Source organism: Chlorocebus sabaeus, chromosome 12 (genome assembly GCF_047675955.1).
Source record: "Chlorocebus sabaeus isolate Y175 chromosome 12, mChlSab1.0.hap1, whole genome shotgun sequence".
Lineage (NCBI taxonomy): Eukaryota > Metazoa > Chordata > Mammalia > Primates > Cercopithecidae > Chlorocebus > Chlorocebus sabaeus.
The window spans coordinates 11,645,329-11,703,894 of record NC_132915.1 but is presented as its reverse complement, the minus strand read 5'-3'; the positions used below and the strand labels follow the sequence as shown (position 1 = coordinate 11,703,894).

The 58,566-nt window shown below is 43.3% G+C and overlaps 1 protein-coding gene across 2 annotated transcripts; it reads right to left on the bottom strand.

The window, feature by feature from the left end:
- Positions 1-28,726: 28,726 nt before the first annotated feature.
- C12H9orf153 (chromosome 12 C9orf153 homolog) lies at positions 28,727-38,458 on the bottom strand. 2 transcript variants are annotated; one of them, XM_007969653.3, is made up of 3 exons: positions 38,365-38,456; positions 36,697-36,872; positions 28,727-30,188 (listed from the first exon to the last, which is right to left on the bottom strand). In XM_007969653.3, the coding sequence occupies exons 1-3, from the start codon at positions 38,428-38,430 to the stop codon at positions 30,143-30,145; spliced, it is 288 nt and encodes a 95-aa protein (XP_007967844.3). In that variant the 5' UTR covers positions 38,431-38,456; the 3' UTR covers positions 28,727-30,142. The 2 variants fall into 2 exon arrangements, with proteins under 2 accessions (XP_007967844.3, XP_007967842.3); XM_007969651.3 differs by having other exon boundaries at positions 28,804-30,188; positions 36,380-36,872; positions 38,365-38,458.
- Between the last annotated feature and the right edge of the window lie 20,108 nt (positions 38,459-58,566).

The following is a 58,566-nucleotide window of genomic DNA, read 5'->3' as shown; positions in this document are numbered from 1 at the left end:
AACAGCTTCCTGTTCCCCTCATGACGATGACACAACAAAAAAGGGTTATTCCACTAACTCCTTGCTTGTCGGTTTAGGACTTTCTGCCTCCACTATTGATCTCAGAACTGGAATAGCAGGCATTTCAACCTCTGTCACAACCTTCCGCAGCCTCTCTAATGACTTCTCTGCTAGCATCACAGGCATAGCCCAAACTTGATCAGTCCTTCAGGCCCAGGTTGACTCTTTAGCTGCAGTTGTCCTCCAAAACCGCCAAGGCCTCGACTTACTCACTGCTGAAAAAGGAGGACTCTGTATATTTTTAAATGAAGAGTGTTGTTTTTACCTAAATCAATCTGGCCTGGTGTATGACAACATAAAAAAACTCAAGGATAGAGCCCAAAAACTCACCAACCAAGCAAATAATTACGCTGAACCCCCTTGGGCACTCTCTAATTGGGTGTCCTGGGTCCTCCCAATTCTTACTCCTTTAATACCTGTTTTTCTCCTTCTCTTATTCGGACCTTGTGTCTTCTGCTCAGTTTCTCAATTCATACAAAAACCACATCCAGGCCATCACCAATTATTCTATATGACAAATGGTCCTTCTAAAAATCCCACACTCTCACCCCTCACCCCAAAATCTGTCTTCAGTTTAATCTCTCCCACTACAGGTTCCCACGCCACCCCAATCCCACTCAAAGCAGCCCTGAGAAACATCATCCATTATCTCTCCATACCACTCCCCAAAATTTTCACCACCCCAACACTTCACCACTCTTTTGTTTTGTTTATCTTATTAATTTAAGAAGACAGGAATGTCAGGCCTCTGAACCCAAGCCTGCACTTATACATCCAGATGGCCTAAAGCAACTGAAGGGAAAAAGAAAACTTCTCACATCCTTACAACAAAGCAGGAAGTTAGGAGTTGAAGGTAGGCACCAAGGCTAAACTCCCCCAGAGACAAGGAGGCAAGGCTCCTTTTTTTTTTTTTTTTTTTTTTTGATATTTACATTTCAAAGAGGTTTCAAAACCCTCAGGAAAAGCATTCCTGGGATGCAAGACCTGACATGAGGCTTATTTCACTTTGGACCAGGTGCGGTGGCTCATGCCTATAATCCCAGCACTTTGGGAGTCCGAGGAGGGCAGATCACCTGAGGTCGGGAGCTCAAGACCAGCCTCACCAACATGGAGAAACCTCGTCTCTACTAAAAATACAAAATTAGCTGGGCATGGTGGCGCATGCCTGTAATCCCAGCTACTTAGGAGGCTGGAAGTATCGCTTGAACCCAGGAGGCAGAGGTTGCAATGAGCCGAGATCATACCATTGCACTCCAGCCTGGGCAACAAGAGCAAAACTCTGTCAAAAAAAAAAAAAAAAAATGTATGTACATCTCAAAAAAACAAAGAAATTATTAACAATGAAGACTTTCCTGAGGGAAATGCTCTAAGAAAAAGTATGTGTGTGTGCGTTCTTTGTCTTTCTCTTTTTAAAACAGAGACAGGGTCTTGCTCTGTTGCCCAGGCTGGAGTGCAGTGGTGCAATCATAGTTCACTGAAGCCTTGAACTCCTGGGCTCAAGCGATCCTCCCACCTCAGCCCCCTGAGTAGCCGGGACTACAGGCATGGACCACCACACCCAGTGAATTTTTAAATTTTATTTAAAAATAGAGACTGGGTCTTGCTTTGTTGCTCAGGCTAGTCTTGAACTCCTGGGCTCAAACAATCCTCCTGCCTCGACCTCCCAAAATTCTGGGATTATAGGTGTGAGCCACTGAGCTCAGTCTTTTTTCTTTCTTTTTGGCACCAGAGAAAATTCATATTTTTTAGATTTCTCTTTACCCTTAAAGTGGAGACTGCTAAATTGTCAGCCATGATCTGTTTTCTGTTTAAGCTGGTTGCAAAATTGCTGAGTAAGGGAACACGTTTTCCAACCTCTTGTGCAGCTGGATGTGGTTCTGTTACTAAGGTCGGGCTGATGGACCATGGGCAGAAATAAGTGTGTCACTTCTACATCATCCCCATCCCAAAGGACAGACTCACTCCCTGGAGCTCTCTCTTTTCTCCTTCCCATGGACACACATGTAGACTTGCCCATGGATGTATGAACACATGCGTCTGTGACCCAGGTTTTACCATGCAGACAAGGATATCCTATTAATGGAAAGGGGTCCCGATCCAGACCCCAAGAGAGGGTTCTTGAATCTCGCACAAGAAAGAATTCAGGGCGAGTCTGTAAAGTGAAAGCAAGTTTATTAAGAAAGTAGAGGAATAAAAGAATGGCTACACCATAGACAGAGCAGCCTGAGGGCTGCTGGTTGCATATTTTTATGGTTATTTCTAGATCATATGCTAAACAAGGGGTGGATTATTCATGTCTCCCCATTTTAGACCATATAGGATAACTTCTGATGTTGCCACGGCATTGGTAAACTGTCATGGCGCCAGTGGGAGTGTAGCAGTGAGGACAACCAGAGGTCACTCTCGTCACCATCTTGGTTTTGGTGGGTTTTAGCAGCTTCTTTACTGCAACCTGTTTTATGTATTTTTAATTTTTAATTTTTTAATTTTTTGAGATAGAGTCTTGCTCTGTTACCCAGGCTGGAGTGCAGTGGCTCCATCTCAGCTCACTGCAACCCCTGCCTCCTGGGTTCAAGTGATTCTCCTGTCTCAGCCTCCCAAGTAGCTGGGACTACAGGTGCCTGCCACTGTGCCTGGATAATTTTTGTATATTTAGTACAGAGTTTCATCATCTTGGCCAGGCTGGTCAGGTCCCAAACTCCTGACCTCAGGTGAGCCACCTGCCTCAGTTTCCCTAAGTGCTGGGATTACAGGTGTGAGTCACCTCACCCGGCCTACCGCAACCTGTTTTATCAGCAAAGTCGCTACAACTTGTATCTTATGCTGACTTCCTATCTCATCCTGTGACTTAGAATGCTTTAACCATCTGGGAACGCAGCCAAGTACATCTCAGCCTCGTTCTACCCAGCCTCTATTCAAGTTGGAGTTGCTCTGGTTCAAACGCCTCTGACAATCTCACTTGAGGGGATGAGACAAGATGGAAGGAGTCAGGGTTCCTGAATAACTGCTTGAAGAAGAGCTGTCCCACCAACCTGGTCTACTCTTTGTGGAATAATTATGTAAGAGAGGAATAACCTTCTTTTCTCAAGACATTGAATCTTGGGACCTTCTTTGCTGAAAAAGCAGTTGGCCATTACTCTGAACAATACAGTATATCGGTATCAGTGTACATATTTATGTTACATATTAATATATGGCAGAGATATCAATGCCCTGTACTGTTATATATCCATCTTACCTATATTGCACATGTGTGTGTGCCTTACCTTCTAGTTACATCACCAGTTCCTGAAAGAGAAGCATTTAAATAAAGCCATTTCGATTTCCTCCAAAAAAGTAGGAAAGGAATTATCTCAGAAGCAAAAGTGGCAATTTAGCCTGTTAAAAATTTCAACAAATTTAAAGATTAAACTGATTTTTGTTAGTAATTCATGAATTGCAGCCTCCTTTCTACCAATAAAGGAGTTCAGTTGGGTGAGAAAGAACAGTTGGTTTGTATATCATAGTGATATAGTTAGGATATTTGTCCCTGCTCAAATCTCATATTGAATTGTAATTGCCCATGTTGGCGGTGAGGCCTGGTGGGAGGTGTTTGGGCCATGGGGGCAGATCCCTCATGGCTTGGTGCCTTCCTCACCATAAAAAATGGGTTCTCTTTTTTTTTTTTTTTTAGACAGAGTCTTGCTCTGTTGCCCAGGCTGGAGTGCAGTGGTGGGATCTCGGCTCACTGCAACCTCCGCCTCCCAGTTTCAAGTGATTCCCCTGCCTCAGCCTCCCGAGTAGCTGAGACTACAGGTGAATACAAACACGCCTGCTAATTTTTTGTATTTTAGTAGAAATGGGGTTTCACCATGTTGGCCAGGATGGTCTCAATCTCCTGACCTTGTGATCCACCTGCCTCGGCCTCCCAAAGTGCTGGGATTACAGGCATGAGCCACCACGTCTGGCTACAAATGGGTTCTCATGAGATCTGGTCATTTAAAAGTGCAGAGCACCTCCCTGCCCTTGTTTCTGTTTTCGCCATACGATGCACCTGCTCCCGCTTCACCTTCCACCATAAATAAAAGCTCCCTGAGGCCTCCCAAATGCCAACAAGATGCCAGCATCCTGCTTTCTGTACAGCCTGCAGAACTGTGAGCCAATTAAATCTCTTTTCTGTGTAAAGCACCCAGTCTCAGCTACTTATAGCAATGCAAGAAGGCCTAAAACAGATAACTTCGAGGCAGGAGAATAGGGTCTGGAGGCAGGGAACACAAGGCCGATTCATGCTGATTTCCTAGAATTAAATCAAATGGAAACACTTCAGCTATAACAGGAAATATCCTCTTCATTTTTCATAGGGCATACACTGAGTAAATGACTGTAACTTTACTTCATCCTCTTCATTTACATAGGGTGTACACCAAGTAACTGATGGAAACCTCAGAGAGTATTTAATCCCCAGAAAATTCTGTAACGGGGCTCCTGAGACGGTATGCTCAGGCCCGCTCCCATCCTGTGGAGAGTGCTTTCATTTTCAATAAATTTCTGCTTTTGTTGCTTCATTCTTTCCTTACTTTGTTTGTGTGTTTTGTCCAATTGTTCGTTCAAGATGCCAAGAACCTGGACACCTTCCAGATGTCCTGGAATAGCTTGAGCAGGAATGAGAAAACAGAAAAATACAAAAAAGTAGATTGGTAACCTCAGGTTATCTTACTCTGGTAAGAGTTAAAGCAGAAGGGACTTCCTCATCATGCCGGCTCAGGTTCACTGGGCCCTTTCTGATTGGTTTCTGTGAATCGTTTTTAGGTAAAAATGGTCTATTTTGGGATTTTCCTGCTTCCTTCAAGTTTCAGTTTGATTATGTGGCACTGAGCAAGAGTGACTCCATTTTGTTTTGGTCTACTGGGGCCTAGTGCAATAGCTCAGTCCAAGCTCAGTCCGGAACAATGGCCTCCTACTTAACAAGCTCCATGAAAACTCAACACAGGTCCTAACTTTACTCATCGTGCAGCTGACTGGTAAATGATCTATCATAAACCAGCTTTAGAACCTGCATTTTTCTTTGGGACTTGATGCTCTGCATCATGAAGGACATATTTGCTTTCTTTTTCTTTTTCTTTTTGGGGACAAGGCTTTGCTCTGACACCCAGGCTGGAATGCAGTGGTGTGATCACAGCTCACTGCAGCTTTGAACTCTTGGGCTTACATGATCCTGCCATCTCAGCCTCCTGAGTAGCTGGGACTATAGGCATGTGCTACCATACCCAACATCCTCACTACATTGCCTAGGCTGATCTTGAACTCCTGGCCTCAAGTGATCCTCCTGCCTTGGCCTCCCAAAGCACTGAGATTATAGGTGCGAGCCATTGCATCTGACTATATTATCTATTTTCATCAAACATGTGGGGCACATAGTAAGTGGCAGAAAACAGATTGTCTGGAAGGTTTAAAATGAAAGTCTTTTGGGGTGTGGCAGAAGAAAATCTTTACAGTCATTCATTTATTTATTCATTGGCCAATCATGAATGGAATGCTTACTCTGTGTCAGGAACTATGTCCATTATTAGGAGCACAGAGAAGAGAAAGGGATAATGTTTGCCCTCAGGGAGTTCACATTCTCATTATTTATGATACAATATGATAAGTACCCAAGAGATATTTAGTATGGGATTTCAGAAGTATCTGACTCAGTCTGGGGAGCAGGGATGTCTAAGAGGACGTGAGATGAATGCTGTAGGTAGTGGACAAGGGGGGACAGCGTAGGGAGGCAGAGGGACATCGGTAGAGGTGCAGGCAGGCTGAAGAAACAAACACTGGCCTTCCATTGAGAAGGGAATGAGAAGAGCAGTCCCTACCAGGAACTCAGAAATATCCTCTGTGGCAACTGTCAGCTAAAAATCACAAAAGCTACAAAGTTGAAAAAGAGAACATTATTTCTGAGAAGGGTTGCAACCTGCAGGCAGGGAAAGGGAGCCTCTGGCTGAGATCAAAAGCAGGCACTTTCAGAGAGGAAGGTTTGGACAAGCGTTTTATGATAGACAGGTTGGCTAACATAACAGGTTACAGGAGACCCTGTGAATATTAATGGAAGAGGCTATCCCAGCCTGGCTAACATGGTGAAACCCTGTCTCTACTAAAAATACAAAAATTAGCCAGGTGCAGGGGTGGGCGCCTGTAATCCCAGCTACTTGGGAGGCTGAGGCAGGAGGATTGCTTGAATCTGGGAAGTGGAGGTTTCAGTGAGCCGAGATCATGCCATTGCACTCCAGCCTGGGTGACAGAGCAAACTTCTGTCTCAGGGAAAAAAGAAAGAAAGAGGTTCTCAAGCATGCATGACAAGCAAGCATACCTGTTACATATGTCCCGCGTTCACTTTGGGGTGGAGATTTAACATTAAAATGCAGTAAAATTAGGATCTGTGTGTCAAAAGGTGAGACCAAATACACAAAGGTGCCTTGTGCATGGTCCTTATACCCTAGCCAGGACCAGTCCCTGTTCGATGGGCATTCATCAGGAAGGAACGCCCTGCAAGCAGGTGAGCAGTCATGTTGAGACCATGAACAGGGAGGAGAGTCTGGCCGTGGCAACAGGCTGGTCAGAGGGGGAGTCTTCTGTTCTTTGTTTTAGAGGGCTGGTTTCTGTTTCTCTCTCTTTTTAAAAATTTATTTTTATTTTATTTATTTTATTTTTTTGAGAGAGAGTCTTGCTCTGTTGCCCAGGCTGGAGTGCAATGGTACAGTCTCAGCTCAATGCAACCTCTGACTCCTGGGTTCAAGCAATTCTCCTGCCTCAGCCTCCCAAGTGGCTGGGATTACAGGCACGCACCACCACACCCAGCTTTTTGTATTTTCAGGAAAGACAGAGTTTCACCATGTTGGCCAGGCTGGTCTCGAACTCCCGACCTCAGGTGATCCACACACCTCAGCCTCCCAAAGTGCTGGGATTACAGGTGTGAGCCACCACACCCGGCTTCTGTTTCTCTCTTAGGAAAGTGTCTAGTGGTGGTCAGTGCGGTAGGGGGGGACTGAGACGTGACCGACCTCCTGTCTCATCGTGGCTGGGAAGCTTAGCGCTAAGGTTTTTCTGGGAGAGGTTGGTTCTGTCAGTCAGGGGGCTTAGGGTTTTATTTTTATTTCACACAACACATATTCAAATTAGTAAGATTTTGAACAATTAGTTCCTCACATAAAAGAAAAGTAAAAGCAAAAGAAGCTACAGGTTTTTTCCCTGATGCTATGAATTTATATTTTTATTAAATTGCAGATGTTTGAATAAAATAAGCCCAGAAGGAGCTAGCACTGTCTCCTACAATCAAGGCAAAATGTACAGAATGATTTGTTCTTAACAGGAAACCAATTTTCTCCCAAGCACCAAAGATGTGCTGAATTAAATGAGCTCAACAAAAGCGTCTCAAGGAAACGGGGAATTTTTCATGATTTGTTTGACTGATGGTGAAGGTTACTTCTGAAAGCCCAACGTTTTAAATTAGTTTTAAAGAATGCTGTGCAACAATATTACAGATTCGTATTCAAGTGGGTCTTGCTGCACAGCAGGAAATCAGAGGAATATTAATCAAATAATATACAGGTAGGACCTAATACCAAAAGGGGAAGACGCGGATTTCAAGGCAAAACTTATCAGGGACCTTTAGCACCAAATCGTCTTTACCCAGTGGATGTAGGAAAGTGGTCAAGTGAACACTGGTCTTTTTGAAAGCTGTTGATCTTCAGGAAAGATTTGACAATATCCTTTCAGACTCAGCCATGTCTCTCCTGCATGAATATGTTGATCGTAAATGTGAACCTTGAGAACAACTCCACTCTAGGTCTGGGATGGCGAGGACACTTGGCTGCTTCTCTACCAGCTAAAGCCTGAATCCAAGAGCCTTGACGTCCCCTGGCGTGAAGGGCAACGTGAACTGCAGGTGGCCAGGCAGAATCAAGGACAGGAACGATGCGTGTATTAGGAATTGTTAGGGGGCAAGCAACAGAAACCCTTTTGAACGAGCTCGGGTCAGAAGGGATTCATGGAGAGAATGCACCATGCAGTCGCTCAGACATCCAGAGGGGAACCCAGCAGCGCTGGCCATACAGGCATGGAGCCGGAGAACCTGTGACATGGTCATCTCTCCTTCACCCAGGGTCTGCTGCATGTTTCTGCTGATTTTTTTTTTTTTTTTTCCAGGCAGGGTCTCGCTCTGTCTCCAGGCTTAAGTGCAGTGGCATGATCTTGGCCTCCCAAAGTGCTGGGATTACACGCTTGAGCCACCACGCCTGGCGTCTTCTGCTGATTTTTCAAAACAGCTTTACTAGGTTTAATTCACATACCATAAAATTCACCATTTTAAAGGATACAATTCCTTGTTTTTTTTTTTTTTTTGTGGTTGTTTGTTTTTTACTGTATTCACAGAATAACGCAGCCATCATCACTATCTGATTTCAGAATATTTCATCACTCCAAAAGGAACCCTGTACCCCTTAGCAGTCACCCCTCATTTCCTGTCTTCCACTTCCAGCATCCATAAACCCACTTTACGAATATCTGTGGATTTTCTGTTCCAGATACTTCGCATACATGCAATCATACACCATGTCGCTTCTTTAACACATTTTTTAAAAGAGAAGGTCTCACTATGTTGCTCAGGCTGGAGTGCAATAGTGCAACCATAGCTCACTACAGCCTCGAACTTCTGAGCTCAAGTGATCCTCCTGCCTCAGCTTTCCAAGTAGCTGGCAATACAGGCATGCGCCACTGTGCCCAGCTTGAATGGCTTCTTTTACTCAGCTTAATGTTTTCAAGGTTCGTTCATGTTGTGACATCTCTGAGTATTTCATTCCTTTTTAACATCTGAATAATGCTCCACTCTATGGATGTATCATATTTTATTTACCCATTCATCAGGTGAGGGCATTTGGGTTGCTTTTACTTTTTGGCTATTATGAATAATGCTGCTGTGAACATTTGTGTACATGTGGATATCCAGTTGTCCCAGCTCCATTTGCTGAAAAGACTATTCTTTCTGCATTGAATTGTCTTGGTACTCTTGTGGGAAATCTGTTGACCATAAACATGAAGGTAGATAACTGGACTCTCGGTTCTATGGACATATGTTTCAGTTCTCTTGGGCAAGTGGGTGTGGAATTGAAGGGTCATGTAGTAACTCTATGTTTGCCTTTTTTTTTTTTTTCCTTTGAGACAGAGTCTCACTCTTGTCGCCCAGGCTGGAGCACAATGGGGCAATTTCGGGTTGCTGCAAGCTCTGCCTCCCTAGTTCAAGCCATTCTCTTGCCTCAGCCTCCCAAGTAGATGGGACTACAGGCATGTGCCACCATGCCTGGCTAATTTTTTTTTTTTTTAATTTTTAGTAGAGATGGGGTTTCACCATGTTGGTCAGGCTGGTCTTGAACTCTTGACCTCAGGTGATCCACCCATCTGGGCCTCCCAAAGTGCTGGGATTACAGACATGAGCCACCATGCCTGGCCCTTTTTGAGGCACTGACAGCCTCCACATCCAATCAAGCAGTAAATCCTATGAACCCTATCTTTAAAACAAATCCTGAACTTTTGGTTTCTCCCTGTCTCCAGCCCTGCCCACCCCAACCTTGTCACCATCATCTCCCTCCTCAATGCAGCAAGACCCTTCTGACAAGCCTGGCTGCTGCCTTGCTGAAGCCATGTCAGTTCATTCTACACACAGCATCCAGAGTGCCCTCTAAAAACTGTGCCCCAGGCCGGGTGCAGTGGCTCACGCCTGTAATCCCAGAACTTTGAGAGGCCGAGAGGGTGATTACTTGAGGTCAGGAGTTCAAGACCAGCCTGGCCAACATGGTGAAACCCTATCTCTACTAAAAATACCAAAATTAGCCAGGCATGGTGACATGCGCTTGTAGTCCCAGTTATTCAGGAAGCTGAGGCACGAGAATCGCTTGAACCGGGAGGCGGAGGTTGCAGTGAGCCGAGATTGCGCCACCGCACTCCAGCCTGGGCAACAGAGCGAGACTCTGTCTCAAAAACAAAACAAAACAAAAAAACTGTGCCCCAGATCATGCACACCTTACTTCAAATCCCTCCCGCTCGCCATTGCTTTCTACTGTATTCAGAAAGAAATTCAAACACCTCATTCTGGTATTCTAATCTATTGCTGTATAGCAAGCCATCTTCAAACCAAGTAGCTTAAAACAATCAACAACATGTATTTGCACACTATTCTGCAAGTGGGGCAAGGCTCAGTGGGGACAGCTTGTCTCTGCTGCATGTGGTATCAGCTGGGGCAGGCTGACCCAGGCTGAACGTCAAGGATGGTTTCACTCACATACATGGCACCTCAGCTGGTGTGATCAGAACCAGAGGGCTGGCCAGACCTCTCTGTTTTCTCTCCACAGTCTCTCATCCCCCGGGGCCCCTCTCTCTTTTTCCACACGGCCTCTCTCCAGCAAGAAGGGTGGATTTCTTTATGTGGTGGCTCAGAGCTCCAAGAGGAAAAAGCAAGTGCTTCCATGGCTTCTACGCCCTAGACCTAGAACTGCCCAGTGTCACTTCCACTGTATTCTGTGGGTCAAAGCAAGTCATGTGTGAGTGGAGGGCTAGATTTGATGGGAGGAAAAGCAGACTCTGTCTCTTGACGAAGGAGCAAACTGTGCTCTCTACAGGGATGGACGACTTGCTGGTGGCCATTCTTTGAAGACATCTGCCACACGTGGCCTCAAAGCCCCTGCCTTTCTTTCTGTCCTCATATCTCACCTTGCTGCTCCTCAGCAGCCAAAGACATCTGTTTGTTTTTGTTTTGTTTTGTTTTGTTTTGTTTTGTTTTGTTTTGAGACGGACTCTCACTCTGTCGCCTAGACTGGAGTGCAGTGGCACGATCTTGGCTTACTGCAACCTCTACCTCCTGGGTTCAAGCAATTCTTATGCCTCAGCCTCCCCAGTAGCTGGGACTACAGGTGCTGCCACCATGCCCAGCTAATTTTTTGTATTTTTAGTGGAGATAGGGTTTCACCATGTTGGCCAGGCTAGTCTCGAACTTCTGACCTCAAGTGATCCACCCACCTCCGCCTCCCAAAGTGCTGGGATTACAGGCGTGAGCCATTGTGCCCAGCCCACAGGCTTCTTTTGTTTCCTTAAGAGCACCAGTCTTGTCTCTACCCTGGGGACTTTGCCCTGGCTAATCTTCTGCTGAAATGTTCTTCCCTTGAGTTTTTGCATAACTGGATTCTTCTTGTCATTAAACTCAATTTAATTTGGTAGAAATGGACATAAAGAAACACAAAGTTCCGTTGGTAGAAAAGGAACAATAGTCACTGGGGACAACTAGAGCAAGGAGAGAGTAAGGAAGGCAAGGGCTGAAAATCTGTGTAGTACTGTACTTGCTACCTGGGTGATGGGATCATTCGTACCCCAAACCTCAGCATGAGGGCATATACCCATGTAACAGACCTGCACATGTACCCCCTGAATCTAAATTAAAAGTTGAATTTATTAAAAAAAAAAAAAAAAAAAAAAAAAAAAGAACTCAGTTTAAATGTCACTTCCTCAGGGCAATCATCCCTGACATCCAACAAAAAGCAGTGCCCAGGTCCCATCTCTTGCCACTTACTTCTTTCCTAATACCTCTCACCATCTACACTTGCAGAGGTGGGTAAGTGTGTGTATATTTATATATTGCTTGTCTGCGTCCACACAAAAGAATAGAGAGACATTGTCTGAATCCCAGTATGTAATACATTACCCATCACATAAGATTTGCTCAGTAGATATAGTTTTCTAATAACTGTATAATTTATAGGTTTTTAAGTCAATAGAACTTCTTTCTTTCTTTTGAGACGGAGTCTCAGTCTTGTCCCCCAGGCTGGAGTGCAGTGGTGTGATCTCAGACTCACTGCAACCTCTGCCACCCAGGTTCAAGCAATTCTCAGCCTCCTGAGTAGCTGAGATTACAAGCATGCACCACCACACCCTGCTAAATTTTGTTTTGATTTTTAGTAGAGATGGGTTTTCACCATGTTGGTCAGGCTGGTCTCAAACTCCTGGCATCAAGTGATCTGCCTGTCTCAGCCTCCCAAAATGCTGGGATTACAGGTGTGAGCCACTGCACCTGGCTTCCTTCCTTCTTTTGTTGAAATACGCTTTGAATGTGCAGTTTCTTGTTTAGCTTCTTGTGCAAAATCATTACTTGCATAGAATCAGTTGTGCTGCAACGTGGAGAATCATATTCCATATTCTCATTGTTCATTATTTACACATAACCTACACGTTTATTGCAATCCTGAGTAAAATACCCTGGGATTTTTTCAGGGAGCTTCAAAAACTGATTCAAAAATTTATATGGAAGATGTAGGAATAGGAAGACTGATCTAGGAAAAGTTAAAATAAGTTTGAAAAAGAGGAATGGTAACCTAAGGTATATGTATAAGAATGTGTACTACTGATAACATCAGAAAAATCGTAAGTGGGATTGAAGCTGATTAAATAAATGATTAAACATCCTCACAAGGAAATAGCAAGCAACCATTAAGAAGAAAGAAATAGCTCTCTATTCATCAATATGGAAGGTCTCCAGATGCTAAATGAATGATATGTGAAGTATTTGTAGAAGACTAATTGTTTGAGGCATCAGATGATATATTAGGCTCTCTTCCTTCACCATACTGCTAAGAATGAAGACCAGGGTTATAAAAGCCTTGTTTCAGTGCCTCTGCTCCTACTGAAGGAGCCATGAGCCTTATATCAGGAACAGCTGGAAGGCACTGTATGATTTTAACCATGGGTGTGGCTGAATATGATTAGGCTTGCATTTTGCAAAGATTACTCTGGCTGACATGCAGAGAAGGGATTAGAGGGGTTTGGAGAAGGTTTAGAAATGATGCGAGGAGGCCAATTGCAGCAATCCAGCAGAGATGATGGAGGCTTATAATATAGAGGTCATGATAAAGACAAAGAGAGATGGAAAGATTTGAAAAACATGTATGGAGTAAAATGAGCAGGACTTGGTGATAATTAGTCTTCTTAGGGGCTTTTGTTGGGAGTAAGTGATATCACATCTTCACCAGGTCAGTCCCCTCCCCATGCATTCTCTGCATGCTTGTCTTTATCTTCGATTCTGTATCAGCATCTACCTCAGTGCTTGGCACATGGTAATCAGTACAGATCTGTGTAGCTGGGCACGGTGGCTCATGCCTGTAATCCCAGCACTTTGGGGGGCCAATGTGGGCAGATCACTTGAGGTCAGGAGTTCAAGACCAGCCTGGCCAACATTTTGAAACCCTATCTCTACTAAAAATACAAAAAAAGTTAGCCAGGTGTGGTGGTGCGTTCCTGTAATCCCAGCTGTCAGGAGGCTGAGGCAGGAGAATTGCTTGAACCTGGGGGGCAGAGGTTGCAGTGAGCTGAGATCACGCCACTGCACTCCAGACTGGGCGACAGAGCAAGACTCCCTGTCAAAAAAAGAAAAAACAGAGGAAATTGTATACAGATCCGTGGAATGAGATGGTGTGCAGGTAACCATGGCAGGTACGATTTAAAATCTTGTAGCTCATTTGTACCATAGTGCAGATTCAATATTGGAGGAGTGAAATCACTTATCTTTTTTTGAAAGCAGATTGATAAAAGCATAAGCAGTTAGCAGAATATGATATGGGGGGTAAGAACTGATGAATGGAGTAAGTTAGGGATGTGGGTTGGATGTGTGTCCCCTCTAAATCTCATGTTGAAATGTCATCCCCGGTGTTGGGGGTGGGGCCTTGTGAGAGATGTTTGGATTGTGGAAATGGATCTCCCACTAAGGGCTTAGCTCCACCCTCTTGGTAATGAGTGAGTTCTCACTAAGAATTCACCTGAACTCTGGTTGTTGAAAAGTGTGTGGCCTCTCCTCCTTTGCTCCCATTCTCATCGTGTGATACTCTGGCTCCCCCTTTACCTTCCACCATTATTGATAGCTTCCTGAGATCTCAACAGAAGTTAAGCATATATCAGCCTGATGCATCCTGTAAAGTCTGCAGAACTGTGAGTCAATTAAACCTCTTTTTCCTTATTCGGCCACAGTGGCTCATGTCTGTAATCCCAGCACTTTGGGAGGCTGAGGCGGGTGGATCATAAGGTCAAGAGATTGAGACCATCCTGGCCAACATGGTGAAACCCCGTCTCTACTAAAAATACAAAAAATAGCTGGGCATAGTGGTGTGCACCTGTAGTCCCAGCTACTTGGGAGGCTGAGGTAGGATAATCGCTTGAACCTGGGAGGTGGAGGTTGCAATGAGCTGAGATTGTGCCACTGCACTCCAGCCTGGGAGACATTGTGAGACTCCATCTCCCCACCAACCAAAAAAACTTACCCAGCCTAAGATATTCCTCTATAGTGAAGCAAGAATGTCCTAACACAGAAAATTGGTGGGGAGTGGGGCATTGCTACAAAGATACCTGAAGATGTGGAAGCCACTTGGAATTGGGTAATGGGTAGAATTTGGAGACTGCAGAAGAGAGCTGGAAGATGAGGGAAAGTTTGGAACTTCTTAGAGACTGGTTAATGGTTGTAACAAAAATGCTGATAGTGATGTGGACAGTGAAGTCGAGGCTGATGAATTCTCAAAGGGAAATGAGGAACTTATTGGAAACTGGAGCAAAGGTCACCTTGGTTATTGTTTAGCAAAGAACTTGGCTGTATTGTACCCTAGTGATATGTAGAAGTTTGAATTTAGCAGTGATGACTTAAGGTATATGGCATAAGAAATTTCTAAGCAACAAAGCATTCAAGATGTGGCCTGGCTGCTTCTAAGAGCCTATTCTTAAATTTGGAAGTAAATAAATGACTTAAAGTTGGAGCTTATATTTAAAAGGGAATCAGAGCATAAAAATTTGGAAAATTTGCAGTCTAGCCATGTGATAGAAAAGAAAAGCCCATTTTCAGCGGAAGAATCCAAGCAGGCTGCAGAACAACTGTTGCTGGAGAGATTAGCATGACTATAAGGGAGCCAAGTGCCAATATCCAAGATATCGGGAGAAAGGCCTCAAAGGCATTTCAGATATCTCTGAGGTAGCCCTTCTTATCACAGGCTCAGAGGCCTAGGAGGAAAGAATGGTTTTATTAACCAGGCCCAGGGTGCCAATGCCCTGCACCACCCTGGGAAGTTGTTCCCTGCATCCTGGCTACTCCAGCTCCAACACTGGCTCCAAATAGCCCAGGTACAGCCCAGGCCATAGCTCCAGAGGATGCAAGCCATAAGCCTTGGTGGCTTCCATGTGATGTTAAGCCTGCAGGTGTTCAGAATGCAAGAGTAAAGGAGGGTTGGCAACTTCCATCTAGATTTTAGATGACATATAAGAAAACCAGGGTGCTCAGGGGTGGATCCCATGCAGAGAGCCTCTACTAGGCCAGTGCCAAGGCGAAATGCAGGGTTGAAACCCCCACACAGAGTCCCCACCAGGGCACAGCCTAGTGGAGCTATGGAATGGGGCAACTGCCTTCCAGATCCCAGAATGGTAGATCCGCCAGTAGCTTGAATCCTGCACCTGAAAAAGTTGCAAGCACTGAACTCTAACCTGTGAGAGCAGCTCCCTGCAAAGCCACAGGGGCATGACTGCCCAAAGAGCCCAACCTTTACTTCAGTGTGCCCAGGATGAAGGACATGGATCAAGGATTATTTTAGAAGTTTAAGATTTAATATTTACCCTGCTGGGTTTCAGACTTGCATGGGGCCTGTAGCCATTTTCTTTTGTTCAATTTATTTCTTTTGGAATGGTAATGTTTAAATAATACCTGTTCTACCATTGTATCTTGGAAGTAAATAACTGCTTTGATTTTACAGGCTCATAGGTGGAAGGAGATGAGTCTCAGATGACTTAGGACTTTGGACTTGATTAAAGAGTTGAAATGAGTTAAGATGTAGGGAGACTGTTGGGAAGGGATTTTTTTTTTTTGCAGTATGAGAAAGACACGAGATTTGGGGGACAGAATTATATGGTTTGGATATTTGTCCCTTCCAAATCTCATGTAGAAATGTCATCCCCAGTGTTGGAGGTGTGGGGCCTGGTAGGAGATGTTTGGATCATGGGAGCAGATCCCTCATAAATGGCTTAGCACAATCCCCATCACCATCTGAGTTCATATAAGATCTGGTTGTTTAAAAGTTTTAAAAAAGTTTAAAAGTTTCCCTCTCTCCTTGCTGCTGCTCTCACTGTGTGATATGTTATCCCTTGCTTTGCCTTCTGTCATGATTGTAAGCTTCCTGAGGCCTCACAAGAAGCCTAGCAGATGCCAGCACCGTGCTTCTGGTACAGCCTGCAGAACCATTAGCCAATTAAGTCTGTTTTCTTTATAAATTACCCAGCCCCAGGTATTTATAGCAATTCAAGAATGGACTAACACAGTTAGAAATAGATTTTTTTTTTTTTAAGTCTAAAGAGCATAGCGGACATCAACATAAGGACTAAAGTATCTACTGTTCCTGTCTCATACCTGCTATACTTCGGATAAGAACACCCTCTTTCCTGGGACCTCAAATACTTAGACAACCCCCATTCATTTTTGGAGATGAAGCTTAAACATGTTCACCTTTTAAAGCCTCTCTCGATCCACCCAAACCTAGAGAACTTCAATGATTGCATTTACACAGGTTCCTACCTCAATGATTGTATTTATACAGGCCCCTCCCTCAGTGATTGCATTTACGCCAACCCCAACTCAAAGATTACATTATACTGGACTACACATCTTTATGTCTAGTTGTCCCCCAGGTACCTGCTTTGTTCATTTCGCCACATCCCGTGCTAAGCTGGGAAGGTAGATTGTCAGAAGAATACTTTGACCTTTAAGGCTCACAGCCCAGTGGTGAAGCAGACAGGAAACAGAGAAGGCCTCCTTTTGGATATATGCTGGGTACGCATGGAGTCCACACTTCATATGGCCTCTGTTGGCATCAACTCTCTTCATTGGACCCCCCAACCTTCACTCTGCTGTCTGGCTTCTGCTTTAGCTCTTGTGACTTGTAGATGAAGTATTTGTTGGATAAGCAAATAAATGAGTGAATTGTCATGAGGGAGACATGGCTAAGGAACTCTGAAAGCAGGGAGGAAGGGGTCCTAACCCAGTCTGAACCCAGGAGGCGAGGGGGAGAGTGATGAGAAAAGGTTTTCTGGAGGAATTTAATGAGTAGGATTAGCTAGGCTAAGTGTTCACATAATGAAGCTTCCAGGCAGTGAACACAGGCCAAGGTAGGTATAGCTGATGGAGGCCCTCAGTGGTCCAGTATGGCTGGGGGTAATGTGTGAGGCAGGATGGCAGATAGGAGGGAGGGGAGACCTTAAGCTCTACTGTGAAGAACTAGTATTTTAACCTACAGGTGTAGGTTTTAGTATTGAGTGAGGCAATTAAGTTTGCCTCTTTTTTTTTTTTTTTTTTTTTTTTTTGAGACGGAGTCTGGCTGCATTGCCCAGGCCACAGTGCAGTGGCACCATCTTGGCTCACTGCAACCTCTGCTTGTCAGGTTCAAGCGATTCTCATGCCTCAGCCTCCTGCGTAGCTGAGATTACAGGTGTGTGCCACCACGCCCAGCCAAGTTTGTCTTTTAGATAGTCTACTCCCTATTTACCCTGTGTAGTATGGATTTGAAGTGGACAAGACTGGAGGCAGGAAGGCTGTCCTTCGGAGGCAGTACTAGGAAGGATGTAAGAACTATGGGAGAGGTTAAACTGGGCACAGTTATTGATCATGCAGACATGACAGACAAGAGAAATATTTAGAAGATGAAACCAACTGAATTTTGTGTCACGTAGATGTGGATGGTGTGGGACAGCAGTAGTCTAGGGTTATGTGATGGTTACTTTTATGTGTTAACTTCACTGGGCCATGAGGTGCAGACTTTCGGCCAAACATTATTCTGGGGGTGTCCCTGAGGGTGTTTCTGGATGAGATTAACGTTTGAATTGGTAAACAGAGGAAGGCATATTGCCTTCTCTAGTGTGGGTAGGCCTTGTCCAATCAATCAGTTTAAGACTGGAATAGGACAAAAAGAGGGGAGCTCCTCTCGCCTGACTGGTACTAATCGAGCTAGTTCAAGCAGTCATTTCTTGCCATCAGACTGGAACTACACCATCGACTCTCCCGTGTCTCCAGCTTGCCAACTACGGATCTTACGGCTTCTTAGACTCCATAGTTATGTGAGCCAATTCTTTTTAACTTCCCCACTTTACACACACACACACACACACACACACACACGCCTACTGGTTCTGTTTTCGGATGATGGGACTATTAACTGAGCTAAGGAATGGAGCAGGAACTGCAGGTGGAGAGGAGAAGGTGGTGAGTGGTAGTCTGAAGTGCCTGGGGCAGAAGATGTTCAGTAGGCAGCCGAGTCTGCATGCCCGAAATGCAGGTGAGCAGAAGCAGCTGCAGACGTGGATTTGAGAGTCAGCAGAATACTGGTGATGTCTGGAACCATGAGGAGGGGTGTGATCACCCAGGTGAGTGTGCAGAGTGAAAAATGTGGATCTTTTCCCCCTGAGGACATCTGCGACAGCAGTGCCCAAAGAACAGCCAGACAGAGAAGATTTCAGTGGGTTACAAGTGAATGGGAGCAGAGGGCCTGGAGCCTGTGAATGAGGACTACCCTTTGGAGAACTGTAGGTAAGATAAATTTGCAAAAGATAAGATGATACAAAAGGAAAAAATGTTTTAAGATGGTTAGATGATAGGGGAAGACATAGGCTCTAGAATGTGGAGGGGCAGGATTTGGGCATGTTTAGAGGCTGTAGGAAGGGGAATTGTGTAACGGGGGAGCATGACAGCTGAATCCAGGTCTCCAAGCATGAATGATGGAGTCAGGGGCACAGGAAGACAAGGGAGACTACCTGGACGGGACAGGCTGGAGAGAGGTCATGATAGGAAGTGGACCTTGATATGATTTGGATGTTTGTCTCCTCCAAATCTCATGTTGAAATGTGATCTCAAAAGTTGGAGGTGAGGCTTGGAGGGAGATGTTTGGATCCTGGAGGCAGATCCCTTGTAAATGGCTAAGTGCCATCCCCTTGGTGATAAGTGAGTCTTAACTCTGTTAGTTCACAAGAGAGCCGGTTGTTTAAAGGAATCTAGCACTTCCTTCTCTCTCTCTTGCTCTGCCTCTTACCATGTGAAACACCTGCTCCCCCTTCACCTTTTGCCATGAGTGGAAGCTTCCTGAGGCATCACCAGAAGCAGATGCTGGTGCCATGCTTCCTGTACAGCCGCAGAACAGTGACCTAAATCAACCTCTTTTCCTTGTAAATTACCCAGGCTCAGGTATTCCTTTACAGCAACACAAAATGGACTAACACAAAATGATGAGTGCAGAATTGGGTCATATAGAATTACAGGAAAATATATTCACTTATTACAGAACTGAAAGTAATCTTGGAGAACCTCTCACACATCATCACCCAACTTGTTTATTTAACTGGTGAGAAAACTGCGATTCAATAGGGGCTATTGAGGGTCTTCGAGCTAGTTAGCAGCAAAGTAAAGACTCGCTCTGAGAGCAGCTTCTTTTGCACTGGCTACAGGACACAGTCTCATTGCCTAGGCACTTTTCTTTTGAGGGCAAATAGATAAGGAACTGCCCAAAGATTTCAGACAAAGATGACAGCCTTAGTTTTTATAAAGCACAAGGACTGCCCACAAAGTGACCAAAGTGGTTGAGACACAATATTTTTCCCTCAAAAGCTTACAACCTGATGAAGGAAACAGAATTCATACAATGTGCAAGAACTCAAATAGAAATGGCTTAGACCAGGTGCAGTGGCTCACGCTTGTAATCCCAACACTTTGGGAGGCCGAGGCAGGTCAAACCTCGTCTCTACTAAAAATACAAAAATTAGCCGGGTGTGGTGGCAGGCGCCTGCAATCCCAGGTATTCAGGAGGCTGACGCAGGAGGATCACTTGAACCTGGCAGGCGGAGGTTGCAGTGAACTGAGACTGCACCATTGCACTCCAGCCTGGGTGACAGAGCAAGAAAAAAAAAGAAAGATGAAAGAAAGAAAGAAGAAAGAAAGAAAAAGAAAGAAAGAAAGAAGAAAGAAAGAAAGAGAAAGAGAGGAAAGAGAAAGGAAGGAAGGAAGGTAGGAAGGAAGGAAAGAAGGAAGGAAGGAAGGAAGGAAGGAAGGAAGGAAGGAAGGAAGGAAGAAAGAAAGAAAGAAAGAAAGAAAGAAAGAAAGAAAGAAAGAAAGAAAGAAAGAAAGAAAGAAAGAAAGAAAGAGAAAAAGAGAAAGGGAAAGAAAGAAAAGGCTCAGAGAGCTCTGGGTGCACAGAGGGTAAGTGCCTTGGCAGGTGGGGCAAATTTGTCAGGGTAGGATCTCACAAGTGATACCCGACCCAGAGAAACTGAGGGACCCTCCCAAGGTAACTCATCAAGAAGTGTGGACACCAGGTATTTTTGCACACACAGGACAGCCTCTCTTTTTATCAAGGTGAGAGCTTGCCTGTGGCCTTATTCATGAGTGCGTGAATCTCAGTAGTTTTCACTCTATGCAGCATTTTGCAAGGTGGAGTGGAAAGCATTTCGCTTTGCTTTTTCTGTTTTCAAGATGTGTCCCACGGCATGGCAGCCAGATAAGCTATTGTTGGGGTGCGTTCTCTGAGTGACTTCCCAAGCTTCCTTGGCTTGCTCACAACTTAGAGCTCCCAATCCTGGGAGGCAGACACAGTGGAAAACTAAGAGAGAGGTCAGAATTTTGGGAACAAGATTTTTCTGGGGAAAGATGGAATCCCTTGAGAAACTACTGATGGGGTTAGGGGATGGAAGCCAACAACAGTCAGTTGGTCGAGTTTATCTCGTTAGCACAGGGTGAGATGGCTAAGCTGACGTGGGTAGTTCTGGATAGCTGGTTGAGCCGCATACTGGGGGAATACCTGACTCAAATCCATGTTCTTATTATTAACCACTAGGGGGCAATAGCATGCTGAAGACTATTCAACTTTGAACCTTAATATGATTACTTTTATAGATGTGTAAGCTTCAAAATCTTCAAATGTTAAAGTTAGATCAACTTCTATTTGGGGCAGAGATGTTCACAGCATCATGGATTCATTTAAAAAGCAAACTTAAGTATGTTAGAAAAAGATTCACTTTTTTTCTTTTTTTACAAAACTGCATTTACTTACCACTTGTTAGGGATATATAAAAATGTACAAAATAATAGTGTTAAAATTCTTATTAGATTAATAGCATGCGTTCTATTATGGTTGTGATCACTACTCTTTGATTTGTTGGGATTCATTTCCATATTTCTATATTACTATAAAGCAAATAAAAGAACAAGTAAAATGTGTCTATTTCAAATACCCAAATTTATTTTATGGAAAAACAGAGTGTAAACAATGCCTTTATTCCAGAACCCTTCAAAGCATTTTATTTCTCCTAACATCTCTACTGTCCTCAGTCTCTTTGATTTTTTTCTCCTATTTGATATTATCTTAATTAAGACTCTTTGGGTGGCAAATAACAGCTACCAACTCAATCCAGCTTAAATCAAAATAGGGGAGTTTATGATAATATTTCACATGTTGAGACTCAGAAAACAGCACCCCAAAATGAAGGCCTCAGAAGCAAAAGTGTTTCTCCAACCTCCTGCCCTGCTGTCTCTCGGTCCCATTTTCCCCCAGGCTAGCCACAGAAACTAGGATCCCCCTTCCCCGGGGTGGCAGAGAAACCAGAATCCCTTTTTCCCAAAGCCAGCCATAAACCTAAAAATATTACTCTAACCTTCCCGCTGCCTTTCTGTGCAAAAACTAGCCGTGAGGAAATTATCTGACCAACCTCGTTTGACTGTAGGCCATAAGACCCCCATCCCAGAGAGGGCCCTGCCCACACCCTGAAGGAAGGAATGCTGCTCAGAAAGGCCAAGAAGAATCCAGGCAGACAGGCCTTGCAGGGAGACCTGCCTCTGTCTATTAGCATATGATCATATTTTGTCCAACCACATTTCTACACGGCTGTCCGTACTTTGTTGAACCCAAGCATAAAAATGGACAATTTCTCCTGTATCTTTTTTTTTCTTTTCTTTTTTTGAGACCGAGTTTTGTTCTTGTTGCCTTGTTGCCCAGGCTGGAGTACAATGGCGTGATCTCGGCTCACTGCAGCCTTTGCCTCCCAGGTTCAAGCGATTCTCCTGCCTTAGCTTCCCGAGTAGCTGGGATTACAGGCTCCTGCCACCACACCCGGCTAATTTTTTGCATTTTTAGTAGAGACGGGGTTTCACCATGTTGGCCAGGCTGGTCTCGAACTCCTGACCTCAGGTGATCCACCCACCTCGGCCTCCCAAAGTGCTGGGATTACAGGCATGAGCCACTGTGCACGGCCCTCCCCTGTATGTTTGGGTCTTCATTCTGAAGGCTCCCAAGGAATATGTGTTAAATAAATTTGTATTCCTTTTCTCTAATTAATCTGCCTTTTGTGAGTTGATTCATCAGCTCACCCTTGGCCCCTACATAGGTGTGTCTCATAGAGCTGGAAAGCAGGGCCGTAACCAGAAAAAGTGTAGACTGAGGAACTGGGAAGCTACTGAAGACCAAGCACTCATTCTCTTGGTTATTTTCTCAAGTCAGATTGTTTCTTGTCTGACCCTTCCTATGTTATTCTCTTACTGTGAACAGGGTGTATTTCTCCTCTGTGCATCTTGTTGAAAGGGCCACCCAGAGCTCCTGGGATTGCTGGATAACATGATCATTCTGTTTTCAGTTTTTTGAGGAACCTCTATACTGTTTTCCAAAGTGGCTGTGCTAATTTACATTCCACCAACAGTGTACAGGGGTGCATTTTATCAGCATCCTCACCGATACTTGTTATATTTTATCTTTATTGTAGTAGCCAGTCTAACAGGAGCGAGGTGATATTGCATTGTGGTTTCGATTTGCATTTCCCTGATAATTAGTGATTCGGCGCAGTTTTTCATCTACTTGTTGGCCATCTCCATGTCTTCTTTTGAGAAATGTCTCATCATGTCCCTTGCCCATTTTTATTAGAACTCAGGACTAAGAAACTCACTCAAAACCACACAACTACATGGAAATGGAACAACCTGCTCCTGAATGCGTATTGGGTAAATAACGAAATGAAGGCAGAAATAAAGATGTTCTTTGAAACCAATGAGAACAAAGACACATCGTATTGGAATCTCTGGGACACATTTAAAGCAGTGTGTAGAGGGAAATTTATTGCACTAAATGTCCACAAGAGAAAACAGGAAAGATCGAAAATTGACACCCTAACACCACAATTAAAAGAACTAGAGAAGCAAGAGCAAACAAATTCAAAAGCTAGCAGAAGGCAAGAAATAACTAAGATCAGAGCAGAACTGAAGGAGATAGAGACACAAAAAACCCTTCAAAAAATCAATGAATCCAGGAACTGGGTTTTTGAAAAGATCAGCAAAATAGACTACTAGCAAGACTGATAAAGAAAAAAGAGAGAAGAATCAAATAGACGCAATAAAAAATGATAAAGGGGATATCACCACTGATTCCACAGAAATACAAACTACCATCAGAGAATACTATAAGCACCTCTATGCAAATAAACTAGAAAATCTAGAAGAAATGGATAAATTCCTGGACACATATACCCTCCCAAGACTAAACCAGGAAGAAGCTGAATCCCTGAATAGACCAATAACGGGTTCTGAAATTGAGGCAATAATTAATAGTCTACCAACCAAAAAAAGTCCAGGACCAGACGGATTCACAGCTGAATTCTACCAGAGGTACAAAGAGGAGCTGGTATCATTCCATCTAAAACAATTCCAAGCAACAGAAAAAAAGGGAATCCTCCCTAATTCATTTTATGAGGCCAGCATCATCCTGATACCAAAACCTGGCAGAGACACAACAAAAAAAGGGAATTTTAGACCGATATCCCTGATGAACATCGATGCAAAAATCCTCAATAAAATGCTGGCAAACAGAATCCAGCAGCACATCAAAAAGCTTATCCACCATGAGCAAGTGGGCTTCATCCCTGGGATGCAAGTTTGGTTCAACATACACAAATCAATAAACATTATCCAGCATATAAACAGAACCAAATACAAAAACCACATGATTATCTCAATAGATACAGAAAAGGTCTTTGACAAAATTCAACAGCCCTTCATGCTAAAAACTCTCAATAAACTAGGTATTGATGGAACGTATCTCAAAATAAGAGCTATTTACGACAAACCCACAGCCAATATCATAGTGAATGGGCAAAAACTGGAAGCATTCCCTTTGAAAACTGGCACAAGATAGGGATGCCCTCTCTTACCACTCCTATTCAACATAGTGTTGGAAGTTCTGGCCAGGGCAGTCAGGCAGGAGAAAAAAATAAAGGGTATTCAATTAGGAAAAGAGAAGTCAAATTGTCCCTGTTTGCAGATGACATGATTGTGTATTTAGAAAACCCCATCGTCTCAGCCCAAAATCTCCTTAAGCTGATACGCAACTTCAGCAAAATCTCAGGATACAAAATCGATGTACAAAAATCACAAGCATTCCTATACACCAATAACAGACAAACAGAGAGCCAAATCATGAGTGAACTCCCATTCACAATAGCTTCAAAGATAATAAAATACCTAGGAATCCAACTTATAAGGGATTGAAGGACCTCTTCAAGGAGAACTAGACACCACTGCTCAATGACATAAAAGAGGACACAAACAAATGGAAGAACATTCCATGCTCATGGATAGGAAGAATCAATATCGTGAAAATGGCCATACTGCCCAAGGTAATTTCTAGATTCAATGCCATCCCCATCAAACTACCAATGACTTTCTTCACAGAATTGGAAAAAACTACTTTAAAGTTCATATGGAACCAAAAAAGAACTCGCATTACCAAGACAATCCTAAGCCCATTTTTAAATAGGGTTGTTTTCTTGTTGCCGAGGGAGCAGATTTCCCTTTTGCTCTGGAAAATCCCTGGATGGTGGCAGTCCTCTCTTAGTTACAGGGAGTGGGAAAATGTAAGTGAATAAAACACTGTGTCCATCTCCTAGTGTATGTGCTTGAATACGCAGCCAAGCTGTCTCAATATAGCATCTTGAGTGAAACAATAAATCGAGATTGTTTTGTTAAGTGGTAAAACTCTAAAGAATCTTCATCCTCACTACTACTTAGAGAGCATAAAGTCACATCAAAAAGGACGCGCTGTTTGATAAATAGGTACTTGAGTATGTTATTATAATTTTGGGGAGGGGTTCTCTAAATAAAGTCACTTCGTAAGTTGAATCCCAGTGTATGAGGTGGTTTTGCGTTTTAAAAGTCTAAAGACTTAATTCATTACAATATGTTTTTGTTGACTTTCTTTTTCCTATTTTTTGTGGGTTATCTGTTTCCTATCTTCTCTTCGTGTGTTTTCCAAATGCATTAATTGGTATCACCAAAAGGTCTGGTTTATTATCACCCTCTGCTTCAACTGGCATCATATATCTCTTTCTCAAAATCACAATTTCTAATTCTATTTTCAGACATGGCAGTAATTTGATTATTTGTTTTGTTTTGGGGCCTGGAAAGAGACCCCAACAGTTACTTTTAAATTGACGCATTTACCCTTTAATCATCATTTCTTCGTAAGAAACCACACAAACTCAGAGTCATTATGCCTCCTATTTTCATCATACAACGTTAGTTTTCCCATGGTAATTTTGCAGATTGTTACATTTTGTTATCTCAGAATCTTGATTGTGTTACATACTCTAATGAAACTCCATGTGACTCTGCAGCCCCTAATTTCATTTTTTTCATATGATTTAGGTTTAACTATATTACCATTCTGGAAACAGATACAAATTAGAGGAAAATTAGAAACCAGATTGGTACAACAGGTTCTCAATTTCATGATGCATTAAATTTGGGGGCAATTTATCACAAGTGGAAAAAGTTTAGGTAGTGGCAATGGTCACATAACTGAATGAGAGCTCTTGAAGAAATACGATTTTCTCTTTAAGGTCTAGTACAAAGAAAACCCATGTATTCACCACCCTTAATAGAATTCAGTACACGAATCATTGTATCTGTCACTAGGTCTAGATACTGTCTGCAGGCACTACAATAGCTACAGAAATTTTATCTTTTCTGGCAAATTTCTGGGAAAACGAATATGAGGAGAGAAAATGTGTTACATCGTGGAGGGAATAACTGTAGCTCCACATGGACACTCTAGTTCACTCACTAAATACCTAATACCTGTGATGATTCATTCCACAAATCATCACTATGTACAGGTGTCAAGGAGTGTCCTTGGCACTGGAGATACAATGACAAACAGAATGACAAGGTTCCCATTGGGAAAGACAGACCAACTGATATTATATAGTGAACAAGAAAAAAATTATAGGACTGGGCGCGGTGGCTCACGCCTGTAATCCCAGCACTTTGGGAGGCTGAGGCAGGTGGATCACGAGGTCAGGAGTTCGAGACTAGCCTGACCAACATGGTGAAACCCAATCTCTACTAAAAATATAAAAATTAGCCGGGCGTGGTGGTGCACACCTGTAATCCCAGCTACTTGGGAGGCTGAGGCAGGAGAATCTCTTGAACCCAGGAGGCAGAGTTTGCAGTGAGCCAAGATCACGCCACCACACTCCAGCCTGGGTGACAGAGTGAGACTCCATCTCAGGAAAAAAAAAAAAAAAAAAGACAGAAATGATATACCATCTGTATAATCATATATGATACTTGTATGATTACACAATCATATGTGTATAAAGTGGAGAATTAAGATGGTATTTTAGAGAGTAATTGAGTGGCCTCTTGAGACTAGCCAGCCAGGGAGTGCTCTGAGATGGGGCACTAGAATCTGAGAGGTAGAGACCACCAGAAACAGAAAGAAACAAATGCATTTCTGCAGTCGGGCACCTGCTGACTCCTGGATTCCGTTAGTACAGAGTAAGAGCTTGTTCTCTGCCGACCCAGAGTTCGGCCCTGTGGCTGCAGCAAAAAGGATCCCAGAAGAGGGCCTCACTCTGAACACATTCTGGCTCCAGAGGCTTCCTCATTAAAATAACAATAATAACAAATTTTAAAATCCCGGGAGAGATTCAGGAATAACAATGGAGAAAGTGAGACTTTAAACTAACATTATTAGAAATCCCCAGGAGGTAAAGAAGGAAAAAGAAACCAGAAAAAAAACATCCTATCAGTTAATTAAACCTTGGAGTGACAAGGAGATCTAAAGCTTCCTAAAATATGGAAATTTCTTGGCTTTGAAGAGTTGAGGGAGAATAATCATGAACAGTCTAAAGCAATTTCCCAGCGTCTCAAGTAGAAGGGCATGAGGAGGAGCTGGCAAGAACGTTTCCAGATGATGACATGTTTGCAGGGCTTTTTCCGGGGCACTCATGAGGCCACACAGAGGCCACGGAGCCATGCTGGCCCTGTTCTTATGGAGGGGCCCTGCATGGGATTTTGGGATAAGGATGGAAGGACAGTGTCTTTTCAGGTCCTCCCTGTGCGGTTGTGGTCGTCCTTCTCTCTCCTGAGTTCCAGCCCCAAGCCTGTGGCATCCCTGTTTCACTTTGAGTGGTTTCCGTGGGCTCCTCCACGCATGAACTACATGGAGGATCCTCAGGTACCCAGACGGGAAACCTGGAACAGGAACCCTCCATGGTAAGCCCCCTGCCTGTTTCCTTTTCCCAGCAGCCAGCCCTCAAGCCCCTGCAGCAGTGGTCCGCCTCTTCTGATTCTGATCCAGATTCTGAACTTAGCAACAACTGGAACCTGAAGCCCAATTCTGTCTGAAATCAACAGAATAATATAATCTATATGCTGGTGCCTGACTCTTCGCCTAACCCAACTCAATGAGAGTAAAATGTGAAATAAACAGAACATAAAAAGTAAAGAATCTGAGATGTGAGGGGAGAGAAGGAAGTAGCCATATGGGAAAAGTCCCAAGCTTCGTGAGTTACAAGGAAGCTGGTGTGGCTGGATGGTGATAGTTGAGGGCACTGGGCATGGGGTGAAGCTAGTGGGTGTGGAGAGACTAGAAAACTAGAGTTTTGTGAACTTCTACTAAATACCACATTGTTAAACAGGATTTGAGGAATTCCATTTGTTTGTTTTTTGTTTTTTGAGACGGAGTCTTGCCCTTGTTGCCCAGGCTGGAGTGCAATGGCATGATCTTGGTTCACTGCAGCCTCTGCCTCCTGGGTTCAAGCAATTCTCCTGCCTCAGTCTCCCAAGTAGCTGGGATTACAGATGCGCGCCACCACACTGGGCTAATTTTTGTATTTTTAGTAGAGATGGGGTTTTACCATGTTGGCCAAGCTGGTCTTGAACTCCTGACCTCGTGATCCCCCTCATCTCGGCCTCCCAAAGTACTGGGATTACAGGTGTGAGCCACCGCGCCCAGCCAGAAGTTTTAAATGTACCCCTGTGTGGCAGACAGTGCCGGGTACCTCCCCTGTAACCATCCATTCCCATTTCTTCCCTTTCTCACAGAGCTCCAATTTAGTTTGGAGTTGCATAGTACCCAGTTAAAAGCACCTAGTTCCAGGCCAGGCACAGTGGCTCATGGCTGTAATCCTAGCACTTTGGGAGGCTGAGGCAGGCGGATCACTTGAGGTCAGGAGTTCAAGACAAGCCTGGCCAACATGGTGAAACCCCATCTCTACTAAAAATACAAAAATTATAATTTCACTTATATGGAGACAACTTTTAAAAATAACATATTAGGAAATAGAATCTGGAAATATATTTTAGTATCTACACAGTCATTCATACATATATTGTTAACAATTTGAGTGCCATTATTTCTTGCATTCCCTCCAGGTTCTTACTAAAATACGTACTTCATTAGTAGTTTTTTAAGAAAGGGATTATGGATAGCAAACATTTTTAGGCTCATGTATTTTTTAACGTATTTATTTTACCCCTACTCCTTAGACAGAGTTTGGCTGCTTATAGAATTACAGACAGCTGTTTTCCTTCAGCATTGTAAGTATATGGCACTATTGTCTTCTGACCTCTATTGTTAATGAGCGTTCTATTGTCAATTTGTCATTTCTTTGTATGTAATCCATCTCTCTTTTGTAGATTACATTTTCCTTTATTGCTTAGTGGTCCATAGTTTTGCTACAGTATTTCTGGGCATAGATTTCTTTTCAATATCTTGCTAATCAGCCTGTGATTTTTCAGTTCAAGGTCTCCTGTGTTTCTTGAGACTTTTCTGTCATTTTCCCATATCACTTACTTTCCATTCTCCTATTTTTTTCTGCGAATTCCATTGTATACATTTCTGAACTTCTCATTCTACCCTCCAATACTCTTCTTTTTCTGTCTTACTGTGCTATGATCTATAAGCTTTTCAGTGCTGTCTTCCAACTTGTTAGCCCTCTCTCTTCAGATATATCCAGGGTACCACTGGGATAATTTATCAAGGGTTATTATTATAATTTTCAATGACTGTATCTTTCACTTCCAAGATTTCCAATTTGTTCTTTTTCAAATATTTCTGTTCTTATTTCATGGATGCTGTTTCCTTCTTTGTCATTGGACAGTTAATAGATTATATTTAAGTTTTCATGTCGATCTCTATATGCTCATGTGTTAATTTATTTGTCGAACTTACCAAATACTTTTATGATGATGAACTTCCTTGTGTGCTTAAAATTCCTTAAAAATCTATTCTTGCTTGGGTATTCTTCAGGTACACCTTTTCTTTTCACATGACTTATATTTGCTTTAGCGCCGGTCCAAATGGGTTGCACAGTCCAAACCACTTCTCACATTAGCAGATTAAATCAGACCTTTTGCTCTGTATTCATGGCTTAATTTTACGGTACACCTTCATGTGTGTTGTACACACTCAGTTCAGATGTTCTGTTGGGTCCTTGGCTTCTTTACTTTTTGTGTATAAATTCAATGCTCTCAAAAGCAAAAATCTATGTCCAAAATATTTTCATACACTACATATTCAATTTAAGAGAAGAAGTTCCTTCATTTTGATAATCAATTTGAGGATAAACGACCAAAGACTTGCGAACTATAGGGGGGAAAATAACATCAGGCATGCCCTGGCTCTCTGTAAATCTCTTCTCAGTGTTGTATTTTACGTCTGTGAATGAAAGTGCTGTAGTGCGCCTCCACTTCGCAAGCCCCTTAAAATATCTCCATTCCAGATCCCTTAGATCCATGAATTGTTTTCCTGAAAAGAATCACATGGTGTTTTTACTCAACCTTTCATTACTCAGAGATGCTTCATGGACAGGGTAAGCCTTTGATGAACTCAAGTCCCCTCTTTCTGGCAGAAAGCCATTTCTAAAGCTTTATTTTTAATTTGTATTTATTTATTTATTTTTGAGACAGAGTTTTGCTCTTGTTGCCTGGGCTGGAGTGCAGTGGGGTGATGTCGGCTCACAGCAACCTCCGCCTCCTGGGTTCAAGCGATTCTCCTGCCTCAGCCTCCTGAGTAGCTGGGATGACAGGCACCTGCCACCACGCCCGGCTACTTTTTTTGTATTTTTAGTAGAGATGGGGTTTCACCATGTTGGCCAGGCTAGTCTCAAACTCCTGACCTCAGGTGATCCACCTGCCTCAGCCTCCCAAAATACTGGGGTTACAGGAGTGAGCCACTGTACCTGGCCTAAAGCTTCATAAATTTAAGGGAGACCCTGTGATGTCGATTTCATGTGAAGCCCGCTCCTAGACAGCAATTGAGTGGGTCTGGCTAACTGGGCTTGAGTGGACCCTGCAGGGCCCCGGCAGGTGGAGGGAGTGTCTCATTCTGTGCTTGGATCCTAACAGAATGTGCAAACGGAGAGCTCTACAGAGCCCCGAGAGCAGCAGGGAGGAGAAAAGGATCCTAAACCAGGGAGGAAGATGGGTCAGAAGTGCACAGATTGTTAGAGTCATTTCTTCCAAGATGCTAATGGAAGCCCTAAGTATAAAAGGGCAGTGGCTGAGCTAGAATTTGGCTATTCTCCACACTCATTCAGGACCCACAAGCTTGGGGTGTCATTAGCAGTTACAATTCCTTCAAAGAGCCAATGAGCCAATGAGAAGGAATCAAGCAAAGACACAACCCGTGTTCCCCTCCCCAGCAGCCATTCCCCTTTCCCTTCCCTTCTACCCCTTTCATGGCTAAATACATTGTAATGCTGAAAACAACAACAAAAGCAAGGCTGAAGGCAGGGGCTGGAGTGTAAAACCAGGAGCCAACGGGCCAGAGAAATAAGTATAAGGAGAATTATGGTCACAGCAGACAAGCAGGATGGCTGGTCTATTTCTGGTGGGTGACTTTGCTGTCCCCCACGTGGTGACATTTGAACAGGTCACCTGTAGTCCGAAGACTGAGCAGGCACCGCACCACCCCAATCAGTCCTCCATTCATGTACTGGGAGGACCTGGGCCTGCCTGGTGAGAAGTCTTTATACAGACTGTACATGTCTGAAGTAGAAGACAGGTGCCAGAGACTCTTCACTGGGCTCATACCCCCCCAAGTAGAACAGATACTGTGACTGGCCATGGTGTTTAGCAGTCCGATCATAAGGCCAGTTGCCAAGTTTCAGGGAGTTTGACAAGATCTTTGTAGACCTGGCATAGCAAGAAGTGGTGGCAAAAAGAAGGAAGGGGATCTTTGACAAGAGAAGGTCCTAGAGCAGATAATTTTGGTGACTAAAGAGCCTCATGTCCCGAACTCCTGACCTCAGGTGATCCACCTGCCTCAGCCTCCCAAAGTGACCAGCCTGGCCAACATGGTGAAACCCCGTCCTACTAAAAATACAAAAAATTAGCCAGGCATGGTGGTGGGTGCCTGTCATCGCAGCTACTCGGGAGGCTGAGGCAGGAGAATCGCTTGAACCCGGGAGGTGGAGGTTGCAGTGAGCCAAGATCGTGCCACTGTACTCCAGCCAGGGTGATAAAGCAAGACTCTGTCAAAAAAGAAAAAAAGAGCTTCATATCATGATCTCTGACAGACACTTTAGGCTGGCTTACTCCATACGCATTGCAGTCTTCTTCTGCCTCCCTCTGCTATAGAGGAGGGAGCTAAGAACTCTTATTCACCAGCCTTCCCTACAGGAAGGGGTGATAATTGGACACAATTCTTGCCGAGAAGATGTAGAAAGAAGTCACCTAAGGAGAGGTGTTCTGGAAAATCATTGCTTCCCTATTAAAAGAGGACAAAAGTATCAATGTGGCTCTTCATCCTATCCCACCTTTTCCTGCCTGGAATGTAGCCGCAGCATCCGAGGGGGAAGGAGGTGTCTTTTGGATGTGAAAACAAAGGCTACACACAAAACAATGGCAGAGCCCGGGTCCTTGGAGACATTTGAAAGCATCGCTCCACAGACAGTGGTCACCGGAGACAGAGTAGGGAGTGGGAGGGGAGGATGGGAGAGAGAAGTCAGTGAGTTCAGAGTTATAATTAGAAGCCCTGTGGCCAGGTGGGTTGGCTCACGCCTGTAATCCCAGCACTTTGGGAGGCCGAGGTGGGTGGATCACGAGATCGGGAGATCGAGACCATCCTGGCTAACACGGTGAAACCCCGTCTCTACTAAAAATACAAAACAAACAAACAAATAAAAAATTAGCTGGGCATGGTGGCAGGCACCTATAGTCCCAGCTACTCGGGAGGCTGAGGCAGGAGAATGGCGTGAACCCAAGAGGTGGAGCTTGCAGTGAGCCGAGATCACACCACTGCACTCCAGCCTGGGAGACTGAGAAAGACTCGGGGACACACACACACACACACACACACACACACACACACACACACACACAAAGAAGCCCTGCATAGTGGCATGCCCCTGTAGTCCTAGCTACTGGAGAGGCTGAAGGAGGAAGAGTCCTTGAGATCCGGAGTTTGAGGCCAACCTGGGCAACATAGCAATATACCATCTCAAAAAAATGTAAAATGGGCCAGGAGTGGTGGCTCATGCCTGTAATCCCAGCACTTTGGGAGGCCAAGGCAGGCAGATCGCTTGAGCTCAGAAGTTCAAGATCAGCCTGGGCAACATGATGAAACACCATCTCTATAAAAAATACAAAAATTAGCTGGGTGTAGTGGCATGCACCTGAGGTCCCAGCTACTTGAGAGGCTGAGATAGGAGGATGGCTTGAGCCCAAAAGGTTGAGGTTGCAGTAAGCTGAGATTGTGCCACTGCACTCCAACCTGGGAGACAGTGTCTCAAAAAATAATAATAATAAAATTAAAATAAATAAGTAATTGAAAACAAAGTTACAGTTAGATAAGAATAAATTCTGGTGTTCTATTGCACAATAAGGTGAGGATGGTTAACAATAAGATATGGTATCTTACAAAATAGCTGGAAGGAAGTCTTTTAAAAGTCGTCACCACAAAGAAATAGTAAGTGCATGAGGCCAGGATAAATACACAGATTCAATCACTATACAACATATATATCTATTGAAACATATATTGTACTCTGTATATATGTATAATTACAATGTGTTCATTAAATAAATGGAGAGATAAAAAGCACTGGGAGGCCGAGGCGGGTGGATCATGAGGTCAGGAGATTGAGACCATACTGGCTAACACGGTAAAACCCCGTCTCCACTAAAAATACAAAAAAAAAAAAAAAAAAAAAAAAAAAAAGCCAGGCATGGGAGTGGGCACCTGTAGTCTCAGCTACATGGAAGAGGCTGAGGCAGGAGAATTGCTTGAACCTGGGAGGCGGAGCTTGCAGTGAGCTGAGATCAAGCCACTGCACTCCAGCCTGGGCAACAAAGCGCGACTCCATCTCAAAAAAAAAAAAAAAAAAAAAAACAAAACCATTGCTCCGACCCTTGTCTATGTGCCCCTAGACTTCTAATTATGTAAGAAAAATAACCACTATTTGGTTTTCTGTTATTTTTGGTTCCTCACCTACATGATTCTACAGGATTTGGCCTGAACAAGAGGAGCTCATATGACAGAAGAACAAAACGGCAACACCCACTCTCTTTTCCTCACCCGGTGCTTGGTGCTAGTAGGAATATGTCCTTCAGTATACTTTGGAATACCAAGATCCTAAAGTTCTTCTGGACTGAGTAGGAGAGTAGAAGATGAATTGTTGCAATACCAGTTACCCCTGAGGGATTACTGGATACCCTTCACATAGATGCCTGCCTGACTCCACGCATATTTCTTTCTTTCTTTCTTTTTTTTTTTTTTTTTGAGGCGGAGTCTCGCTCTGTCGTCCAGGCTGGAGTGCAGTGGCCAGATCTCGGCTCACTGCAAGCTCCGCCTCCCGGGTTTGCGCCATTCTCCTGCCTCAGCCTCCCGAGTAGCTGGGACTACAGGCGCCCGCCACCGCGCCCAGCTTTTTTTTTTTTTTGAGACGGAGTCTCACTCTGTCGCCCAGGTTGGAATGCAGTGGCGCGATCTTGGCTCACTGCAACCTCTGCCTCCTGGGTTCAAGCGATTCTCCTGCCTCAACCTCCCAAGTAGCTGGGATTACAGGTGCCTGCCACCACGCCCAGCTAATTTTTTGTATTTTTAGTAGAGATGGGGTTTCACGATGTTGTCCAGACAAGGTTTCACCATGTTGTCCAGGCTGGTCTTGAACTCCTGACCTCCGGTGATCCACCCACCTTGGCCTCCCAAAGTGCTGGGATTACAGGCATGAGCCACCATGCCCAGCCGGCATATTTCTTGAATAGACATGACGTGTACCAGAAATTTACCTCTGGGATCTCAGGAAATGAAGATACGGAGGCAGAGAAGAGACTCCAACACACAGTTTGTGAGACCACATCAGAGACCTCCAGAAGTTAGGTAAGCAGCAGGTAATTCATACATTAGGAAGAAAGAAAAACTTGGCCCCTATGGATGGCAAAGTCATAAATGTTCAAGACCCTATCAAACATCCAAAACCCTTCTTCAATAGGTTTTTGACTAGTTCTTCTTATTGAATCTCAAAACTTTTCATGATTTTTCCTCTCTGGTCCCAGACTTTACTTGTGTACTTTGTGAATTATCTAGGCCAGTCCTATGATTGCTTTAATTGCACCGCTACCTAGGCTCCAAAGCCCACAAAGTAGGACTCTATGAAAGGATTTCGAAATCTGCATTTGGTTCTGTTGTCAATGTAGGGAGTTACAGCAAAAACTCTTCCAACTCTTTGGACCAAATATACTCATAGTAATCAATCTATTCCTTTAAATCTGCTCCTTCTGCCTCTCACATTACTTTTTTTTTTTTTTCATCGTTGAGACAGAGTTTTGCTCTGTTCCCCATGCTGGAGTGCAGTGGCACAATCTTGGTTCACTGCAACCTCTGCCCCCTGGGTTCAAGCTATCCTCCCACCTCAGCCTCCCGAATAGCTGGGACTACCAGTGCAAGCTACCACGCCTGGCTAATTTTTAAAATTTTTTTGTAGAGTAGGGGTTTGCCATATTGCCCTGTCCCACTACTTTTAATATAAAAATGGGGTGTCAAAATATTTGCTGTGAAAATGGTCTTATCTTGAATCAAGAAACTACCTCAGAGGGTTATCGCAAATTGATGTAATCTATTAACAAAATGATAAAATATTACCTCTCTCAAATTATATAAGATGGAGACTTAAAGTGTAAGACACTCCCTTCTCATTAAAATTCAGCATCATAAGTTTCATGGCTTTTTTTTTTTTTTTTTGAGACGGAGTTTTGTCCTTGTTGCCCAGGCTGGAGTGCAATGGCATGATCTCGGCTCACCACAATCTCCACCTCCTGGTTTCAAGCAATTCTCCTGCTTCAGCCTCCCGAGTAGCTGGATTATAGGCGCCCACCACCATGCCCAGCTAATTTTTTGTATTTTTAGTAGAGACTGGGTTTCACCATGTTGGCCAGGCTGGTCCCGAACTCCTAATCTCGGTGATCCGCCCGCCTTGGCCTCCCAAAGTACTGGGATTCCAGGTGTGAGTCACCGCGCCTGACACAACAATACATCTTTTAAAGAATGAATCTGAGAATTGATCCTGGAATTCTGGATTCTCTGTTTTGAATTTTAATTTATTTTTATTTTTACCTATTCATTTTTTAGAGACAGGGTCTTTCTCTGTTGCCGAGGCTGAAATGCAGTGGTGTGATCGTAGTTCACTGCCCCCTCGAACTCATGTGCTCAAGTGATCCTCCCGCCTAAACCTCTCGGGTAGCTGAGATTACAGGCACATGCCACCAAGCTCAGTTAATTTTTATTTATTTATTTATTCTTTGGAGATGGGGTCTTTCTATGTTTTCCAGGCTTGTTCTGCATTTTATTGACACTATGAAGTAAACATATCGATAGCAGCCACGAACCTCAGAATGGTAAAATTGCTGTAGGTCAGTATTGGACTATTTCTGCTCTAGTAAATTTGCAATGAGACTTCCATTCCTTTTCTCCCACATGACCTTATCTGTTTAAATTACCTGGGTCAACTAAGAAGTATCTACGAAGTTTATCTTCCAAAACGAACTTTTCCGGGGTGGCACTGGAAATGCCTAGGCTGCATAAGATTTTGGCACTTGGAACCTTCTTCTGTACGGTAACTTGGGCCAAGGCATTCGAGTGATCAGTGAGAATTTCATAAGGAAAAGTGCGCTTGGGAGGGGAGATCCCACACTGTGTCAGCCTCTGCCGGGACCTGGAGAGCCTCCCCACGGGAGAGAGTGAGCCCGCCAGTAAGCTGCAGTGGAGGAGCTCAGTCATGGATGCTTGCTTCTGCTCTTTTTTAACCACTGTGTACCTGATAACAGGTTGGAGATCTCTTCTCACATCAGTGTCCCTGGTGAATGACATGACATTCAGGTTTTTAGCAAGTACTTCCGGTGCTTCATTAAGTGAAATACCATGCATTTGTAGAAGATTTGATTTCTTGCTCTCCTTATTAAAATTCACAATACATGCATATAATTCTGGCAGCTGTGGACAGAAAAAAAAAGTGGTAAGTCACGAGACTGACAAAAATGTAATATTCTGGCAGACCCACAAACCCTAGAAAAAATAATAAATAACCATAGGACAACAAATAACCATAAAGACAAAGCATTTTTATCTTTGGAAGATATCTTTGCCTAACTAAACCGAGTCAATTGTGGCAACGTGGAATAGAGAACAGAGAGGTCAAATCTCCGGTTCACTCCCCCAAAGATGTATTATTTAGACACATCTTATAAACGCTTGTTATAAAATCAGGCACTTAGAATTAAACTCAAAAGTCTGGAAGATCTTTCCAATTCTGAAATTCTATAAGTGACCATGGAGAGAAACAGCTGTGGGAGACTGGCCTTTGCTTGTTTGAACAATGCTATACTTCTTTGAAGGAAGAAAGGGAGCCAGATGACTTAGATATCAAAGCTTCATACTGGTTTCCAAAGAACCCCCAGAATGTTCAGGAATCCAGTCCTGAGGAGGCTGTAATAGTCATTGATCACTGGGATATTTGACCAGAGCAAATGGTTATGTTCGTGGAGTATCTAGGAATAGTTGTTGGCAGAAAAAAACAGTAAGAGATCCCTGAGAGGACCTGTCCCCATCTAAAATCCTGTATTTCCTACAAATCCTATCATTTCTAAGAGTTTTCCATTACATTGGAAGGCCAAAGAGGCCATAGTCTCAGGTTAGGCCCAAAATTTAGGTCGTTTAGCCCAATGCAGAGTTTTCTTTCAATCCTAGTCACTTTTATTGCAAGGGCAACAAACAGAAAGTGAGCTAACACGTGGGAAAGCAGAAGGGATTTTGGAGGTCTTCTAGAAGGTCAAGAGTCTGCGACTACTGAGGCTACACATATGGTCCAGACCCTGGAACCAGTATGAGCTCGGCTACAAGGTGGCGCAGGAATATATTGATGCACTCTCAGTTATGCCAACTTCAAGTAAGAGGCGACCAGGAGGATTGCCTTTAATATTTTATAATAGTCTGTTTTGTTAGTTTACCCCAAATTGTGTATCTGTCTTATAACTGTTTTAGAAATTAGTACATATATGGAGATTTTATATGTAAATGTGTTAGCACTGATAGTCTTTTTTTCCAGTGTTTTTTTTTGGGGAGTTAAATAGTGCGATGTTTGGACTGATATCATGAAATCTTCGGCCTGGAAATTGGGCTGGATTGTTCTTTGGTTAACACATCTTTTCCTAAAGAAAAAAAAAGAAAGTGAGCTAACGTTGGTGAATGGCTCTTTAGAACGAATTATGTAACCAAACTATCACGAAAACAGCTCAGCACTTCTGCCCACCTGCCCTACGAAGAACTACGTTTCTCTGTGACTAAGAATGTTAAGTCATTAAAGTGACATTTTGGTGTTTCCCATGGCTCCCAAGTGTGTCACTGTGCATTCAATAGTTTGAATATTTATGATACTTGAATGTAAAGCTCCCCGGGTACCCCCCATTGTACAACATTAAGTACATACTGAACATTGAGGAAGGGCGGTTGCTCTATTGTCCTCAGCTGAACTGGTGTCTCCAATGAGGAACATCGTGCTGGGATTTTATTCTTTAATTCCTAAAGAAGCAATATAAGAAAAGACAAAAATCAAAGATTAAAAATCAGATAGACTACAAAGGGGGAGGTGAGACTTCCTAAATCTTAAGAAATTTGTGAGTGGGACATTTTGAAAATTTTATATGTGTATTAGTCCATTCTTGAATTGTTCTAAAGAACTATCTGAAACTGGGTAATTTATAAGAAAACAGGTTTAATTGGCTTATGGTTCTGCAGGCTGTTTAGGAAGCATGGTTGGGGAGGCCTCAGGAAACTTACAATTATTGGGGGAAGGCAAAGAAGAAGCAGGGCATGTCTTACATGGCCAGGACAGGAGAAACAAAGAGCGAAGAAGGAGGTGCTACACAACCACCTTTAAACAACCAGGTCTCATGAGAACTCACAATCATGAGAACAGCAAAGGGGAAATTCTTCCCCATGATCCAGTCACCTCCCACCAGGCCCCACCTCCAACACTGGGGATAACAATTTGATGTGATATTTGGGTGGAGACACAAATTCAAAGCATATCAATACAATTTAAATTTTTCATTTGCTTTTTCCTAGTTTACGTCTGCCAAATTTGTCACATTTCAACTGAACATTTTGCTGAAATACCCAAATTCTTCTGCAACGTGTGTATTTAGTTTTAATACTAGTGTAACAAATCCTATATAGATGGTTTTATTTTTTATTTTATGTATTTATTTTTTTGAGATGGAGTTTCACTCTTGTTGCCCATGCTAGAGTGCAATGGCACGATCTTGGCTCACTGCAACCTCCGCCTCCCGGGTTCAAGCAATTCTCCTGCCTTAGCCTCCCAAATAGTTGGGATTACAGGCATGTGCCACCACGCCTGGCTGATTTTGTATTTTTAGTAGAGACAGGGTTTCACCATGTTGGTCAGGCTGGTCTTGAACTCTTGACCTCAGGTGATCCACCCGCCTCGGCCTCCCAAAGTGCTGGGATTACAGGCGTGGGCCACCACGCCCAGCTGGATGGTTTTATTTTCTTGTCTTACATATTCTGATCAACTTTCAGTTCATCTAAAGAAAAACTCACCCACCTCCTTATACTCAAAAAGTGTTTTTTATTCAGGAGGAAAAGGCTTGTATGTAATGATAATAACAAAAACAATAAACATTTTGAAAATAATTTGCTTTGTGCCAGATATACTATAAGGTATTTTGCAGATGGAATTGTGTTTAATTCTTCTGCAAGAGGTTAAAAATGGCCATGGAATCTCCACAATTGGTTTCATTGGTAAGTGGCAGTGAAGTGCTCTCCCACATTTGACTGGGCTGGCCTATGCTTGACTTTGACCAGTAGCTTGTGGCATTGTGTCAGTGACATAGTATGAGTGCCAGAACCCAGGCTTTAAGAGGCTTTGTGGCTTTCCTACACATTCTTGGGAGCCTGAGCCACCATGTAAAGAGAGATCTGGCTGCCTATCTGGAGAGACCATGCAGACTCAGCAGCCAGCATTGACCACTAGGCATGTAGATGAAGCCATCTTGGTTCTCCCAGTCCCAGACAAGCCTCCAGATGACTACAGCAGCATAAGCAACCTCAGCCGATCCCCGATGGAGGAGAACCACCTCTCAGCCGAGGAAGGCAACTCTAAAATTTTGACAAAGAGTAAATTATTGTTGTTTCAAACCACTAAGCTTTGGGTGAATTGTTATATAGCAATAAATACAGATAAACCCCATAAAACTTCACATTCTTGGCTTAATTTATTCCAGTGAAACCCTTACTGGTAGGTAAGGGACTATATGGAGGGAAAATATATTTCTAGGTACAGGGTATCACTGTATCATGACTGGCAGCTGTGGTCACTGGGATGAGTGCCTGAGATGAACCAAAAACACTCATTTGGTATTTGGGATGAAGTGAAAACAATTATGTTTCTCCTCCTTCCTAAGCAAAGTAGAAACACCCAGAATGGATCCACACACACACACACACATTTACACACATGGAGATATATATACACATGTGTGTATATGCATATATATGTATATATAAAATCTCAAATACATTTTTGTCACTACTAAGATCACTATGTTGACATACAGGACTAGAAAAACATACAGTGCAGCATGCCTGCCACAGACCTGTTTATCTCTAGGCAGTTAAAATAAGACTTGATTGTGCTTTCCTTCTGCAAAGGAAGGAAATGGTTTCTGCAAAGGAAAATATTTCTCTAACGTGCTTTATCTAAAACCTGTCAATGTCTTCCAGTCAACCATTACTATTGTCTTTCAGACAGCTTCAGAGTTGTCCACCACAGGAAGGCTGCCTTCTCCCATCACCAAGGGTTAATACATATTTCTCCTCCCTTCCCTCAGAGGAGGGAAAGATGTAACCTCTCGCCTCTCTCCCCTCTTCTCTCTCTCTCCCTGCCACCTCCCAATTTTAATCAGCAGTGCCAATTCAGGTAGACAATGTCCAACTTCAATAGCCAATCTTGCAACTCTCTATACATAGAGTCAAAGCAATAGCTAAGAAATATGTCCTCATTTTATTACAATAGTATCGATGATGACAAGGAATGGAGCACAAAGAAGTTTAGAGTCTTGCTAATCCTCTTTGCTAAACTACCGTTGGGTGCCTCTCCCTGTCACTGAAGTGTCAGGATTCTGAATACTGAAACAGATCACTAGCCAAAAATGCTTTCATACACTTAAAGGTTGACTTGACCAGCAAATTTTTAACCTCAGTCTGTGCCTGATCCAAGTCAATGCCTAAATCTAGATCAGCCCTTTGACTCAATCTCTCATGGAGAGTGTTCCTGGTGAAGTCATGGAAATATGGCCAATGGCTTGTTTACAGATTCGTGCGAGTAAAGTAGAGCTCTTCCAGGGGCTCTGTGGCACTTCTCTTCATCGTTACTCCCACAAATTCCTACAGTAAATTTTCCTTGTACTGTGAAGAGCAAGGGCGTCTCACAGAAACTCCTGGGGGTGCGATCCCCTTCTCCATTTGCACTCACTCCCAACTTTTCACCCTTCCCTCCAACTCAGAAGGAAAAATTTCTCTCTGCTCATCTAGTGTTAATTTTCTCTCTCTCCTACCCAGGGTGATATATTTTATCCTCCTCATAATTTTTTTTTTTTTTTGAGATGGAGTCTCACTCTGTCACCCAGGCTGGAGTGCAGTGGCACAGTTTCGGTTCACTGTAACCTCCGGTTCCCGGGTTCACGCCATTCTCCTGCCTCAGCCTCCCAAGTAGCTGGGACTACAGGCAAGTGCCACCACACCCAGCTAATTTTTTTTATCTTTAGTAGAGACAGGGTTTTGCCATGTTGCCCAGGCTGGTCTCAAACTCCTGACCTCAAGTGATCCGCCCACCTCGGCCTCCTAAAGTGCTGGGATTACAAGAGTGTACCATCGCACCCAGCCCCTCCTCATAACTCTTGTGGAGTATTTCCGCTCAGTTATCCTCCCTTCCCTTCCAACAACAACTCCTCTTTTCTTCCTTCTTGCTTCCTGTCACTCTCTTGTCTTCAGTCTCATGTTCCCCAACGGCTCCTTCCTTTCTTTGCAAATATGTAAAATTTTTTCCACTTGGAGTAATAATACAACTTCTCTTGACTGTGAACCTACCACTAACCCTGGACCCTTGTCTCTTCTTTAACTCTAAACTTGCTACATTTATATTTTCATCATATAATCTTCAGTATAATGACATTTAGCTTCCACCTGGCTGATGAACTAAAATTGAATTCTTAAAAACAATAGCAGCTTCTAAATTATCAATTCTAGTGTAGTTTTTACAGCCCTCACTTTTCTTTTTTCTTTTTAGAGACGGAGTCTGGTTCTGTCGCCCAGGCTGGAGTGCGGTGGCGTAGTCTCGGCTTACTGCAACCTCCGTCTCCCGGGTTCAAGCAATTCTCCTGCCTCAGCCTCCTGAGTAGCTGAGATTACAGGGATGTACCACACTGTCTGGATAATTTTTGCATTTTTAGTAGAGACGGAATTTTGCCATGTTGTCCGGGCTGGTCTCAAACTCCTGACCTCAGGTGATCTACCTGCCCTGGCCTTCTAACGTGCTAGGATTACAGGCATGAGCCATTGTGCCCATCCAGTTTATAAATTTCTTGACCAAACTTTCAAAGACTAACCACAATCTGCTTCTGATACTTTTCTATCATTTAAAAATATCATATTTAGGCCGGGCACAGTGGCTCACACCTGTAATCCTAGCACTTTGGGGGGCTGAGGTGGGTGGATCACAAGGTCAAGAGAGCGAGACCATCCTGGCCAACATGGTGAAACCCCGTCTCTGCTAAAAATACAAAAATTAGCTGGGCGAGGTGGTGCATCCCTGTAGTCCCAGCTACTCGGGAGGCTGAGGCAGGAGAATTGCTTGAACCCGGGAGGCGGAAGTTTCGGTGAGCTGAGATCAAGCCACTGTACTCCAGCCTGATGACAGAGTGAGACTCTGTCTCAAAAAAAATAATAATCATCATATTTCAATGCTACCACAATGCCATACATGTTCTCTATACTTTAGCCAGCTGGCCTCATTTTTTTCTGAAACAATCTTCTGTGCTTCTGTGCATTCTTTCTTTGAGCCTATGCTTACTCTGATTCCCCATTTAGTCAAACAGAATGTCCTTCCTTCTCTTTTATGACAATCTAAATAAAAACACAGTAGAACTGAAGTTGAAATGGAAAGAACCACAATGTTGAATAGCTATTGTGTCATATAAAAGAAAAACATAAATAACAGGAAATGAAATAAAGGCTAAAAATTATTTAGAGAGAACCCAATTATGGTGAGTCAATTTTCTGACAAAGTTGCCAAAACAATTCAATGGAGGAAAATAGTCTTTTCAATAAATGGTGCTGGGACAATTAAATATCCACACATAGAAGAATGACATTAGACCCCTACCTCAATCCTTATACAAAATGAACCTAAAATGGATTATAGAACTAAGTATGAGAGCTGAAACTATAAAACTCCTAGAATAAAACATAGGGGTAAATGTTTGTGACCCTGGGTTAGACAACGGTTTCTTGGGTATAACATGAAAGCATAAGCTACAGAAGAAGAGAATAAGTTGGACTTCATCACAATTAAAAACGTTTGTGCTTTAGCGAAAATAGTGAAAATACCAATCACAGAATGAGAGAAAATATTTACAAATCATACATCTGACACGGAACTTGTATCCAGATGTACAAAGAACACTTAGAAATCAACAATTAAAAGACAACCCAATTGACATATGGGCAATGGGACTTCTAGTGTGGCTTCGCCTCTGGCATGCGAGGAACTTGAATTACCAGCAACTCTTCTTAGATCTGGCAGAGAAGTAAGGTCAGGGGGCAAATTGCTGACCTAAAATTGGAGAAACAGAAACAGACAGGTAAATACAGGGAATTGCAGCTTACCACAGTAGGAAGCTCCCTGAGAACAGGGCAGAAACCTCCAGAAGAGCCAGTACAGGATCATGTTCAACTTTCAACAAAAAATTATAAGGCAAAAAATAGAGTTTGAAGAGACAGAGCAAGCATCAGAACTAGATTCAGATATGGCAGGGATGCTGGAATTACCAGACTGTGAATGTAAAACAACCATGATTAATGTGCTAAGGGCTCTCATGGGAAACGTAGACAGCATGCAAGAACAGACAGGTAATATAAGTAGGAGACGGGAATTCTAAGAAAGAATCAAAAAGAAATGCTAAAGGTCAGAAACACTGTCACAGAAATGCAGAATGCCATTGATGGGCTCATTAGTAGACTGGCTGTGGCTGAGGACAGAATGTCTGAGCTTAAGGATATCTCAACAGAATGTTCCAAACCTGAAAAATCAACCAAAAAAAGGCTAGGTGTGGTGGCTAATGCCTGTAATCCCAGCACTTTGGGAGGCTGAGGCAGGTGGATCACGAGGTCAGGAGTTGGGAGACCAGCCTGACCAACACGGTGAAACCCCCTCTCTACTAAAAATACAAAAATTAGCCGGGCGTGGTGGCACATGCTACTCAGGAGGCTGAGGCAGGAGAATCGCTTGAACCCAGGAGGTGGAGGCTGCACTGAGCCAACATTGCGCCACTGCACTCCAGCCTGGGTGACAGAGCAAGACTCTATCTCAAAATAAAAAAAAATTAAAAAAAAAAAAAAGAGAAAAAACACTGGAAAAAAATGATAACAGAATATCCAAGAATTGTGGGATGACTACAAAAGGTATAACATATGCATAATGAGAATACCAGGAGAAGAAAGAAACAGAAGCAACATTTGAAGCAATAATGACTTAAAATTTTCCCAAATTAATGTTGTACACCAAACCACAGATCCAAGAAGCTCAGAGAACATCAAATAAGTTAAATGCATAAAACCCCCAAAATAAAAACTTCATATAGGTATATCATATTCATACTGCAGAAAATTGAAGATAAAGAAATCTTGAAAGAAGCCACAGGAAGATTAGAAATAATTATTTGCTATAAATAGCAAAGATAAGAATTAACTCTTCCTCCTCCTCAAAAAGCATGCAAAGAAGCAGAGAATGGAATGAAATGGTTCAAGTGTTGAGAGAAAAAAAAACACCACCAACCTAGAATTCTATATTCTGTGAAATTATCCTTCAAGAGTAAAAGAGAGAGAGGACAAGGCGTGGTGTCTCACGCCTATAATCCCAGCTCTTTGGGAAGCTGAGGCAGGTGGATCACAAGGTCAGGAGTTTGAGACCAGCCTGGTCAACATGGTGAAACCCTGTCTCTACTGAAAATACAAAAAGTTAGCCGGCATAGTGGCATGCACCTGTAATCCCAGCTACTCAGGCAGCTGAGGCAGGAGAATCGCTTGAACCCGGGAGGCGGAGGTTGCAGTGAGCCGAGATCGTGCCATTGCACTCCAGCCTAGGTGACAGGGCGAGACTCCAACTGAGAAAAAAAAAAAAAGTAAAAGAGAGGTACTTTCTCAGGCAAGCAAACATTGAGGGAATGTGTTGCCAGTAGACCTGCCTTGCAAGAAATGTTAAAGTTCTTCAGAGAGGAGGAAAATTATGTAGGTAAGAAACTCAGATCTACATAAGGAAGTGAAACGTATTAGAGAAGGAGTAAATGAAGGTTAAAATAAAAGTGTTTATTTTTCTTATTCTTAATTCATGAAACAGATAACAGTTTGTTCAAAATAATAATAGCAGGCTGCACTAGGTGGCTCATGCCTGTAATCCCAGCACTTTGGGAGGTGGAGGCAGGAGGATTGCTTAAACCTCGGAGTTTGAGGCCAGCCTGGGCAATATTGGGAGAACCTGTCTCTAAATAAAAAACAAAACAAAATATAATAGCAAGAATGTATTCAAAAAATTATAGCTTATTATAAAATGAAACAAATGACAACAATGATACAAAGAACAAGAGGAAATAATTAGGAGTAAATGATTTTGTTATTATAAGGTACTCACACTGCCTGTAAGGTGTATAGTGTAATTTAAAAGTGGACTTGGGTTAGTTGTAAACATATATTGCAAACTCTAGGGCAACCACTAAAAAGTAAAAAAGAAATATAATTGATATGCTAAGAAAGGAGAAAAACTGAATCATATAAAATGGTCAATTAAAACTACAAAAGGCAGAAAGTGTGAAAGACAAAAATAGAAACAAGGAACAATGGCAAAAAATAAAAAACAGTAAAACATTTGGTAAATATTAATACAAACCCATCACAATCACTTTTAATATCAGTGGTCTAAATACACTAATTAGAAATAGAAAGTGTCAGAGTGGACCAAAAAGAAGACCCAATTAATTATATGTTGTCTACACACTTTGTTATTTATTTTTTTAAATGAGATGGGGTCCATGTTGCCCAGGCTGGTTTCAAACTCCCAGGCTTAAGCAATCCTCCTGCCTCAGCCTCCCAAGTAGGTGGGACTACATGTGTGTGCCACTGTACCTGGCCAGAAACACACTTTAAGTATAAGAACTCTTACAGATCAAAAGTAAAGAGATAGAGAAAGAGATATTATCCTTATTAATCAAAAGAATATAGGAGTAGTTATATTGATTTCAGACAGAGCAGACTTCACAGCAAGAAAATGTATCAGGGATGAGGAGGTGCTTTACGTAATGATAAAGGGGTCAGTACATAACAATCTGTAACATGTATGCACCTAACAACAAAGTGTCAAAACATGTGAGGCAAGCCAGGCATGGTGGCTCATGCCTGTAATCCCAGCACTTTGGAAGGCCAAGGTATCACCTCAGTTCGAGATCAGTGTGGCCAGTATGGCAAAACCCTGTCTCTACTAAAAACACATTTAAAAAATTAGCCAGGTGTGGTGTTGGGCACCTGTAGTTAGTCCCAGCTACTTGGGAGGCTGAGGCAGGAGACTAGGTTGAATCCTGGAGGCAGAGGTTGCCGTGAGTGGAGATCACACCACTGCACTCCAACCTGGGTGACAGAGAAAGACTCCATCTCAAAAAACCAGAAACCAAAAAACAAAACAAAACAAAAAACCCAAAAGAAACCATGTGAGGCAAAAACTGATAGAAGTACAAGAAGAAATAGATGGATCCACTATTACAGTTGGAGACTTTAATACCCCTCTATCGAAAATGGACAGATCCAGCAGGCAGAATATCAGTAAGGACATAGTGGAACTCAACGGCGCCCTCAGTCAACTGGATGTAATTGACATCTATAGACTACTACTTCATCCAGCAATGGCAGATTACACATTCTTCTCAAGATCAAGTCCACACGGGACATTCACCCCGATAAACCAGACCCTGGGCCATAAAACACACAAGAATTGAATTAATTTAAAGGAATAGAAAATCATACAATGTCTGTTCTCATACGACAGTGGAGTTAAGCTAGATACCAATAACAGAAAGCTGGAAATTTTCAAAATACCTGGAACATGATCTTGTTTTTGTCTAAAATATACCTATAGTGAAGGCTTATATATTCATTTTAAATTATGGAAGGACACACCCCAAGAGTGGGACTGCTCAAACAGTAGTGTCTAAGAGTATGGGTTACAGTGGAACTTTTACTTTCCTTGTATCTTTAAATTTTTCTTTCATGAATTAGCACAGTAAGTAAAGAATTCCAAGTTGAATGAGAGAGGTTAGTATAACAAATGGCAGAGATGTGTGCTGAAATAGATCTCCAGAGATGTAAAAAAGGTCTTATGTAGAATAGAAAAAAATAAGAAATAATGTCCAATGAGGGGCTCATAATTGAACAAATTTGGGGAAATTACAAAACTGTACAGAAATATTTAATGACAGGAAAATTTAAAAATAATATTTATACTAAACAAAAAGATATTATAAGAAACTATGTATAATATAATTCTATTTTTGTAAAAAAAAAATCATATATGGGCTGGGTACGGTGGCTCACGCCTGTAATCCCATCACTTTTGGAGGCCAGAGAGGGCTGATCTCGAGGTCACGAGATCAAGACCATCCTGGCCAACACGGTGAAACCCCATCTCCACTAAAACACAAAAAATTAGCAAGGCAGCTGGGAGTGGTGGCTCACACCTATCATCCCAGCACTTTAGGAGGCCAAGGCGGGTGGATCACGAGGTCAGGAGATCGAGACCATCCTGGCTAACATGGTGAAATCCTGTCTCTACTAAAAATACAAAAAATTAGCCGGATGTGGTGGCAGGTGCCTGTAGTCCCAGCTGCTGGGGAGGCTGAGGCAGGAGAATGGCATGAACCCAGGAGGCGGAGCTTGCAGTGAGGCGAGATCGTGCCACTGTACTCCAGCCTGGGTGACGGAGTGAGACTGTCTCAAAAAAAAAAAAAAAAAAAAAAAAAAAAAATTTGCCAGGCGTGGCAGTGCATGCCTGTAGTCCCAGCTACTTGGAAGGCTGAGACAAAGGAATCGCTTGAACCCGGGAGGAGGAGGTTGCAGTAAGCTGAGATTGCGCCACTGCACTCCAGCCTGGTGATAGAGTGAGACTCTGTCTCAAAAAAAAAAAAAACCCTGTATCTATATATATGTGTATATATAGATATATACTCACATATATGAGTATATATGAGTGTGTGTGTATATATATATGAGATTCACTTAAAAATGTTAACAGTTCCATCTAGTGGTAAGATTATGAGAAATTTGTCTCTTCTTTCTTACAACTCTTTGCAATTTTATATTTTGTACAATGAAGATTTATTACTTTTGCAATTAAAAGAGACACATTTTCAAATCAGCAGAAAGAAAAAAAAGACATGGATGAAGGCAGCTGTCTGTAGAAATTACACATCATGGGAGATTGCTTATAATGTTTCACTGAAGAATTATAGTTTAGGGGAGTCCAAATAAGGTGGCTTATTGCACTCCCTGAAGGGCCTGGGTGCCTGGACCGGGGCTCAGCAGCGAACCCTTACAGCCTGCCTGGGGCTGGAGGGGTAATGGGAAGTGAGTGCCAATGGGCACCATGTTTCTTTTGGGGATGACAGAAAAGTTCTCAAGTTAGATCGTGGTGTTGGTTGAACAACTCTGTGAATTTACTAAAAATCACTGAATTGTATGCTAAAAAGAGTGAGTTTTATCTTATGTAAATTATACCTAAATAAAGCTGTTTTTTAAAGGAAACAAAAATCTAGTCAGTTACATTGTGATCTGCTTGAAGGAAAACTGTGTTAACAGAAGGACCTGCCTGGTACGTATAAAAGGGAATCTGGGCTGTTAGAATTTCGCAGGATGCACCCAGCACCACTCAGGGTAAGAGACCCCGATGGTGGGGCAGTTCAGTGCCCTGAGCATTCTGTGTCTTATAATGAAGGCACCAGTGCACACAAACTCAATGATACTGACCACTGCTAAGAGCTATGAATACTGACTGATACTCTGTGAACATTTACTATATGCCTTTATAATCATGTGGTTCTAAGCACTTAAATGTATTATCCCATTTGATTCACTCAACAACTTTCTGACACATGTACCGTTATAATCCCCATTTTACATTTGAAGAAATCAAAACACAGACAGGGCAAGCGCCCCTTCCCTGGCACAATGGAGCTAATAAGTAGCAAACCTGAGATGAAACCAGTAGTTTGACATCAGAACCCACACTTTTATATATCATGCTATCGTGGATAAATATGATCTTGTCACACATACATTTTTCACTGCAATTTAATTTGCTTTTTTCTTTTCTTTTCTTTTCTTTTTTTTTGCAACAGAGTCTTGCTCCGTCACCCAGGCTGGAGTGCAGTGGCGCTATCTCAGCTCACTGTAACCTCTGCCTCCCGGGTTCAAGCGACTCTCCCACCTCAGCCTCTCAGGTAGCTGGGACTACAGGTGCACACCACCATGCCCAGCTAATGTTTGTATTTTTAGTAGAGATGGGGTTTCACCATGCTGGCCAGGCTGGTCTTAAACTCCTGACCTCAAGTGATCCACCCATCTCAGCCTCCCAAAGTGGCGGAATTATACATGTGAGCCACTGCAACTGCACTAATTTTCTTTTCTTTTCTTTTTTTTTGAGATGGAGTATCTCTCTGTTGCCCAGGCTAGAGTGCAGTGGCACGATCTTGGCTCACTGCAACTTCCAACTCCTGGGTTCAAGCGATTCTTCTGCCTCAGCCTCCCGAGTAGCTGTATAGGTGTGCACCACCATTCCTGGCTAATTTTTGTATTTTTACTAAAGACAGGGTTTCACCATATTGGCCAGGTTGGTCTCGAACTCCTGACCTCATGATCTGCCCACCTTGGCCTCCCAAAGTGCTGGGATCACAGGTGTGAGCCACCGTGCCTGGCCCTAATTTGCTTTTCTTTTGTGCCCCTACCCACTCTCCTCTGCCTTCTCATATTAACCCTTTCGTCAGGTAACTTATATATTGAGCTTATTTTTTCTATGCTTATACAGACAGCCCCCTCTTTGCTTTTCCAACTAATGATGGAAAGTCCACCACCTGGTATACATACCTCTGTCCATCACGACTGCTGCCTTATGCTATTTCTACAAGAACGTGTTCTGATTTCCACTTCAGCCCTGTCATTTAACACTCCTTAGGCCCTTCTGCCTGGGCACGAGAAACAGATGCCAGGAGAGAACTGGGGCTGCGTGTTCCAGGCCCTGCCTGGAGCTGGCCTGCCTGGGAGACACTCATCCTCCTTTCTCCAGGTGGGGGATCCCCATCTATTTCAGGGTGCCAAGAATGGCTTTGGTTGTGGGAGGGAGATTGTTATCAAACTGAACTTGGGTCTGTCTGCTGAGCACAGCAAAGCCAAATACTGACATCATGATTGTAGCAAGAGAAAGTGAGGCATGTATTACAGGAGGCTAAGCAAGGAGACTTGGGCAGTTCTCATGCTTACGAACCAAACTCCCTGATGGCTTAGAGGAGTTTTTATAGGAAAGTTTTTATAGGAAACTTTTTTTTATAGACAAGTTTTTATAGGAAAAGTCATTCCTTCCTTCCTTCCTTCCTTCCTTCCTTCCTTCCTTCCTTCCTTCCTTCCTTCCTTCCTTCCTTCCTTCCTTCCTTCCTTCCTTCCTCTCTCTCTCTCTCTCTCTCTCTCTCTCTCTCTCTCTCTCTCTCTCTTTCTTTCTTTTCTTAGATGGAGTCTTGTTCTGTCACCCAGGCTGGAATACAGCAGCAAGATCTCAGCTCATGCAAGCTCCACCTCCTGGGTGCAAGCGATGCTCCTGCCTCAACCTCCCAAGTAGCTGGGATTACAGGTCCCCACCACCATGCCTGGCTAATTTTTCTATTTTTAGTAGAGGCGGGACTTCACCATGTTGGTCAAGCTGGTCGTGAACTCCTGTTCTCAAGTGATTCTCCCGCCTCGGCCCCCCAAAGTCCTGGGATTACAGGCATGAGCCACCATGCCTGGCCTCTTGTGGAGTTTACAGGTCAGCAAAGGGGACCTTACAGAACATCATGTGTAATTCATAAGTTTGAAAGCTGTTAAGTGCAATGAAGGTTACCAGAAAGATCAGGGTGAAGAGGAGCGGCAGTGTGGTGATGGAGGGTTGCAACTTCAAATAGGGTGGCTGGGTTGACCTCCCTGGGAAGGTGACATCTGAGCCAAAGCCTGTAGAGGTGACAGTGAGCCCTGAGAAAACCGAGGAAGAACCTTCCAGGCAGAAGGACCAGCCAGGGCAAAGGCCATGTGCTGGAGGAAGAGCAGGTTGCAAGAGAAGCAGGAGAGAGGGAGAGAGGAGGGAAAGGAAGAGAGCCCTGTCTTCTTAGGGCCTTGCAGAGAGGGGACTGAGGAGCCACTGCAAGCTCAAAGACAGACAGGATCTGGCTTACACTCTTGTTTTTTTCTTCTGCCACAAGACTTTCTTTGTGCAGCAGGCTGAGCTGAGTAGTTGGCACAGATTTGTTTTGTTTTGTTTTTCTAACTTACATTTATTCTTAAAGGAGCACTCTGGCTGCCATGTACAGCATATAATTTATCAATTAGAAACTTATTAAAAATGCTGACTACACCGGGCGCGGTGGCTCAGGCCTGTAATCCCAGCACTTTGGGAGGCCGAGGCAGGCGGATCATGAGGTCAGGAGATTGAGACCATCCTGGCTAATACGGTGAAACCCCGTCTCGACTAAAAATACAAAAAATTACCCGGGCATGGTGGCGGGCGCCTGTAGTCCCAGCTACTCGGGAGGCCGAGGCAGGAGAATGGCGTGAACCCAGGAGGCGGAGCTTGCAGTGAGCCAAGATCGCGCCGCTGTACTCCAGCCTGGGCAACAGAGCGAGACTCCGTCTCAAAAAAAAAAAAAATTGCTGAATGCATGCTAACAGTAATTGTACAGTATGAGCCCACCATATAAAAAACGAAGCCAAATATGTATTTTATGTAGGAGAGAAAACACGTTTGTCTATCAAGTGAGAATCTATGCATAGTTGTGAATCCACAGAGCATCCCCTGGAAGGATGCACACCACTTTTTTTCGATGGAGTCTCACTCTGTCACCCAGGCTGGAGTGCAGTGGCGTGATCTCGGCTCATGGCAATCTCCACCTCCCAGGTTCAAGTGATTCTCCTGCCTCAGTCTCCTGAGTAGCTGGGATTACAGGTACCCACCACCACGCTTGGCTAATTTTTGTATTTTTAGTAGAGATGGGATTTTACCATGTTGGCCAGGCTGGTCTCGAACTCCTGACCTCAGGTAATCCACCCACCTGGGCCTCCCAAAGTTTTGGGATTACAGGCGTGAACCACCACGCCCGGCCCCACTGGCCACATCTTAATAGAAGGGACTGAGCAGGAAGGCACAAAAGCGGGGCTTTGGCACTTTACTATTTCGAATGTTTTCCACTATTTGGATTTGTTTTTTACAGAAAGCATGTGTTCCTTTGATGATGTGTTGCAGACCAGGCTGCCTTCCTGTTTTGAGGAGAAATTAGTCTCTATAGAAAGTGTCTGTCGAGTTACTATTATGCTCAGTCCCATGACAGACCCTTTGGGAAAATGAAACAATATTTGAAGCAATTCCTACTCTCGAGAGTATTTTTTGAGATAGATAAGTGGGCACAGGGGATTTTCTCTCTCCCTCCTGAATTCAACATGATGATAGAGAATAAATTAGATGTTCAAGTATAAACCTTCCACTACAACAGAAACAACTGTGGTATAATTTGAAATATATTTGGTCTCTGTCCCAAGTTCTGGCCATAGAGCACCTAAAACCCCTGCCTTTTTTTTTTTTTTTTGAGACAGTGCTCTTGTTGTCCAGGCTGGAATGCAATGGCACGATCTCCGCTCACCACAACCTCCGCCTCCCGGGTTCAAGCAATTCTCCTACCTCAGCCTCTCAGACCCTTAACTATGATCCCCCAGGCTCTAGCCACCTAACAGGTGACAAAACTGCATTTAGCAAGCCACATCGCCTGAATCTAACATTGAGAGTTCAGATTCACTTTCTTGCAGGCTTCCAGCACCATCTGGCTACATTGTTGTTAGGCTTTTCTAATAACAACTGGTCCCCATACTCACAGACAGTTGCTTTGCAACTACCATATTGCATCAATGTCACATTGTCACATTTCTGAAAAGCAGGCTGCATCTCACAATCAACCGGTCTCACAGTTGATGCTGGCCCAGTGGCCTCCAGACTAGTTCCTATGACCTAGATCTGCATGAAATTGGACATAGCTGTTCATAAGGCCATCCATTCACCTTATATACACACATATTATGGAGAGTACAAGTTGAGTTTAATTGCTGTTTCAAGTGCTTTCTAGATCTGTACCATCCAATATGGTAACCACTAGCCAAATGTGGTTACTGAGAGCTTACAGTGTGAGTAGTCCAAATTGACATGTGCTGAAGTATGAAAACAGAATGAAAAGTATCTCCTTAGGGATTTTCATATCAATTACATACAGAAAAGATAATATTTTAGATACACTGAGTTAAATAAAATATAGTGTTAAAATTAATTTTGCCTGTATCTTTCACCTTTTCTCTTTCAAAATAATTTTTTTTTTTTTTTTTTTTTTTTTTTTTTTTTTTTTTGTAGAGACAGGGTCTTGCTTTGTTGCCTGGCTGGTCTCGAACTCCTGACCTCAGGTGATCCTCCCACCTCGGTCTCTCATAGTGCTGGGATTACAGGTGTGAGTCATTATGCTGGCCTCGTTCACCTTTTCTAAGCTGGCTATCTGGAAGATTTAAAATCACACAAATGACTTGCATTCTATTTCTATTGGACAATGCTGATCTCAAAGATAATACTGATTTAGTAGTGGTCATGAGAGACACTGAATAAGGCAGTGGATGTATGATAAAAATCAATGCCTAAATAGATCTAAAAGAGCTCTTCTTCTCTAAAACAAAATAGATATAAAATAAAAATTTTAAGTGATTACAGAGCATGTCAGAGTTTAAATGGGAGTGTTTTCTTTCTTGGTGAATGAATAATTATAAAGGTCTGTGAGCCCCAAACCCAGATGAAGAATGTCGGGAACACCACTGAAGCCTTCTGTCTCCATCCTCAGTTCCATCTTTCTCCCTTCCTAATCCCAGGGATAACCACTCTCCTGAATTTTGTGTTTAGCATTCTCCTTTTCTATTTCCATTTTTCACATGTGCATGTATCCCTGACAACATACTATATTGTCATTTCTGCATGTGTTTGAACCTTATGTAAACAAACGTATCCTATAGATTTCTCCTCAAACTTACACCTCTCTTTTTTTGAGACGGAGTTTCACTCTTGTCGCCCAGGCTGGAGTGCAATGGCATAATCCCAGCTCACTGCAATCTCCGCCTCCCAGGTTCAAGAGATTCTCCTGCCTCAGTCTCCTGAGTAGCTGGGATTACAGGTGCCTGCCACCACAACCAACTAATTTTTGTGTTTTTAGTAGGGATGGGGTTTCGCCATGTTGGCCAGGCTGGTCTTGAACTCCTGACCTCAGGTGATCCACCCACCTTGGTCTCCCAAAGTGCTGGGATTACAGGTATGAGTCACCGTGCCCAGCCACATCTCCCTTTTAAAAATTTTATTTTTAATCATGGTAAAATATATATCACAAAATTCACCATCTTAACCATTTGTAAGTGTAGTATTCAGCAGTGTTAACTGTATGTGCATCATTGTGTAACGAATCTCCAGAAGCCTTTCATCTTGTAAAACTGAAATGTACTCACTGAAAAACTCCCACTTCTCCCTTCCCCTAAACCCTGGTAGCCACCATTCTGCGTTCTGTCTCTGAGTGTGACTACTCTAGGACCCTCATATTAGTGAAATCATACAGTATTGGTTTTTTGGGGACTGGCTTATTTCACTTAGTATGATATCCTCCGGGTTCATCCACATTATAGAGTAATACTCCACTGTGGGTTGCACACCTCATTTTGTTTATCCATTCATCTGTGGAGGGGAAATTGAGTAGCTTTCACCTCTTTGGTATTGTGAATAAAGCTGCTCTGAAGGTATATGCTTCCTATTTTTAGTGTCACCTGGAATTAGGTTTTCTTTTTTACTTGCCTGCAAATCACTCTAATTGATCTATTCAGGGCATCAGCACAGAATTCTAGGCAAGTAAAAAGAAAAGACTTATCACAATTCTCAAAGTAAAAACATGACTTTACAAACGATGGTTTCCTGTGAGTGACAGGAGATGCTCACATTCCTGTTTTCCCCTAAGGAATTCTGATGATTCTTGGGCACGGGGTCAGTTTGTCAGTTTCCACATCCCACAGCTTTCTTTTCACCTTATTTCTATTAATTTACAAAACCTCAGCTCCCAGTTATAAGTCTCCTGCAGTGACAGCTAGTGTTTGGTGGCCCTGCCAGGTGGCTTACAATTTACTCATGTGACAAACATGTCACCGAGTTCTCTACAAAAGCAAACATTACGGGGTGATTTCCCTCTGAAGTCTCCTCTCACTGCCATGTCACGTTTATCTGCTGAGCAGCTGATCGTCTCAGCTGAGGACAGCTTGGCAAAGAGATAGTAAATCCATGCTTGGTTGTATTTGCCTTGGAAAGATTTTTTCAGGTTCTCTTGCAGCATTTGAATGTAATTTTAAAGGACACTCAATCGCATACCACTGATTTCTGTGCCTGAGGGGTGAAGGAGTTTACTAAGGATTTGGAAAAAGTGAAGCCCTCTGCAGTGCAACCATTGTACTACAGCTTGGACTTCCTAAGACAGCCTGACATGGTGTCTTCCACATTAATAGTGCAGACTTTTCAGTCCTGACAAGCCGGGTCAGGCTATAGAAGGTCATGATTACTTGGTGAAGACCCTCGGTGCCGCAAGCAGCCACTTAAAGCAGCCAAACTGGACTCGTGGATTAACACATGAAATAATTTTTTTAAAAATCTCATTTGCATTTCAAAAACCTTAAGTACTACTTTTCTCTCAACATCTAATTGTCCTGAGCATGAAAACAGGGTATAAAATGTATATGTGTTATTTAAATAATAAAAATACAAGCCACAAATAATAAAAATGCACTCACCAATGGGTTAACAAACAGTATCATGAGACCTCCAGATGGCCATCTCCAAGTGAATCCCCTCCCTCCAACCACAGGCTACCCCATTCTCAGTTCTATGGTCATCATTGTCTTGTTATTCTCTGCAGTTTTGCTATTGATTTACATGTTCCTATCATGACAGTATTTACATTTGAAAATGGAGTAGCAAGACATGGATGAAAGGGAAAGCAATGTTTCCCAAGCTAGAATCAGGCTCCCAGGGGACAGAGATCTGCACAGAGGCAGGTCCCCGTCTGGCTGCCACTTCCTGCGAGTTCTCACGGGTCTCTTTGGGGAAGCCAAAGGGCAAAGTTTTAACTTAGTTCTGGATAACAGCCCCACTGTTGGGACGTCTGGTAGGACTCCACAGTGGGCCAGAGACAGCAACCCAGCCAAAATGCAGTCCAGGAACGGCACTGCTCTACATCGTTTGTATTTTCTCTAATTTTTGCTTCCTATGGCCAAGTCTCAAATCTCAGGAGGAGATCAAAGCAGAACTCTTTGGGGTACAATGAATACTCTCTGTCTTTTTGCTCTCTCTCTCTCCCTTTTTTTTTTTTCACCAGGTTGCCAGGCTGTATTTTTCATCGTTTTCTTGTGCACATTCCTCTGCTTTATCTAACCTTCCTATTTTGTTTTCATTCACTTAGCTTGTAAGAGTTGTTTTTAGGCTGGGCGTGGTGGCTCACATCTGTAATCTCAACACTTTGGGAGGCTGAAGCGGGTGGATGGCTTGAGCCCAGGATTTTGAAACCAGCCTGGGTAACATGGCAAAAACCTGTCTCTACAAAACCCACAAAACTTAGCCAGGCATAGTGGTGCACTCGTAGTCCCAGCTACATGTGAGGCTAAGGTGGGAGGATCCATTGAGCCCTGGAGACTGAGGCTGTAGTGAGCCATGATCATGCCTCTCCACGCCAGCCTGGACAACAGAGACCCTTTCTAAATAAATAAGAAGATGATTTAAAAAGAGCTGTTTTTATCCCAAGTGTTCCTTTTCCTGTCATTCATTCACGTTTCATGATGCAAAATTATCTTCTCTTATCCCTCAATGATACTCTGATTGTTCTTTTGAAGTTTTCTTCTGCCAACATAGTCTCTCTCTCTTTTTCATCCCTGTTTGTTTTGGTCCCTACTTTCCATTATAAAGGCAGTCCTCTGTTGGTCTGGGGATCATTGGTCATCTGCTCAGTGAGAGTGAAATGCTAAAAAGCTGGCGGGAGGCTCTGCGCACGTTGTTGGGACTCACAGACTTTGGGCAAATCCTTTGGGGGAAGGTCCCTTGATGTGATGAGTATCTTTAGGTTTTTCCTGAGCTGGTAGGATTCCCCGGAGATTTCCATTTGTCTGCACTGAGGGTAGAGGTTGCACTTATTTATGTGCACAAATTATTTATTTGTTTTTTCTACTTTTTGTTTGTTTTGAGACAGAGTCTCTCTCTGTCACCCAGGCTGGAGTGCAGTGGCATGATCTCGGCTCACTGCAACCTCCGCCTCCCGGGTTCAAGCGATTCTTCTGCCTCAGCCTCCAGAGCAGCTGGGATTACAGGCGCCTGCCACCATGCCCGGCTACTTTTTATATTTTTAATAGAGACAGGGTTTCGCCATGTTGACCAGGCTACTCTTGAACTCCTGACCTCAGGTGATCTGCCTGCGTCGGCCTCCCAACGTGCTGGAATTACGGGCATGAGCCACCATGCCCAGCCTGTTTTTTCTACTTTTATTTTAGCTTCAGAGAATACACGTGGAGGTTTGTTACATGAGTAAATTGCATGTCACCGAGTTCTCTAAAGTGAGACCATTCGCACACAAAGGGTCTCATTTTTAGAGAATGTTGAATGCAGAGTTGGGGGCCTTGCTTCTAGCACGTACACATTCACACAATTCCTTGTTTGTCTGTGGGTTTATTTCTTGTTTTTTGGTATGATATTTACACCCCCTGCTGGGCCTGGCACTCTCGCAGTTGGGAGACCTGACCCTGTTTTAGTCTCTCTGTAGAAAAAATCCTTTAGATTTCCACCAGGTGGAAGCAGGGGCATTTACCCAGAGTCACGAAATGTGGGCAGGCACTAGGTCAACCTTCTCATCAAGGGCCTTCTCTTAGCCTACCTTCCCCGTCACCCCAGTTCCAGTGGCTCCTCATGTTGCCTGTAGCAGAGTTGTTGGAAGATGCTGAGGTGTAATCTCATCTGGTTCCCAGC

Bases quoted from the DNA above. Each gene is read 5' to 3' on its own strand.
- C12H9orf153 (XM_007969651.3), bottom strand. From the start codon at position 38,430: ATGTTCCTCATTGGAGACACCAGTTCAGCTGAGGACAATAGAGCAACC. The intron at 36,873-38,364 runs GTATGTACTTAA...TTCTGTCCACAG, and splicing joins CCGCCCTTCCTCAATGTTCA to CTGCCAGAATTATATGCATG. The intron at 30,189-36,379 runs GTAATTTAAACA...GATTCTTTTCAG, and splicing joins ATACTTCTTAGTTGACCCAG to GAAAACAATTCATGGATCTA.